The sequence below is a fragment of the Sycon ciliatum genome, chromosome 8 (assembly GCF_964019385.1).
Source record: "Sycon ciliatum chromosome 8, ocSycCili1.1, whole genome shotgun sequence".
In the NCBI taxonomy this organism is placed as follows: Eukaryota; Metazoa; Porifera; class Calcarea; order Leucosolenida; family Sycettidae; genus Sycon; species Sycon ciliatum.
Genome location: NC_088650.1, coordinates 15,465,850 through 15,519,141, shown reverse-complemented (window position 1 = coordinate 15,519,141; position 53,292 = coordinate 15,465,850). Strand labels below are relative to the sequence as shown.

Here is a 53,292-nt window from a genome sequence, read left to right as displayed (position 1 = left end):
TTTTCCGGGGTATAAGCCGCACTTTTTTTCGCTAAAAATCAGACCAAAATCGCCCCTGCGGCTTATACACCGAGTATGCTTGCGCGAATGAATGCTTAGCATACATCAGTATGCATGCTGACGTCTTGTGACATGTCATTCGACTCAACTTCGCACCTGTGTTGCTGATCAACATCAGTGGCAGCGAGACTGAAGATAGTGCAGATGACATGGAGTGATCTGTAGTCAACACAGCAATACACCAGCATCTCTGCAGCAACCTGTGGTGCGCTAACACTTCATAATCTGATCTAACATGGTATTTAACCATAATAAATTTGTAGAAAGGCCATTTGTCAATGAGTGTGAAAAATCTTGGTTTGTGGGTGCGGCTTATACTCCGAATACCAACTTTTAGTCAATATTTTGCCTCAAAAAGGGGGGTGCGGCTTATACCCCGGAAAATACGGTACCTGCGCAGCCTGGTTATACCTGCCCTACCTGGTATTACCTGCCCTGCCTGGCTATACCTGCCCTGCCTGGCTATACCTGCCTGGCTACTAGTATCTGCCTGGCTATATCTGCCCTGTCTGGCTATACCTGCCCTGCCTGGCTGCGCGTGAACCGGGCCTGTCTGAACAGAAGTGACTATTTGCCATTGGGTGACGGTTCCCTGGAAGGATGAATGCCAGGAGGAAGTGAAAGCTAAGAAAGGGAGGTGGAGAAAAAAGAAAGAATGAAAATCCAGGCTGCTGCTGCTGCTTTGCCAGTTTTGGGCTGGTATTGCCAAATCAAAGATGAGTCATGCTGTGTTGTCAAGAAGAACCCTTTATTTCTCATCAACATCCGTGTATAAAGAAGCACATAAAAGGTGCGTGCGTGCGTGCGTGCATAGTGGGGGCACGTGCGTACGGGATACGTGCGCAGTGCAGACTACTGTACTACTACTACAAGTCACACAGGCAGGTATCTTGTATGTAGACACGCAGTATACGACACAATGTTCAACTATGTATAGGGCGATCATACACAGGGTAATCCGCGGGGGGGGGGGGGGGGGGAGCTTCAGATGGGTGACTGGGAGCTCTGTGAGTCATGATTCTACATGTTATCAAATTACATAATACAAAATGCATGTACTTCGAAGTAGCAAATCCCTTTTCTTGTCTTTCATACAATCACGGTGAGTACAGTCAGACCTCGCTTAGCCACACAAATCCGTTTTCCACAAAAAATATTCGGATAGGCGAGGGAACCGGATAATCGAACACACATACTGTATGTATTCGTGACACTATGCTGTATACCGATAGCCAACGGTATTCTTCCGCATGGCAGGGATCCGGATAAAAGAGGTCTGACCGTAGTCGAAATTTTGCTAACGAAAAAAACTTGGATCAATAGCTCACGTTCACGCTGTCTTTTCCAATGGTCATCACTTCTACTACTGGGTTCCAAAAAGGTAATGGCAAAATCGGAGCAGAAGAAGCAAAGCCAGAACAAGAAACTGAAAGGCGTGTCTTTGAGGAACTTGATCCTCACAGGTTCAAAGCGGCGAAACACTAATGAGGAAAACACAGAAATATGCTATCACTATTCACGTGAGACTCGCTACACCGAGTTCTCTGCATCCTCAGCAACGTCACCATCCCCAAGGACCGGAGGCCCAGATGCCGGCAGGCCCTAAAGCGGTGGGACTAGGGAAGTGAGCATTGAGATCAGATCCACCACAAAAATCACAGGTCGAAAAGTCCCATTCGCTGCCTCCATGTTTCCAGGGCACGAGTTCCCATGTAACTGTGGGTCCCAGCATGGCTTGATAAAATCTTTCCGCTTCCAAGCAGGACTCAAACATGGTACTCTCTGTTTCTCAAGCATGGTGTTAGACCCTCCCATTATGACTATAAACGTTACAAAACAATTTACGGTTCTCGTGAGACTCGGCTGGAGGCCGAGTTCTCCGCATCCGCAGGAACGCCACCACCCTTTTGGATCAAGGCAGATGCAGTTCCTAAGCCGGCGGTGGGAGGTGAGTAGATCGGACCCACCACAAAATGGTCAAAGACCGAAAATCCCATTCACTGCATCCATGTTGCCCTCATGCTAGGCCACGAGCTCCCAATTAACTGTGGTAATGTTACAAGCTCAGAACTAATTATTCATGCTCTTGGACGCTTCTATGATGAGAAAATCTAGGGTTACAATGGGCTTGGGAATCAAGGTTATGCATTTTTGTCCAAGGTAAGCTAGAAAGTTTATGAGCCCACCTTATCATGTAAACGCCTGTTTTTTAATGACTTGATGACGGGTCTACAGTGTAAGAGGGCTTACCGTAACAGGGCCGTAGCACCGGGATTCAGCTGATCCGGCTCAATAGGGCTTGAAAGTGATGACGTGAAAAAGGCCAAGGAGTAGTAAGTTCACGTCAGATTTCTACTTTTGGATCCACTAAGATGTGACTTTGCTATTGCCTCAGTGTGTGGGTGCATAGCAAGTATTAGCAACCCACTCATGTCGTATGCAGGTGTGACTTTTTTTCTTCGCCACCAGTTGTCACCCCACCCTAGGCTTTCCCCAAATCGGCCGGCCAAAATTCGCCGAAAACGAGACTTATCGAAAAATCACTAAGCCTCTCGCCGATTTTGGAGGGTTCCTTTGAGAATCGCCGAAAATCTACAAAATGTTGTTGCAAAGTGTGTTTACGAACGAATGATGTTGCTGCAAGCATGACCGCTCAACCTCTCTACTTCAGTACTTGTAGTACTAGTGCGTTGAGGTCGTGTGAGCCGTGTCCTTTGACCTCCTCTCAAACAAACATTAGCCGTTAGGAAGATCGTTACTAGTAAAATCCCCAAATCGGCCGGCCGAAAAATTCGCGTAAAACGAGACTTATCGAAAAATCGCTAAGGTTTTCGCCGATTTTGGAGGGGTTCTTTGAGAATCGCCGAAAATCTACCAAATCTTTCTGTATCTCACCAATTTTGAAGCCAATATGCCAACAATTCTTGTAGCCGATTTCCAATATATTCCACTTTTGCAGCCGATTTTCGAACAGTCAGCTGATTTTGCAGCCAAATCTGATGTGTTTTTGAGCTTAGCGAAAAGCTGAATAGGCTAAAAAAAAACGGGCCGATTTGGGGAAAGCCTACCCCACCCCCATTAGCCAATCCAGTCAATTTCACCAGCTATATCACCTTGCTGTGGGTAAGACCGCTTGAAATCAATACCATACCATACCATACCAAATGTGCTTGCTAATTGGATCCATACAAAAACTGGATCCATGTGGATCAAGTTTTTGAATTTTTGAAATTGTTGCTATGCCCTATAAAAGATGCGTGGCCGGAAATGAATATTATTGACATCCATTGTACATGTAAAACCGTTTCAGTGAACTATTTGGATGGGTCAACTTTTTCGACACTTTTTCAAACTGTTTCATGGCCTGACCGGGTGCTACGGCCCTGCGCATGTTTATATGCTCCCCAATACCCATTCATTTCATGGGAATTAAGTGGAGAATCTCTTGATAGGCTTCTCTTCTCTGGATCATTCCTCAAAAACAATAAATACAGGCCGTGATACAAGAATGTGAGGCTTTGCGAATTGTTTTCGCAAAGCTTCCCCTTCCATTATCCTTTACAAAACTGGACGCCAATATCTAACGGTACTCCTCATGCATGACACTATTGTGGACGAGTTGACTGCGATAACAATGTTTCCGCACAGCTTCCCCTTCATTTACCTGTGATATCGCTTACCCTCCCAAACTGGGTGGTGTGTTGCTTTGCCGCCGTGGGCTTGTGGCTTGTGCACATTTTTGCTGCGCTCACCTCCCCCTCTTCAGTCCCACCTAACCGTGAACCTTCCAAGTTGGAAAGCTGTTGGTTTGCGCACTGGGGGTGCGTTAGAGCTAGGTGTCAGGTCGTTGAATGTCTCAGTAGCCTGTTAGTTGTGTGCCCTATTATCGCATTTTCTGACTGCTTGTGACAGTCACTCGCACATGGCATCGCTGGACTCAGTCGCATTTGGGGCAACAGGTTAGTGGCGCGATCACGATCGCAAGCTGCACGGACCATTTTTTGCTAGAACTTCCAAATCCGGGGTCAAAACCTACATCGTTTCGGGTCCTACGGTATCGTGGCGTTGCCATGTATGCCACAACTCCCTGGGGTTCTATATGCTGTCCACGTGAAATGTGTGTGCAGTATCTACTATCTGCACCCCCCCCCCCACACACACACACATACATTCACACGCACCCCCTGGCTGTCATATTCAGTGTGTGTGTGTGTGTGTGTGTGTGTGTGTGTGTGTGTGTGTGTGTGTGTGTGTGTGTGCATTTGCGGGTGGGTGTAGATAGTAAATACTGCATGCATTCACAAGGACAGTTTGTAGAACAGTATTATGACAAAGATGTAACGCCGCTCTGTACAGTGCTCACACGGCTGATCTCTTTTGCGTACATGCCCTAGTTCCGGAATCCATCCACCCACACCCAGTCCACCCACCCCTCCTCACCTCGGCGCACAGCGGATTCGCACGGATTATACCATGAGTGCGAGGGGTGTACCGCCGAATGTTCTCACGAGTGCATGGCACGAGGGAAATATAAGGGGCATGGTATACTCAGAGTATGGATGGTATAATCCATGCACCCCGTGGTACTGTCCCAAAATATAGAGCGTGGCCAACATTAGGCTCCTTTTTGTCACTCTTGGCATGACGTTCGTGAATCGAGTAGGGCCACTATATCTTTGAACCGAATGGGGTATACTGTATCTTCAAATGTACCCCCTCAGAACGGCCAATGATTGACTGAAATTGCCCAAATCGTACCCTACCATCGGATAACCATCTGTCCTAAACCATTTTATAAAACTTTTAAGCCCAGCTCCACCTAGAATTATCAAACCATGCTATGCATTTGCAGCCGCAGAATTGATGAAAAACAGTGCCGGTTTCGCGAACAGCGTGAGCTAGAAGGACACCCATGCTCGATGCACCCAGCGCTGCAAGGTGAGTAAACAGCAAGCTATGCATCCTGCGGGCCGCATCCCACGCAGGCGCATAGCAAATGCCCAGTCAATCTAGCCATCCGGTGAGTCAATCTCAGCTCCACTTGCATAGCTATACCTTTGCCAAATTGCAGGCTAGTTGTATATTTAGCCTATCGTGGCAGATGCTTCAACACCCCGCCAGTGGCATGGTCAGACATCCAAACAGGGGTACAGGCCAGTAATCGCTTTCAATGGCATTCATGTTCAGCATGCTGGCCCGGGAGTGAGCTCAGGTCTACGAGCATGGTGTACATGCCCCTACGGCTGATCTGCGAGCACCTGCCGTCACGTAGCACACTGCACGAGCTTGCAAAGTTACACTACACACACCTTGGAAGACTACCTACAACGAGTATATCTAGGGAAAGGAGCCAGTCAGCCAGCAGCATGCCGACACATTTTTATTTCGATCAGTTTTCCATATTTGGTCTTGGAGACGTCTTACCCTGCTGTTATAGTTGACAGGAGGCTTCAAGTGCTGCACGCACTGCACGGATGTCTTGATCGATGATCGGGTTCAACAGTCCTTAGCTTAGATGTGCATGAAGATGCCTAGAGGTTGCGAAGCATGTTCTCGCAGCGTGACCAGTCCGGGTATGCATGTGATCTGCATGTCGACTGTGGCTTGGCGCTGTCAACCGCCATCATGTCGGGCTTGCCAATGCCCCCAGGCTTCTTAGACCTGCCAGCATATGGGCACAGAAAGAGATAGACAAAACAGCATCTATGAAAAAGCGGCACATTCAGGGAGGCTACAGACATAGTCAGAGATGGTGATATACATGTAGTGTTATGGACCGTGTGTTTGTGTGATGGCCTGATCGTCTGGCGGTGCTGGTGTATGTGTGTGTGTGTGTGTGTGTGTGTGTGTGTGTGTGTGTGTGTGTGTGTGTGTGTGTGTGTGTGTGTGTGTGTGTGTGTGTGCGTGTGTGTGAAAGTGCTCCAATTTCACTTCAAGGTACCAGCGCGTCTAGTGCCTGCTTCTATCAAAGCAGCGTGCTGTCTATACTGGTTACCCCAGCAAGTGTAGGGTGTGCATAGGTAACTGTCTTGGCCGTTTTATGCCGATGTACTCCGTGTGGTGTAGACCAGGTGTGCATTGGTGGTCGATTCACATGGCTTCGCCAGTTGTGTGGATTAGACAGTTGTCTGGTGCAAGTCTTGATCTGTCTCATTCAGATCTTGTTCGCTATCGTTGCTATAAGAGAAAATCTGTGGGTGCACGTCCAGTGCATTTGCAGATTTGCGTGCTTCTCTTGCGACGGGCGTATACATGGTGGTACATGGTGTGTGTGTGTGTGTGTGTGTGTGTGTGTGTGTGTGTGTGTGTGTGTGTGTGTGTGTGTGTGTATGTGTGTGTGTGTGTTGGGGGCCGGGAGGGGAGGGGGTGGGGCAGGACAGTGTAACTGAACAAGAGACGTGCTGAATACACGGCTTTTTGTAAACAAAGCAGGACAGTCATGATCTTGCTGAAACTACAAATTAGATAAATGATCGCAATGGGACTGAGTCCTACTCCTTCTTAAAGTATCACCACCGCCTTCTACAATATCCAAATAAAAACCTAGAAGATGAAATACTGACCAAACTCCCCCACCACGTGTGCTCTCCACTCACTCTAAGCTGCTGCTGACCCTCCAGATCGTCAAATGAAAGGGCCCTTCTACACTCAGAGATCAACAACATTGGATGAGCACGGGTTCAGTGACTGGATGGTTGAATATATCGCCCACAGCAATAATTCCCCACTGGGGTGGATCTACTTATGAAGTAGGCATTGCAAGCATCGTGTCGGTGAGAATCCGGGTTGGTTCACCTGTTACCCCGATGTTACCTCAACAAAATCGAGAATCACAGCAACCAGATGCTGGAAGCACACAGAAAATTCTTTGGTCAGAACGTTTTGGATCGTGTATGCTATGCACAGGGTGGCATGGTGGAACAATAATCATAAAATAGTATATGATTACAAAGTAAGACGCAGCCGGAGAGCCAAGGATTAAAATTTAATGATAGAGCTTTTGTGACATCATGTCGTTGAATGTCAGTATTGTGCTAATGCATTTTCTGACTACACAACGTCTTGCTTATAACTGTTAGCGTTGAACACAAACTATAGATAACATGCAGCATACTGGTCATTTCCTTAGATTAGTAAGTACCGCAACTTATTAAAAATTATAGATAAAACAATGATCTTATCATAATATTCAGGAGATTATGTACACGTATCTTATTAAAAATCAAGGAAGAAATTATTAGTATGTTTCGAATGGCACAGAGGGAAGTGCCTGCAGAAGAATGTGCACACATTGTACACGTGTGCTCAGGGAAGAATCTATCCCCTCAAGAATTCAGAAAAATGTACAGAATTGAAATTCAACAAAGCGCATTTGTAACTTCGACTGGTTTTGTCGCTTGAGAAGAATGTCAGAATTCAAAGATCGTTGCTTCAGCTATGGCCGAGCAGTTTTTGTCTTCCGTGCATGCGAAGGCTCTGCGCCCCGTCCTTTGAGCACAATTCCAGTGGCTGTTGTTGATTTCCTTTTAGATCTTTCACGAACACGATGAAATGAGTTGATAGCAGCCGTGACTTGAAAAGCTACTTGTCCTAGGAGGTCTCGTCTAGGTTGTTGCCGACACACACACACACACACACACACACACACACACACACACACGCGCACACACACACACACGCACAGGTCCGCAAGGTTTTGCCGCAGAGCATTTGACTGTTCCTCGCCAAGCCATCTTCCTTCAGAGCTTTAGTGGAAAGAAGCAGTTTATTTTAGCTCACCATTCCATCCACTGATTTGCTACATCCGTTCCCCTCTTGGCCACATTGAGGTCCGCTTTTGCTATGGCTAAGCCACTGGAAGTCTCTCGGACACCCTTTCTACCTCTGCAGATACAGTAATCGAGTCCCCGCCAGACCCTTCCTCATTGGTCGCTCTGGCACGTCGACTGATTTCTCCACCGCCAGACCCTTCCTCATTGGTCGCTCTGGCACGTCGACTGATTTCTCCACCGCCAGACCCTTCCTCATTGGTCGCTCTGGCACGTCGACTGATTTCTCCACCGCCAGACCCTTCCTCATTGGTCGCTCTGGCACGTCGACTGATTTCTCCACCGCCAGACCCTTCCTCATTAATGGTCCTAGCAGGTCGACTGATTTCTCCACCGCCAGACCCTTCCTCATTGATGGCTCTGGCACGTCGACTGACTTCCACACCGCCAGACCCTTCCTCATTGATGGCTCTGGCACGTCGACTGACTTCCACACTGCCAGACCCTTCCTCATTGATGGCCCTGGCACGTCGGTCCAGTTCTCCACCTGCAGACCCTTCCTCATTGATGGCCCTGGCACGTCGATCCAGTTCTCCACCTGCAGACCCTTCCTCAGTGATGGCCCTGGCAGGTCTGCTGATTTCTCCACCTCCAGATACTTCCTCACTGGTGGCTCGAACACCTCGACTTTGGCCAGCATGGTCAGCCCCTTCCTGTTGAGCATGACCAAGCAGTGCCTTCTTCAGCTTTTCAACTGCATCCTTGTTGTGGTCATTCTTCTTCGGAGCAGGCTTTGTGGCCACGCTCTTCTGCCATTGACTGTCAACAAGGTCAACAATGACGAACGCCTGGTCATCAAAGTCTTTGTTTATAGGGTCCTTGTGCACGAGATGCTCAGACCCGCCTGCACACCCAACCATAACACCAACTATAGTCAGCGGCAGCAGCAGCAACATTGGTAGAGACTCTGTTGAAGTAGCCATGTCCAGGCTTCCAAAACACTCGATAGGACTGCCTTAGCCAGAATCAAAAACCGGTGCCCTTTCTTTCCTCTTCTAACGGTGTGCTTTGAGAAATGATCAAGGGCTACGCCTCGGGTGTTTGCGAGATCCAAAAATCAGCTTGGTCATCAGTTTGTCACAGAGCTGATGCGTTTTCGGAGTCCTCCCTGCTGTGGATGTTGATGATCTTGCGCACCATGTCACGTTACCCTTAGTTGATGGCAGGGCTGACACTCGCAGTATTGTTCAACTGTCGTGCCTTGACAAGTGGGATCACCACAGTTAAACAATGACGCTCGGTGTTAGCTACCTTCAGACAAGATCGCACTGTTGACATTGCTGATTGCTAAGCTCACCTGTTGAAGTTGTGTACGGATCGAGATCACAGGCCAGTCCATACAAGCGTAAGTGAGCCTCTACCCGTATACAAAGGTCATCTCCAGTACTCTTGTCCCTCTAGCATCTGCACCATCCTGGCCTAGACGAGGCCAAATTCACGGCTTCATGGCTCCACAGCACCTGCTGGAATGTGTATGATAGGGAGACATGAGGAACTTGCTTTGTTTACACCATCTACTCGCTACATTTTCAAGTCAACAGACAGGATCTTACTGCTGATGCCACCTATAGACATGAAGTCGGTGACCAAAACACCGTGAAAGGCTAGACATGCCAGTAACACATAGGCTATCCTGTGTATATATACAGGGAACGGAGAGCCATCTAGCCCAATGCAGCCTGTCCCTGCTGATCAGCTCACCGCATTCACATTCAGGTTTTCCGTGTTTTACAACTCAATGCTTGCCATGCTGGCCAGCTAGCACACTCAGTGGACCATGGTCTGAGTTCGTAGCTTCGAGCCTCCCTTTTGCTGCCACTTGTATAGCTGCGCGAGCCTTCAAACGTATCTAGACATGTCTGGGATAGGATACTGTGTGACGAGGAAAGAAACGCTATGCCACTTGATGTGCAAAGCCTGCATGCGTCTGGGAGCAGTCAATCGTGCTCTCGCCATGGCATTTGTATGCCTAGTGCACGCATGTTGCAGTTAGCCAATCAGCAGGGAAACTTATCCGTCGGCTGATGGAGTTTCTTGGAGCAAACCAATTGTCACCATGACAACTTGAAAATAGAGTGGCTCCACACATTTGTCGTGCTGCTTCTCTTCGAACTACATGTACATGGCATGTGGAGCCAACAAAGCCGATATCATGTGACCCGTTCATCCAGTGATTGTCGCGGGGTTGGAATCAACATGGCTGCCCGTATGATCATGTGAACATGTACAATAGCTCTATGTCATGCTGATTGATCCCGGGTTTGATTTAAGAACCTCTGGGTGGTAATAGATATGTTTCCATGGTGAACACTGCCACCCTACGACAACCTGTGTCCCTTGGCTCTATGCTGATCATTCTTTGCAGTAAACCGCTCCGGAGACAACTAGACACTGGAGACAACAACGCTCAACTTGACAGGGACCACACCGGATAACTTTGGGAGATCAAAACGAACGAGAAGAAAGTGCCCTGTTTTGCGTTTGTCTCCTCATGTCTATTAGTAGGGCTGTGTTCTTGGTAAAAAATAATAAAATGGTGCAATGCAGACTGGACACTTCCAGGCATGGGTGAGCGGAACTGGGCGCCAACACCGAGCTGCTAAAAATCCATAATCTCCGCAGCACTGACAACCAGGACAGCGATTACTTTACGCCCAAACACCTCACACTCGCCGCTTGGTGCTGCATCTGTCACCGCTGGTACCTCAGGCATGGTCGTGGACGGCCTGACACAAGCGAAACTTCCTGTAAGTTGGTTGTGTTTCGCAATACAAGTGCACAGCAGGTGGTAACGCGCACGTTAGAGCCCAGTGACTTTTTTACTCTGACCAAATACCATTGTTTAACAGGCAAAAGGAGGGTCGTGACCAAACACAAGCCGAGTGAATCACTGACGCCAACTACCGAAAATTGCAGCTTTGTTCAACCTTGTTCAACTGGAGGTGGTCTAGCCAAATGGGACAATTTACTGGAATGAACAGTATCGACGGAAAAAGCCTGTTTTTCACGAATTGGGTTGGTCAACTTTTCAAAGTAAGGTCCAGCCATGGCCTGACCAGCATTACCGTGTGCTACAGCCATGTAAGGGAAATGGAGATTGCGCCTGTGCAGTCAGGTGGGGTGATTGCCCAAGTGTTCGAGCTTCAAAGTTGTTTGAGGTGGGCCACGCAACTGCGTCAGGCATTTGCTCAATACTGTGCTGAAATTCGTCAAGGCCAACCCACCTGTGCAGTCAATCCGAGTCACGCGGCCCAAAGGGCGAAAAAACTGCCCAGCGAGTGTTCACAAGGGTGAACAGCCTGCTTTACTTTGTTGCAGCATGTAGTCAACAGCTGGAATGGATTTTGAGACATGTATGCTTGCACAAGAACGAAATAGAGAGCTGTACACACTACCAAGAGCACAGTGCTGGCAACTGAAATCCGACCTCTAAGCGGTGCGTTCACATTCTACCGGTCTCTGTTTCGTAGTTTTACAATCCCGCGTTGGGTCTTTGCGATGTCAGCGCACCGCTCAGGGATCGGATTTCAGTTGCCAGCACCGAGGTTATGATTGTACTCTTGGTACATGTAATACTCAATATGTGGTAGTACATACCCTATTAGTATTACTATTAGGCGTGCAACAAGCTCAACCGGTGCCGTCTTCAACGAGATTCTTGGTCTTTCCGGCAAGCTTACCTCATCACACTCATCCGGCCGGTGCAGCTCTCCTTCCGGTTCGTGGAGTGGCAAATAATAATTCGAAAAACTCCATCAGCTCCATGATCCAAAGCCGTAGATGAGCTACACCGTAGCGCGCCAGGACGCCGCGTCTCCATGGAGTGCTCGGTCGTGCAGAGTGGAGCATATTTGCTTCCAAACAAATCCAGGGAGACTGTGCGTGGATCCAACTATTCGACATCTACTGCTTATCATTTTTTTCACGCGAAATGGTTGCGGGTGCGAAAGAACAGACAGGGATGATAACAAATTAATAGTTCAGTTCGTTCAACCGCTACCTTCTTTCATCAAGCAGTATGCTGGAGAATAACACTGCCTCCAATGTAGACCTTCTACTTAGACTTTCTGCTCTAGAAATTCGTGGATCTATCATGCACGACGACATACTGATGGACAGCAGCTCTGTGAACGAATCAAGGCGGCCAGGAGTGGACCTACTGAGTAGATCTATCGGAGCGAAGTGACGTTAGTTTATGATTGCTGAGGGTGCATCTATGGCGCGAACTAGCTGTGAACCTGTGAACCGGTAGATCTACCCGCTAAAGTAAAGGCTCGTCCGTGTAGATCTACATGGTGTATGCCCGGATATTTTGCTTTCGTACTTGTACAGTGTAGTGTGAGAAGTGCTGCCAAGTCCCACGACAACACTGATGACTGTGCTGTGCAGATATCTACACTATAGTACTACTAGTAGACCTACTACCTGGTTACCACGCAACTAGGGCTCAAACGGTCACGGTTTTACCCCCAACGGTTAACTGCTAAGCTAACGGTCGGTTTAACGGTTATAACCTATAAGCCACGGCAATCCTGCGGATTCTTTTTTAACCGTATATTTGACTATACTTATTCAAAAAATGTACCCTATTCATTACAACGTACACATGTTTATTCTCTTGCATGCTCATTCATACATACTCTCACACCAAGAGACCAGATATGACCGAGTTGGAAGCCCAGAAATTGCGTACGCGTGCGACAGCCTGCGAAAGTGCATACTTTGCAACGACCTGATACTTGAAAAATTGACTGAAAAGTTACTGCGTATTAAACCGTTATCTTTATCGGTTATTATTATTATTATTATTATTATTATTAACTTTTATTTTACTAGGGTGTTTCCCATAGACCTATGGTCTTCTTACGGGAGCCCCTAGGAAGGTTATGCATAAGCGAATAAATGAGCGGTAATCGGTACAAGTACGAACAGTTAACCGTTAGCAAGTGCAGTGTGACAATGGACATGCATGTGCAAGTGTGTGTGAGTGCGAATTTACTGGAATAGCGTAAGTGCGGTGACATTTTCTTTTTGTTTACAAAGATTTGGATCACGAATGCGAATGTAGACTGCTTCTAGAACTTTCAACTGCTTGAAACTACTTGCAGAACGAACAACACTGAACCAAGAATCATCATAACTTTCACGACACACGGGGTTAGACAACAAATGCAATTTAAAGCAGTTGAAAGTTCTAGAAGCAGTCTACATTCGCATTCGTGATCCAAATCTTTGTAAACAAAAAGAAAATGTCACCGCACTTACGCTATTCCAGTAAATTCGCACTCACACACACTTGCACATGCATGTCCATTGTCACACTGCACTTGCTGAATTTCCTATCATTTCTCACCTCACCTATAGTTAACCGTTAATCGGACTAACCGTTTGAACCCTACACGCAACACCCTCGTGTAGATCTACACTGCAGATCTACGTGTGTTGCTAGCTAGCGCTGGTCTAACTGTTACACTGCATGCAACGAGGTTAGGTTGTGCATTCACACTTAGTCTTTTGGCAAACCTCTCTCCCATAGGCTGAGAGGGTATAATTTATTTACTGTACTTTGATGATTCACAATATCTATCACACATAACATATTCATATTATTATCACAATGATCTAAGAAGACACTTTCTATGACTCCGAACGGACCAGGCCAGTTCCATCAAGGCCTGGAAAATAGTATAATAAAAGAGGCCAGCTGCATCAAGGCCTGGAACATCATTATGCGTGAGAAAACGTCAGCGTGACACATGTACAGCTTTTAAAAAGTGCTACTTTCGTGCACAAAGTGTCTGAGGAGGGGAAGAGGAAGAACGAGATAGATCAAATTGAGCAGGACAAAGGTAAGAAAAGAATTTTAAAATGAAGTTTCCACTTGAGTGATAGGTACCATCGTACCATCGATGTAACATCGATAAAATATTACTAGTATGCGAGAGCAACAGGGCTTGCTATGGCAGTGATGATGTCACTATGCATGCAACAATGCAGTTTTAAACATGAGCCTCTGGACTAGATGTTCACTTGCTGGAACTCAGGATGATGTCACCCGACTCAGGCAGGTGTTGAGGGTAGCCGTGATGCGGTGGTACATGCTCACTGGGCGGAACGTCCCCTGGGCTGAACCGGGGAAAGCTTTGCGGGTATGGGTACTGGGGAGGGTTGTGCGGTCGGTCCTCAACACGATCATTCTGTGCCGGACCTTCCGAGGGAACAGCAGCAACTGATGGCTGTGACTCATGCACATCATTGGGCGAGCCGAATCCGGGTTTCTCCGATGGATGGACGTCTGGCATGTGTTTAGGCATGTCCTGATGTGACACGATCACATTGGGGTCTTGGGCGTGCTCCTCCTCGTTTTCGGGTGTCTGGTCCAGATGGATCTGGCCGTGTTGCCCTGGGCTCACGTGCCCCTCCTCGTGGTCCGACTCTGCGTGTACCTCATGCAGCTGTGGTGCGGCGACCTCACAGCCAACCGTGTAGGCCTCCACACAGCGGCGTAGCTCTTGTCGTTCACAGTGACAGTCTCCGACTAGCGACTGGTCGGATGTGCAACTTTGTAGGACAGTTTCGTAGCTCTGCACACGGACTTGTCGCAACATCAGGCCGTGTTGATATCCTCGCTTGAAGCACCATCCCTCCTCACCGAACGCATAGCACTTGCTCTCAAGTACACTTTCCTCTTGGGCTTCGGCTGGGCACTGTTCATACGCAAAGAAAGGTATGGCAACATATCCGTGTTCCTCCTGCTGCTGCTGGTCCTCTTCGCGGTGGGGCTCCTCCTCGTGGTGGGGCTCCTCATGGTGGTGTGGTTCCTCCTCGTGGTGTGGTTCCCCCTCGTGGTGGGGTTCCCCCTCGTGGTGTGGTTCCTCCTCGTGGTGTGGTTCCTCCTCGTGGTGGGGTTCCCCCTCGTGGTGTGGTTCCCCCTCGTGGTGTGGTTCCTCCTCGTGGTGTGGTTCCTCCTCGTGGTGGGGTTCCCCCTCGTGGTGTGGTTCCTCCTCGTGGTGTGGTTCCTCCTCGCGGTGTGGTTCCTCCTCGTGGTGTGGTTCCTCCTCGTGGTGTGGTTCCTCCTCGCGGTGTGGTTCCTCCTCGCGGTGAGGTTCCTCCTCGTGGTGTGGTTCCTCCTCGTGGTGTGGTTCCTCCTCGTGGTGTGGTTCCTCCTCGTGGTGTGGTTCCTCTTCGTGGTGTGGTTCCTCCTCGTGGTGTGGTTCCTCCTCGTGGTGTGGTCCCTCGTGGTGTGGACCCTCGTGATGTGGTTCCTCGCGGTGTGGTTCCTCGTGATGTGGACCCTCGTGATGTGGTCCCTCGTGGTGTGGTTCCTCGTGGTGTGGTCCCTCGTGGTGTGGTTCCTCGTGGTGTGGTCCCTCGTGGTGTGGTCCCTCGTGGTGTGGTTCCTCGTGATGTGGACCCTCGTGGCGTGGTCCCTCGTGGTGTGGTTCCTCGTGATGTGGTCCATCGTGGTGTGGTTCCTCGTGATGTGGTTCCTCGTGGTGTGGTTCCTCGTGATGTGGACCCTCGTGGTGTGGTCCCCCGTGATGTGGTCCCTCGTGGTGTGGTTCCTCGTGATGTGGTCCATCGTGGTGTGGTTCCTCGTGATGTGGTCCCTCGTGGTGTGGTTCCTCGTGATGTGGACCCTCGTGGTGTGGTCCCTCGTGATGTGGTCCCTCGTGGTGTGGTTCCTCGTGATGTGGTCCATCGTGGTGTGGTTCCTCGTGATGTGGTTCCTCGTGGTGTGGTTCCTCGTGATGCGGACCCTCGTGGCGTGGTCCCCCGTGATGTGGTCCCTCATGGTGTGGCTGCTCGTGATGTAGCTGAGGTTCAAAATGAGGCTCCTGGTTATGGTGAGGTTCATTGTGATGGTGATGACCAGGATGGTGAGGATAATCGTGTTGATGCGGCTCTCCATGGCGAGATTGTCCAGCATGTCCTCCTCCATGGTGGTGGGGGTTGACATGATGCGGCTCTCCGTGATGAGGACCGAAATGATGATGAGGCTGTCCATGGTGCGGCTCGCCATGATGGTGACCGTGTCGATGGTGATGTGGCTCTTCAGGACGAGGGTGTACGCCATGGTGTGGTTCCTCGTGATGGGGCTCCTCGTCGTGGTGTGGCTCCTCGTGGTGTGGCTCCTCGTGGTGTGGCTCCTCGTGATGGGGCTCCTCGTGGTGTGGCTCCTCGTGATGGGGCTCCTCGTGGTGTGGCTCTTCACCTTGATGTGGCTCTTCACCGTGGTGCGGCCCCTCGCTGTGATGAGGCACTGGATCGGGGTTCTGATTACCGCTACGCGATCCAAACAGATCTAGCCATGCGCGAAGCAGCTGATCACCGTGCCTTTCATTCGCCTGATCACTGCCATTGGGCGCATCGGGGACAACGACTGGCACTGACAAAGCTTGTCCCACCAGGACAGCGGCTACTACTAGCAGGTACCCGCACACAGCCATCCTCTCCGCTCAGCTAGGATAATTCCTTCTTTCACCTCTCCTTCTCCAGGAGGTTCGAATGTAGGAAACTATAGTTCTGGAACTCGACTCGTATGATTGGATTGTGAACACAAGAAATGAAATTGGAAAATTTGCGATCCTATGGATGCGTCTGCAGTAATAGTACTCGTATTTGCTCTACTTGTTCGCAACGTCGTAAGCTGTTGTCCTGCGATACATACATGTTTAAGTATGGTATTTGGCCGAGACTCGAGAGTCCGAGGAAACGATGTAGAATGAGTCATTCGAATACGTCACTCAGTAGATAGCACTCATTTTCTCATGATTGTGTACGTTCTCAACGTTTCGAGCATACCGGACTGGTCCGTGAGCACAGTAAGTTAATTCAATACATACAACAAGTAATACTGTATTCGGGAGCCTCGGCAGCAAAGACGCCATAATTATGTCATGCTATCCGGCAGCAGACAACCCATGGCAAAGGGAAGGAATTGCTGCTGGTCGCACGCAGGCAGAGCCAGCCTACGTGGCCGTGGACGACTCCGACTCCGCGATGTCACTCCGGCACGCCAAGATGAATGCGCATGTTCTTGACACAGGGGCGATTGTCTGTGCTGCCACTGTGTCAGTGTGCTGACAGGCAGAGCGGTTCAGTACCAGGATCAAAGATGCGGAGGGCACCGCCCTGGTATGATGATAACTACGATAACACGGACCATCGCTAGCAAAAGCTCGACTCTAAATAGGCGGTATAGCCTAATCAGATAGGTCAGTGGCGGGTCCCCGATGCACTATAGAAGATCCTACACGAAATGGCGGGATTCGATAGCGATGAACTCTTCATCTTGGTTGCAGTAGTAGTACAGAGTCAGTCATGTACAGTCACATGTATATGTATGAATTGTATTGCACAATTACTTGTATAATAGTTGTAGTTGTGAGGAGCAGGTTTTGAAAGTGACAGATCGAATAATAATAATTCATTACTCAATCTGCGGACAGAACTGTTTCGTCCTGTGTGGACTCAAATTATTATGTCGCTGGGCCTGGTTCAAGTCCTGATGGTGACAGTTTTCTTCTTCAGACTGTTTCCCATTTGTTTGCATATTTCCCTAAAAAAAAAAATAAAAAAAATAAAAAAAAAATGGACTCAGATGGAAAGTGGAAAGGAAAAGGACATAATTATGGATACGAGTTAAGAGTAACTCTCCATTACTGTAACTGGATACTATATACAGTCAGAAAGTGCAATAACTAGGCACAAAACTGGCAAGAGTACTGAGACATTCGACGTCCTGACACCTAGCTTCAACACATCTCCGTAGCGCTAACCGACAGCCTTCCAACTTGGAAGGTTCAAGGTTATGGAAATACCAAAGAGGGGAAGGCAAGCGCAACGAAAACGAAAAATTCTTTGTTTCGTTGGGACTATAGCTTTTACTCGTTTTCGTTGCGCTTGCCTTCCCCTCTTTGGTATTTCCATAACCTTGAACCTTCCAAGTTGGAAGGCTGTCGGTTAGCGCTACGGAGATGTGTTGAAGCTAAGTGTCAGGACGTCGAATGTCTCAGTACTCTTGCCAGTTTTGTGCCTAGTTATTGCACTTTCTGACTGTATATAGTATCCAGTTACAGTGATGGAGAGTTACTCTTAACTCGTATCCATATGTCCTTTTCCTTTCCACATTTATTTATGGTTCAACATCCGAGTTTCAGATGGAAAGCCAAGGTTTAATTTATACAAAAGAGAAAGACCAAGGAACTACAAGTTACGCTATACTGTGCACTAACACCACCAGTTACTTAACATCTATATGGCGAAACGATCGTCGTGTGAAACTGCTGTTTGTTACCGCTGCTTATTGTCCATCTAAATTGTCATAGAAAAAGTAAAAGTAAATAATTATCGTGTCCGTTCCCAAAGGGAACTCACAACGGTAAATAAAGCTAAATAAAGCTAAATAAAGAATAGATCAAATATAACAAACAGGGCCGGTCGAGGCAGCTCGAAGCATGAGTAACTCGGTCAATGCACAAAAAAAGGTTTCACGCATTTCAGCGATCATCAGACAGCGGCATTTGGCATTCACCTCCGTTGTACATGTATGCGTAGATCGAATATTGACTTTTTGTTCTCCCCCATGGATTGGTGACATCAAGAGTCCATAATGGACTCTTGCCGTCTTGGTGACATGAATCAACACTGAAAGCTGTGAAGCACAGAACATGATTGTTAACAGGGCACCCACCGCAGAGTAGTGGAGTAGTCTGGATACAGACTCAGCATCACTAGTATGATAGTACAGTAGTATCAGTGAATGAAGGGTGCTATCCAGCAGTCTTTGAAAGTTGCCAAGGAAGATGCGCCTCTGACACTTCCGCAAGCGGAAACAGGAGTTGCTACCGACCGTGAATGACTGACAGTCTGTGCTTACATGTACATGATTGTACATAACACAATCTGGTAACTGTACATAAAAATATCTCCAATAAGTATAGTTATGCGGCAGAGCCTCGGTACATGAAAATAAGATAACGTCTCATCGGAATACCACTACAGCACAATGTCATGTGCATACATTGTATGGAATCCCTATAACAATCTCAACACGGCTTGTGATTAGGCATGGCGTGTGCACACTATACACAGTACTGGAAGGTCGAACAACACACCATGCAACAGTGCAACATTGTGCCAACTGCATCGCCCCGTTAAGGGGCCATCGACAATTTTCACGAAACGAAGAAAAAAAAAGTTGAGTTAGGACCCTCCCCAGGAGAGTATCGTTTTGAAAATTATTGATGTGTGAGACATCAATGCATTCTAGCTGTCAAGTCAATCTATTCCTTCACCCACGGCCACCCACCCACAAGCGAAACTTTTTCTTTTCGTGTAAAAGTTCGATAATTATGGACGGACCCGTAAGAGAGCATTATGATATGGACTGCAGATATTTCTACCTGCATCCGTGTGTTTTCTAAATGCAAGGCATGCCCTGCATGGTGATGGTGGCCACACGCCTCGCAGCTCGTGCTTGGTGCAGCAATGTGCCCTGATGTCCCAACAACCCGTCTAGCAAGGCCGAGCACGGTGCGGCTTCAGCACAAATCACCCCATCTCATACGAGACACAGCTTGCACACAAATCTCAGTGTAATCCGCAAGGGTGGCTTCCAACCCAACCAGGGAGACGTGAAATACCTGTACAGCTGTACTAGTTTTATAACGGGGCATATCGGCATTTTACGACTCCATGCTTCCAACCTGTCATGGCAGCTTCACATTATGTGTGAATATTTCACTTTTCATAGTCTCACACCTGGACAGCTAGCTGTTTCTACGTTGTTAGCTCTCCGCCTCAGCAGCAGGGCTCAGAGTCACTGGCCAAAACCAATCGCAATGAGGTCCAGTGAGCAACAACACATGTTTAAACCGGCCTAAAAGTAAAAGCGCATCAAAGGTCGGCGTGCGCTAACTGCAAGAAACACAGTGAGCAGGTGACGGGGGCAGGTTTGACAATAACCAGACGGAGTGCTGAGTAAATTCCATATCCATTGAGTATTTACATGCCGTAAGAACAATAGACGTTGGATATAAGCATGTGTGTAGGTGTAATGTACATTTGAATTTGAATCGTAGTGAAGAGACCGTTTTCGGACGGTTTGGAGTTGAGAAGTTAAAGTTTTCTAAATATGTAAATGGCTGTGTTGGAGTTTGCAGACAATTAGAAAACTGTGTAGACACACACGGAACAAATTCAAAAGGAAAGACGACACGCGGATACATGCACCGCATTTCAAAAACTGGCAAGCATCCTCACGGAACCAGCATCTGATTGCCTCGAGCTTCCGTCACTTAAACAACATGCATAACCGGTTCAACGGATGCAGAGATCTCTACAGGGGTTCCAGTTTAGCCAAAATTAGATAACTGATACATGGACATGTACATGCATGTGGCTTCCAGTAGTACATTGCCAAATTTAGGGGGTTCCCCGGAACCCCTCTGGATCCGCCTCGGAATCCCCTGGATTAGGCCCTATAATAAAAAATCAGCTGTAGCTTACTTGCTCTCATGAAACGGTGCTCAATGGCGCGGTTCCTGCAGTGTGCATCGGTGAGAGGAAAGGCACAACATGGAGAGAGTTTGTGCAACACACTTAGCAGAAGAGGTCAGCAGCTTGTAGGGCGATTGTCGCAAATGGATTGGTGCCGAGGCTCGCTAAAAGGAGAACAGGAAATATTTACGAGAGGCAGCGCCTGGTTACCGATGATGTTTTAATCGTAGCCGGTTGTCTACACTGGCTATCTGCTCACTTATCCAGCACCTCCTGTGATTCGTACAGGGGATTGTCCTTGACAGGTGCCTGGGCTGGTGCAGAGTACACTGGGTTGCTGAATCCAACCTGTTGTATGTACACACACACACACACACACCATGACACACACACACACACACACACACACTCACACACACATACTCACACACATGCCGTGACACACACCCTTGCACACACAAATGCATGCACACATACATACACGTGCACACACACACACGCGCGCGCGCGCGCACACACGAACAGAGGTGTTAGGAGTGGCGAGATGTGTTTCACCCCCACCTTGCATAAGAGGAATGGATGTCACTACAGCAAAATCTGGGCATCTTGGCAACGGCTGTTCTCCTGCCCTATGAAGGGGCAAGGAACCTTGGGGTTCGAGTTTCTGCACGGCTGGTGGGGACATGCACACACGTCTCATTATTATTCTTTTGACGCCCATCGCCGAAGGCAATGATAGCAATGGTTCAGCAGAAGCCATAGCAACTTGTGCCCGGATTGCACCATTCAACAGCTTGCAAGGCTGAAGAATTGCCCGCCACTAGTCAGCCTGGTCTACACCAAAAAAGCTATGAAGTGGCTTTTTCTGGACAGTGAATGCCTATGTTTTGGTCTTTTTCATTGTTCTTCCCGCACACCCATCACACCACATACTCCAGCATGCACTGGCTGTTGGTAACCACCCAGGAGAATGCACACATACACATACACACACACACGTGCACACACATTTGCACGTGCACACACCCACACATGCACGTGTACATACACACATGCGTGCAAGTACATTGCACGTACATACATACACACACACACACACCATTGGACGCCCATCGCCAAAGGCGATGATAGCGATGCTACAGCAGAAGCCATAGCAGCTTGTGCTGGGATTGCACCATTCAACAACTTGCAAGGCTGAAGAATTGACCGCCACTATTCAGCCTGGTCTACACCACACAGCTATGAAGTGGCTTTTTCTGGCCAGTGAATCCCTACTTTTTGGTCTTTTTTCATTTCTTTCCCGCACACACATCACACCACATACTCCGGCATGCATTGGCTGTTGGTAACCACCCAGGAGAATGAAAGAAAAGTCAGGAGAAGTCTGAGAAAGAGAAGAAAGACGTGTGTGACCGTAATCGTCGGGAATCGAACCCGTAACCTCTCGATTGGAAATCGCTGCACATACCACTGCACCATATGGGACACACACATGCCCACATACACACACATGTGCACACATGCACGTATGCAGAAGTGAAAGTACACACATATGCTTACACACATATACACATGTGTACATACACATGCACACACACCACAAGGAGAGAGAGACAGAGAGAGAGAGACAGAGAGAGAGAGAGAGAGAGAGAGAGAGAGAGAGAGAGAGAGAGAGAGAGAGAGAGAGAGAGAGAGAGAGAGAGAGAGAGAGAGAGAGAGAGAGAGAGAGAGAGAGAGAGAGAGAGAGAGAGAGAGAGAGAGAGACAGGGAGAGAGAGAGAGAGAGAGAGAGAGAGACAGAGAGAGGGAGAGAGAGAGAGAGAGACAGAGAGAGGGAGAGAGAGAGAGAGGACATGGGTCCGTGGTGTCCGCACACAGGTAGACATGTTATCTCAACACTCACTTCTTAGCGGACATGACTTCAGCATGGGGCCAAATTTTCTGCATCTCAATTCGATCTCAGGTCAGATGCTTCGTGAGAAACTACCTAAATCCACCAAAACTCGGGCCACTCCTCCCACATTGTTTCGGCATACTGTCGGAAGTACATGACGCTGATCAGGACGGTGATGAGAGCGGCCAGGGCCAGAGCAGCGAAAACGACGACGCAGTGTTGATGCTGCTGCATGTGCACACCGTAGATACATTAAAGCACATAACAGGGTTAGGCATCGGCTCACTCATCAGCAGGGCTATTAGAAATACTTCAAAGAACGTATGTAGCTAATAATCTGGACAAATCTGTCATTTGTTGGCCCCATAAATTACACACACACACACACACACACACACACACACACACACACACACACACACACACACACACACGAGACAGTGGCAAGAAGAGAGAAGAGACGAGAGAAATCGAAAGTCAACAGAACTTGGCATCGCGTTGCAAGTCCTGTGACGTCGAGAACCGCCTGTTGCAATGTTCACATTCACGATGACAGCCGTTTCTGGCTGCATGTGACATTCGTTTACCACGGTCGCAGTGACAACAGCTCAAACCAGGACGGGAGCAGAAAGATCGGCGGCATACATCATATGGAAAAGATGGGCTATATGACTAGTTCAGCAGGACATGTGACCCAATCATAGACCAAAGCAAGCTGGAATAATAGTACTCGTATGATGTGCGGTATGCCCTGCCTGCCCGGGTCATTCCATCACAGACATTGCACAGTAGAAGTTACTACTGTCGGCTGCAGAAGAACGGAGTGCTGACGAACGAACAGACTAGGATTTCATCAAGCACAGCATACCAATGTATACACGGTGACTCAACTGTGCATAGACTACAATACATGAAAAGAAGAACGGCCCGGGCTAGGAGGCTGACCCCCCCCCCCAGTTCTTCGCTACCCAACAGTACTGTATCATCTTACAAGCCGAGCACGTTGATTGCTTTCAAGGAACTTACTGTCAGAGTCAATGCGTGCTCCTGTACTGGCGTTTAGCATCTCTGTAGATACAAGCAAGAAGAAAAGACTAGACAAATTGCAATTTCAAATTTGGACTTCACGGAGAATTTCAAAGTTTTACTTCGAAGTAGTAAATTAGAGGCCACGTGCCACGTACCGCTCTTATCTGTCTTGCAAGTGTTGAGTTTCGGAGAGAAAAGAGCGGTACGTGGCATGTGGCCTCTAATTTCCTAAAACTAAGAAAAGACAACTTAGAAGAAATCAAACGGAAACGAGTTATGAAGCAACTATCCACGACTGTAGCAAGATAATAACAGATAATAACAGAAAGTGCGATACATAGGGCACAAAACTGAAAGGCTACTGAGACATCCAATGATAGATAGAAGATAGTTGCTTGATAACTCATTTCCATGTGATTTCTTCTATTTTGATTATATTTACTGGCTCAGTATGCGAGTTAAAAGACAACTTCACACTCTGTACGTGCACACCTGTCTCCCTCCTGCCCCACTCCAGTAGCAAGTCACCACAAGAGTACAAGTAGAGACAATTCTGGCAAGACATTGACGTCGTTACATAGCAATGCCCTTGAGCTGGTAGTCGACCGGGCGCAGTTGTTCCCGGCACCACCTTCCCAGCCGGGCCATCCGGCTTGATTCGGATTGTTTGAGGTCAGCAAGCATGCTCTGACGAACCGAAGGAGCCCCACCTCAACCAGGTCAGTGTGCACCTGGTTGATTTGTTTCGCCCAGGTGCACACACCTTATCAGCTGATCAGTTATGTCACAGGCCCTGCTCACCTGGCAATGGAGAAGGCAATGAACAGACCGGTACAGAGTCCAGACGCTTGCTTTGCTTTTTCAGAGCTCAGCAGCAGAGAAATAGGTGTAGATTCTGTCGAATAAATTACACGAGGTATCGGACATGGGTACATTCTACATACCGTATTTCCCCGATTACAAGTTGCACTCAATTATAAGTCGCAACCCCCATTTTCAGGTTTGAGCCATATTGATTTGATACAATTATAGATTTCAGTAGTACCGTAAAATCCCGCCAGAGCGCCCCTACCTCCTCGTCGCTTCAGGTAGGGAGAGGCGGATGGGCGAGTCCTCCTTGCCGCATTCAGTGCAACATGAAAAAGTACTCACCCTACGAAAACTGTTCGTGCATCTCGTACACCGACCAAAGGTCAAGAGCCAGGAGTCGTACAGACCCGTCAAAACTCAGGGTTTGTGCGATCCCTGGTCAAGAGGGTACCTAGGGTGGGCACTGTTGCGTACATTTCCAACGGGGTCGAGCACGCGTCTGCAGTACTGTACAGTATGGCATCACAGACTGCGACAGAGTCATACGAGGATACATCCCTGACAAGAAGTCAGGGAGGGGCAGACAGGAGAGACGGGGCGCTCTGGCAGGATTTTACGGTAATAGTAAGTCATGCTCGATTGTAAGTCGCACCCCCCTGTTTTACCCTTGAATTTTAGTGTACAAAGGTGCGACTTACATTCGGGGAAATACGGTACACATGTTCACAGCCTCTACAAATGAAAGAAACCAACCAGCAGCCTACGGACCTGGGGTGGAGTGGAAAAAAATTCACGGTTCGCGTGAGACTCGGCTGGAGGCCGTGTTTTGCGCATCCATAGGAACGACACCACCCTATATGGATCAAGGCAGTGGAAATATCAGTGACAAATCAGTCAGTTTCTACTCAGAGTTTCTGTGATGTCCCTTTATTAAATAGAACATTGGTGGAAAGGTCCTGTATTCTGTGTAGGATATATTATTGCAAGCTCTGGTTAACCATAATCCCATGATCATTGCGTTGTAGAAGCTCTGCCACCGTGACTGTGTAGAGACGAACTGACTCGGCCTGATAAACTAGACTGGGTTCCGACACCCTTGATACCCTGTGTTCTACACACATGCAGCCCTAGAGAAACACATTTTTCTTGCCACTACGGTCACCTGCATGACGCGCGTGACCCACACTGCAAGCTCCACGCCGCGCGCAGTGCACCAGGTGTACTGGCACACGTCACAATGCTTTTCGACACGACCCAATGAATACATGCACGGTAGAGATATCACCTCTCGTCGTCAAAATTTGTACTTTTTTCAAGCCGATAGCAACTAAAATACTCGTTCGATATCTTTTCTAACAAGTAATTACCGAGTAATCGGTGTAATAGTTTCAGCCCTACACTGTGTAGAGACAAACTGACTTGACCTACTAGCCTTTTTCTGCCACCCTTGATACCCTGTGCTCCACATAGACCTGCCAAGTTTGTTTTTCTTTAGGCAGGAGATCTCCCTTAGTGAGAGAGAGAGGGGGGGGGGGGGGGGGGGTAACCAGTAGGGAGGGGGGGGGGGGGTAGCCAGTAGGGAGGTGAACAGGTTTACTGTAATGCTAACGAACATTCAATTCTAGCGATTTAACGAATTTTAAAAAAGGGTTAACATTTGAAGTCGTTACCGTATTATCTCTAATATAAGCACGGTCCTTTATTTTTTCAACGTACCTCCGCCCTGTGCTATTAATGGAGACGTTCCTTTATTGGAGACTGTTCCATTATTATTTCAACCTCATTTCAGAGGCATGTTGCCATGCCAAATTCATGTCAGACACACACATTCCAGGGGTTTTTCGCCGGTACTTTATTTTAGAGATAATACGGTACATCCATTTTACCAGGTACCGATAGACAGTGTGCGTATAATGGAGACTGAGCGCTTTATTTTTTGAATGCCGCCCCAAGGTGTTCTATTATTGGAGACATGCTATTATTGGAGACTGTGCTTATATCAGAGATAATACGGTATGTGCAAAACGATTATGTTCATTGCACATGTACAGTCATTTGCCGGTTTTGAGACAGAATTTGTTATAATTATTGCGTTAAAATATCTGGTCTTACAGTATTCCACTCGCATGCTGGACGTGCTGTAAATGGCAGCATGCATGCGTGTGTTCGCAGAGTCACTAGCTGCACTGCACTACACCCAGTGTAACTAACACCGGGGAGCCGTACACGTCACGACTCCCTGCCGGCACTGTGCTCGTAGATCTACACGACTGACCAGTCTACTACTGTGCATGCTTTTTTTTGTAGCTGGCTCTCCTGTGCGAGTCAGTGTACAGGGTTCGGTGGGCATGCTTGACGACTCTTGAAAAAACGGCAGCAAATCGGGTTGTTCTTCATATCGGGTGGGAGATCGGGAGATGTTTCAAAAACAACACCAAAATCGGGAGACTTGGCACCTCTGTAGATGGTTAGAGATGCAGCATTCCCTTCTCTTTGAAGACTGAAGTGATCACATCTAGAGTTTACAACCAAGAGTATACAACTGTGCTCAGAATAAAACGTCTCGTGGACGTTGCAAATGCACCTTGGTCTGGACGCGATGCCGCACATGAGACGTGCAATGCTCTCGACGCGTCTAAAACAAATCCCCAGAACATAATATTCGAAGCACACAAAATACGAACACACCTAGACCGCTCTCTGTGCATGTGTGTTCCTGCCGTCCCCCCCCCCCCCCCCCCAAGAAACTCTCAGGGGAATTTTTCTCGTATAACCCCCCAAGAGTGTGCAACTCTGCATATGGGGTCTCCGACGGCGAAAACTCACATCACGTGTCTCAGGCAAGTTCGTACTACGTACAAACGGAGGATGGCGTGCGCGCAATCCGATTATCTGCCATGATCATGCTGGGGATTTGCATCCCCGCAGTGAGTTTCTGTCAGAGAGTGCTTTTTTTATTACTCCGCTGCTCGCTAAATGTACAACTGCGACACTGCACCACGTGATGTGAGTTTTCGCCGTCGGCGTGCCCCATAGAAAGGGTATCAGGAGTTGCACACTCTTCGGGGGTTATACAGGCGCGTCGCACCGACTTCGGAGGTGGGGTGGCCATGGAAGGGGGGTCCGGGGGTCGTCCCCCCGGGAAAAAATTTCAAAAATTGAAGCCAATTGCAAGCATTTCCGGGCATTTGGTGCCATTTCAGTGTACGGTAACTACAATGAAAGACTTTTTGATTCTGCAACAAACCAAGATGCTACGATCGGGGACAAACATTACCCTCCCCCGGGAAAAAAATTCAAAAATTGAATCCAATTGCAAGCATTCCCAGGCATTTGGTGCCATTTCAGTGTACATGGACTTTTGATTCTGCAACAAACCACGATCGGGGACAAGGATTTGCCACGTTTGCGCTGAGATCATCGCGCTTTGTTGCAGTGTGCTCAAAAAAAAAAAAAAACGGCCGAAAAAGTGGGGCGGCCATGGCCGCCCCGGCCGGTGCGGTTCCGACGCCCTTGTTATAATACTCTTGGTATTACTAGTACATTCGTGCATAATTATGTTCACTACAAGTAGCACGAGTAGCACAGTTGTATTACCGTATTTGCTATTTTCTCTGTTAAAGGGGCACTCCGGGAATTTTTTCGGTGGTGTGTTCTCTTCATGGGGACCTTATATGGCCCCCAAGGAATGGGGAATCGCGAGAACTAGACCCAAAAAGTCGATAATATGAAGCCAGGGAGGGCCAAGTTTGTCTCCTCTTTTGATGGTTTTGATGACGTCACGTGTGATTAGTATTCAAATTCTCTGCATTTGAAGATCTTAGTTGTTTGAATTTTCTGGTGATGAAGAACGATGTTTGGTATTCCCAAGCTTCACAACTGCGACCATACTCTAAGGAACCTGAAGGACCTCCTGAGGTGCCCTGGTAGAAGCGCAGCCTGATGAGGGCCAGGAAATTGGAGCGGACGACTTCACTCGTCGACAAGGAAATAACGATTGGTGTTCCTGCCAGAAATGTGGGGTGATGCAGAGGGCAGTCGATTACCTTCGCTGTCGAGAGAGCGCTGCAGCTGTTAGCATTGACAGCCCTTTGACATGCGTTACACATCACCCCGACTTCGCGTCAGCTTGTCTAAACAAAACTGTTCTGACCATATGCCTCGCGGCGTATAGAGAATTTCGGGATCCTCGTACTCGGACCAGTAAAGTCGTCCGCTCCAATCTCCTGGCCCTCATCAGGCTGCGCTTCTACCAGGGGCACCTCAGGGGGTCCTTCAGGTTCCTTAGAGTATGTCCGCGGTTGTGAAGCTTGGGAATGTCGACCAAACATCGTTCTTCATCACCAGAAAATTCAATCAACTAAGATCTTCAAATGCAGAGAATTTGAATACTAATCACACGTGACGTCATCAAAACCATCAAAAGAGGAGACAAACTTGGCCCTCCCTGGCTTCAACTATCGACTTTTTGGGTCCAGTTTTCGCGATTCCCCATTCCTAGGGGGCCATATAAGGCCCCCATGAAGAGAACACACCACCGAAAAAATTCCCGGAGTGCCCTTTTAAAAGCCCAGGTCTCCTATAATAGCCCAGTCTCCAATAATGACCCGGGGTGAGGGTTGTTTGAAATAATAAAGAGCACAGTCTCTAATAGAAGCGTGGGCCACAATTGGAGCATGCAACAAGTTTATCGACTGCATATCAATAGCAGTACAATATGCCAAGCATATGTTTGTAAGGAGGTTTATCGGTCTACTGCTTCCTTCCTGGTGCCCATGTTTAGGGGTCAAAGGGGTGTTCCGGGTACCCGGGTACCCGCCCGTTAATCTCAGGTACCGTTAGTAAAAGGGTACCCGTTTCGATTTCGGTGATCAAGTCAGTACGAAACAACGCTGCTGGGATCGTGCATTCCAGGCGGGAGTCAATTATTTACAACTCCAAGCTACATGCCTGAATTGTTATTGCATTTTCGCACCTAGTAGATCTACCTCTGCGACTATCAGACTCAAATCAACTGGCGAATCACAATGTGATTTCAAAATGCAACCTGAGAACAGATAAATTACTATCATGGTTTATATGAAAATTGCGCAAAAATTAAAACATGGCTGCTAAAGGGTACCCGTTAACCCGCCCGTTAAGAAAATTACCCGTTCGTTAGTTAAAGGTACACCCGTTTGACCCCTACTCATATTATTGTGAAACATCAGTTTATTACAATACTACTGAGTTTGTGGTTTAGAAAATCAGTACTGATATGCAGTGGTCAGTTTACGCCTATATAGACTGGAGTTGGCTGGATAGTGGAGCATTGAAAAAATAAGAGCCCAGTCTCCAATATTAGCACAGTCTCTACTAGTAGCGCAGGTAGAGCTGTCACTGAAATAATAAGAACTAGGGCTCAAACGGTCACGGTTTTACCCCCAACGGTTAACTGCTAAGCTAACGGTCGGTTTAACGGTTATAACCTATAAGCCACGGCAGTCCTGCGGACTCTTTTTAACCGTATATTTGGCTATACTTATTCAAAAAATGTACCCTATTCAGCACAACGCACACATGTATATTCCCTTGCATGCTCATTCATACATACTCTCACATGAAGAGACCAGATATGACCGAGTTGACAGCCCAGAAATTGCGCACGCGTGCGACAGCCTGCGAAAGTGCATACCTTGCAACGACCTGATACTTGAAAAATTGACTGAAAAGTTACTGCGTAACCGTTATCTTTATCGGTTAACCGTTAATTCTTCGTAACCGGTCTGCAACCGGTTAATCGGACTAACCGTTTGAGCCCTGATAAGAACCCTGGGCTCTTATTGGAGAAAGTGCGGTACAGCTGTATGTGTTCAGGGGATTCTTCAAGGGCACCGGGCCTATGATTATAATAGACTACTGTAAGACATGTATATATAACGAGGAAGCAAATCTAACGTTTTAACGGATGACATTTCTTCGTTATAATAAGATCCGTTGAGGCCGTACTGCTTCATATATGCTGTGTGTGGATATGGCAGAATACTGCAAGATCGTTAACATATCTTCTCGTTAACCTATGAATTTTGGACAATCGTTAAATTTGCGACTCGTTATAATAAAAACATGTCTTACAGTAAATCGAGAGAGTACACCTTATGCGTTCACAGTTGCATGTGCGAACAGCCTATCCTATTACATTGTATTAGACAGTATTCTGTACCAACCTGCAATCTTGTCGTATCATGTCGGATGTGGTGGGCATTCCAAACATCACGGAATGCCTGGAAATCGTCAAGCGAAACCTCTCGTCCATGACAAAAACGACCTTCCGCTGTGTTCCAGTTGAGAATCCTACGTAGCTACCTACTTCAGCCTCAGGACATTCGTCGCCCTCTGATATTGTTCCTTCCCAAGTACAGCAACCGTTATCCTACAACCTTGTAGGGTTATCAAAACTTATCATTTATGAAGAAATAGTGTGGTTCCACAAGAAAAAGTTTCATATGACTGACATCTTCATCTTCACCAGCACTTTGCGGGGCAAGCTTTCGCGCGAAAAACAGACCCGGCGGGCGCGATCGGTAACGAATCGCGACGTATCACGCTATGCGGTCGCACAACGTCCCGGGTTCGATACGGTGGCGGTGTGGGCCCAGCTGCTGCCTGTTCTGTGTTCTGGGCCATGGGGGTGCACCGGTGGTCGGGAGTGGGGCCGGGGTTAGGCCCCCGTGTAAATATGCCGGCATTTTTTTGAGCATTTTCGGTACAATCCGCAAACCCAGCATGCTAGCACTTTGGGCTCGTGATGCAGGCTCATGCAGCATTTTGGGGGAAACGGAGCACTTGGCCGTTGTGTATCAAAATTGAGAGAAGAAAACTTCCCAAACAAGAACGTCACTTCCGCATTCCGTGGGTTAGCTTCTTGTTGAGTAGTTTATGAATTGAAAATAATGGTTTTGACCAGGGAGTCGTAAAAATACCGGTATTTTCTGACTCCCTGCTTTTGAGTATTTTGACGGCGTGTGCTGAGGATTACAAAAAAATGAGCATTTTCCGAGCATTTTCGGCAAGGTTTGGGAGCATTTTCTGCAAGGTTTACGAGAATTTCCCAAAAGCATTTTCGGCAAAGTTTCGGGCATATTACACCGGGCCCTAGCCGGGGTGGGGCGATAGTCGATAGAGCATGAATCTGAAACCTGGCAATGATGATTGATGAACACGAAGTCTTTGGCCAGTATGTGCTATGAGCCTATTATTATTATTATTATGAAATGACCCAAAGGCAATGTGCCTATCGAGGGGTTCATTTGATTGAAAGAACAGTAGATGTAGATTTATGTACAAAGAGAAGTAGGGATTATTATTATTATTATTATTATTATCAAATTTTTGATAGGGCAATCCCCACAGGCCTAAGGCCTTCTTACAGGGTACCCTAGAAATGAAAGTACTGAATGACGGAATAGGTGCAGTGAAGAGCATAAGCGGACTGCAGCGGGGAGTGCATTCCAACGGTCGGAACCGATGAAAGAAACTGAAAAGAGACCGAAACGAGTTTTAGCTTTTGGTAGAGTGACAGACGAAGATACCTGAGAGCGAGTGCAGGAATTGGTACGAGTAGAAGTAGAACGAAGGCAAAAGCAATCAGTAAGGAGAGTAGTAGTTAACTGATTCAGGACACGAAACACTAAGATATAGAGTTTGAACTGATAGCGCACAGACAAAGGGAGAATGTGATGGCGTGCATTAACAAGGGATACGTCAGAAAAGCGAGGCATACTGAACACAATGCGTAGAGCTCTATTACTAAGACGGACTAGACGGTCATGAAGAGTTACTGACAAGCAATGAGCAAATGAGTTACTCCCATACTCGAGTACTGTCTGAATGGAACAAATGTAAAATGCACGCTTCGCAGTTACCGTCATGTGATCTCGGACCTTTCTGAACATGGCTAACTTACTTCCAACTTTCCGCTCTAGTTGGCTAACGTGCTCTCCGAAGGAGAGATGTTCGTCGAGTACAACGCCAAGGTATCGAATGTGTGCACTAGGGTTGATTGTGACCTCACCCAGCTGTAGAGCGACGCTGGGGTCAAGGGGCTTGCACTTTGACCTGAACACGACAAACTGCGTCTTGGAAGGATTCAGCAGTAAGCCTCTGGCCGCCAAGAACTCTTTCACTTTGACAATGTCTTCCGTCAGCTCCTTGCACAACTGTTCAACGTTCTTGCCAGCTTTGTAAAGGGAGACATCGTCCGCGTACTGTCGAGCCTTGCAGTGCCGGGGTAGGATTGATGAGGAGAGAAATGGGGAAAATCAACTGCAAGGTGGCGGAATTCCGTTGATTGCATAAGCATAGTCAGCTGTAAATTTATTTATTTATTTATTTATTTATTTATTTATTCAACATCTCCTGGCCCGTCCGAAGACTGCCAATAAACATGAGAGGTCAGGTGATAGCCAACCACGGCAAGCTAAAAAGGGAAAAAAAAAAAAGAAAGATGCTGTCAGAGAGGGAAAGGAGATAGGGAGAGAAAAGAAAGGGAGGCACATTAATAATACATGGGATCACTTCGGATGAGAGAAATTTCCTGAGGGCAGCTTTGAACTTATAGAGCGAGGCTTCCGATGTTAGCCTGGGGGTAAACACTATGAAGTATTTCTTTCCTTCCACTGCCAGTTGCATCTTCCTTTCTGCTCCGTTTTGACACTGTGGTAGTGCGGACGACTGACAGGCGCGTGTCACCTTGGTGTTACCCTTACCCCGAACCTTCGTTTCTCAGACCAATGACCATGATTACATGATTGTATTACTGAAATCACTAGTAAGTACATGTATAGCAGTAGAGTATTTCTATTATGCCACATGACCCGTTGTCTGCCTACGCCAACCATCAAAATTCAATAACTACTGTATACTGTCACTGTTATGTGGGGCCCTTACTTTTTTTTTTTAGGGTTTATCGGGTGTTAGCGGCCGTCGTGAGTTCCCTTCGGGAACGGCCGGATACGATAATTTGCTTTTTTTTATTAACTTTTTTTACCCTTACTGCCTACTGCCGGTACATGGAGTGTACATGTTCCTGTTTGGCTATTCGCCATCTATTGATTCTATTCACCATCTGATTGTTCTCGTCTACATGGTCTTCGCAATCCTGCACATTGGACCGACTGCAAGCTCAGTACTGCTGCCGGATCCTACCTGATGTGTAAGACCCGACATGCACAGACTCAGTGCGTTCCCTACTTGGACAACATCCAAGAATGTGCGGAATCATCAGATTCTGTGTGACCGGGAATCGCTACAATGGCGTCGTCAAATTCTTTCTCTAGTTTATTTTCATCATGTATTCTACCAATTTCCATCACTACTGGGCCTGTTTAGCTTCACCATCTCCAGAAGCTGCCGCCCTCACCCCCCCGCCCCCCACCCCCCGTCCTCTATCGTTTTGCCTCGTTCTGGAACTCATTTCTTTAAATCTCCTCTTTTCGGTTTATCAGTTGTCTGCCGGAACAAGCTCCCTGAGAGCCTACACAGGGAGCGATCCTCTGCTAAGTTTCAGTTTCTCCTAAGGGACCATTATTTAAAGCATAAATTCTCCACGACTGGTATTCCTGATTTTCATATCTAGCGCTCGTCATGTATTCTGTTTCTCCTTGGTGTGTTTTACCTGAAGTTTTCCTTGAGCAGTGGTTCTGCTAAGTATCAGTCTTGTCCCTTTTCACTTCCCTTTCGTCTCATCCACCCTTCCAGGGAACTCCCCGGATAAGTATCTACTTACCTTTGGAGAATCCTTCAAATCGAAATTTTACCTTTCTCTTGTCGTTCGTCCCTCTTGATATTTGTGCTTTGTACTGGTGAGGCAACGAACTGATAATTGTTTTTGAACTCATAATAAAACCAAACCAAACCAAAGTAAACATAAGCATGGGATAATAATGGTGCCGAGAAAAATGCCTGAAGGTCACAACAATTTTGAACTGTACAGCCCAAATAAGACTAACCATCGTGAAATCAAACTTCAACAGTGTTTGTACATGCATGTACTATATATGTGGCCACATTTGCCATCGTAAACTCGCTAGTATAGTTCTGAGAGATCGCAGAGAATAGTGACGCAAACATTGCCATGACTGGGCGGTTTACAGTACCTTGTTGAAAGAAAGTTGTTTAACAAAAACTGAAGCCTCCCTCGTATTATGTACAACCCAGGGTCAATGAACTGTACACGTGCATACTATATGAACTCCATCTCTTTCTTTCAACTGAATCTGATGTACAGACATGTACTTATACTTGTCTTGAGAAAGATTCGCCCCAACCATCATGCATTGCTTGGAATCAGGGAGTAGTACAATACTGTATTGTATAGTAGTGTACTACTCCCTGCTTGGAATAAGACTAAAAACTAAGATACTACATTTGTAGGAAGAGTACATAACTGGTGATGTCAGCAGATTGGATTTGGAATACCCTCAGAGTAACAGAACAAGATAGCCTTGCCCCATTGCATACTTATAATCTATCATACCAAGAGTTGCGATGCATGCATTTGCTGGAATGAGCAATAATTCCACACCCATGCTGATTGAAGACACTCCTGCAACGAAGTCTGTTATTAATTTTAGACTGATCAGTCAACAAAAGCAACGGCAGGGTACTGTGCAACAGGCTGATTGAAGGACAGCGGCATGAAATTTATAGGAACGAATCAGTTTATCATTGACATCATAGGAGCACATGCAGTGCATGAAGGCAAGAATTGAACAATTGAAGATAGGAACATTCTAGAGATGGATCAAGTTATCGATATAGATAGGTACGGAATATGAATTTCACACAATTGAAAATATGGGATCATAGAGGTCGGCATGGCATCACTTTTGGAAGTTTACAGTGAACACAGGTTACAGGGTCAAAATCATTGAGTTGCAAGCCGTGCATGCAGGTGAAAGTCAAAATCATTTGTATCGCAAACAGGTGAAGAGTATAGAATCGTTGAAGGATTTATCCTGTTCTTCTAGTGACCGAGCACGAGGACAGGTTTCGCATCGGACTGAACGTCTCCAACACTAAGCACTGGCAAGTGTTCCGGCTGCGGCACAGGCTGAGGATTGCGTGCACTCTGCTCAGCAGGACTGTCTTGCTTGGGGCTGGCTGAGAGAATGATATCTGATGGCACAGGTTCGGGCAAGGTGAGCTTTTCCTCGTTCAATGGACGGGCGCCTGGCGTGAGGACTGGCACATCCTCATGATGGGATGCCTGCAAAATTTGGACAAGGTCATTCAGCGAAAGGCCCGGATGTCCCTCGGGGCGCGGCTGCTCGATGTCATTCTCACTGCGTACGTCGGAATCTTCAACATGCAGCTGAGGCTTCTCTTCGGCAAAGGTCTCACAGCCAAAGGCATATGCTGCCATGCAGAGAGCTTGCTTCTGTTCACAATGACAGGTGCCGGTCAACATCTGTTTTGTCTTGCAGCTGTCCTGGATAGTGGAGGCAGGCACACCTTGCTCGTGCAAAAACTGACCGTGGTGATGTCCTTGCTGGTAGCAATATGATTTCACACTAAGCGCATAACACTTATTCCCGAGACGGCCTTCCTCTTTGCGCGGGCATCGTCCAAGCTCTACGGCGGGTGCAATGGTGGCGTCTTGCTCTTCACTTTCCTGCTGATGCTCCTCAGAATCTTCAAGATGCAGCTGAGGTTTCTCTTCGGCAAAGGTCTCACAGCCAAAGGCATATGCTGCCATGCAGAGAGCTTGCTTCTGTTCACAATGACAGGTGCCGGTCAACATCTGTTTTGTCTTGCAGCTGTCCTGGATAGTGGAGGCAGGCATACCTTGCTCGTGCAAAAACTGACCATGGTGATGTCCTTGCTGGTAGCAATATGATTCCACACTGAGCGCATAACACTTATTCCCGAGACGGCCTTCCTCTTTGCGTGGGCATCGTCCAAGCTCAACGGCGGCGTCTTCCTCTTCACTTTCCTGCTGATGCTCCTTGTGGCGGAGCTCAATGTGGCGTGGCTCGCCGTGCTGCTCAGCATGTCCCTCCTCAGAATCTTCAAGATGCAGCTGAGGTTTCTCTTCGGCAAAGGTCTCACAGCCAAAGGCATATGCTGCCATGCAGAGAGCTTGCTTATGTTCACAATGACAGGTGCCGGTCAACATCTGTTTTGTCTTGCAGCTGTCCTGGATAGTGGAGGCAGGCATACCTTGCTCGTGCAAAAACTGACCGTGGTGATGTCCTTGCTGGTAGCAATATGATTTCACACTGAGCGCATAACACATATTCTCGAAATGACCTTCCCCTTCGCCTGGGCACAGTGCGCGCTCAAAGTTAACGGAGGGTGCAGCGATATCGCCTTCTCCTTCCTGCTGGCGAGGTTGCTCATGGCGGGGCTCCATATGGCGAGTTGGGTCGGTGTTCTGATTGCCACTGTGGGATCTCAGAAAAGCGGACAAGGCGCGAAGTGCCTTGACATCAAGTCCGCCGCTGGGCACATCGGGGAAACGGGCCGGCCCTGACAAAGCTTGTCCAATCAGGACAGCGGCCAGAAGTAGATAAGCGCACGCAGCCATTCTCTGCCCACACCAGGATAAATTCCGCTCCAAGGTTCAAGGTCTAACACAAGCGAAACACGACTGTTACTCTACAGGAATGAATGTAAACTGAACTGTGAGCACAAGAAGTGCTGCGATAGTATAGAGCAAGCAGGAAACGGGCCCGCGAAAATGCCCCGGTGCGCGGTAACGGCAAAAAGAAAAAAAACAGTTACTACACACAGTGTCCAAATCATGGAGTCGTAGATCTACGACTCCCTGGTCACGTCCGCACGAATTCAAAAGCCGAAATCAAAACGCTGGCGCGATGGCCACATGTGGAAGAGTTTTGAACACCGAAATCTTCTGCAGGGAAATTTTGAATTATTTGTGAACATGTAAAACAGTCGAAATGGCCTGCCATGCATGCTGCGTGCTGGGCCTCGCGCGCTCCCGGATCCCGACACATTTGTATCGTTTTCTCGCGTCTACACAGAGGATGCGCGCGCGCGTGGGCCGTGGGATCGATCCGCGAAATTCGAAAGTAACGTAAGTCGTTAGTTCTTCATTGTGCGCATGTGCACGAGTACTGTGCAATACGATTACGAGTGTAGTGAGCAGGGAGTCGTAAAATAGTATTATTTTTACGACTCCCTGGTAGTGAGGATCTAGAGTTGTCGTGAGGACGCGATCCACACAATGTGCTGCGAGATGATGAAATTTCGTGTATTCCGCCTGTGCAGACACGCACGAAAACGATACAAACTACAAGTCCGTTTCAAAAAGATTTGCAATCCTGGCGATCGCCCGCGGAGTTTGGCGTCTTACGGTAAGACGCCAAACTGATACCGTATGAGCACTCGAGCGCTGCCTGGAAAAACTCACTGTGAACTCGAAGAAATTTAGGAAAGCGATCCTGTCAGCTTTTCTATTATTGTGTTCACATGGCAAGAAAAACGACATCGCTATGCTACGTAAGTTTCTACGTAAGGTGCTCGGTATTTCACTTAGGCTACGTAAGTCTCTACGTAAGGTGCTCGGTACGCGGTATTAGATCTACCAACGGGTGGTAACCGCGTGCTGTGCACGTGCACGGCAGCCGGCACTCCGGCCCGGCAGACATTGTGTTGCATGCAGTGCAGTCCGTGTTCGGATGTGCATGCGCGAGGAACTTCCTTCTTTGGAACTGCTTCTTGTATGAGCTGTTTCGGATATTTCGTCTCCTGGCCTGGCTTATTTCGTTTCGGCGCTGCTGAGACCTCCTTTCGCGGAATATTACTCAATGACAGGTGAGTTGACCAGTTCCCTTTGATTCATTTGCTTGTGTTGACTCTTTCATTTACGAAAAGTGTGCTGATTTTGGGCGGAATGCAATAAATAATGGAAAAGCTGACAGGATCTCCTTTCTAAATTTAGCTTTTCCGCTGCCGAGGCCTCCTTTTACGGAATACTCGATGACAGGTGATCTCTGAGTTGACCTGTTTCCTTCGATTCATTTGCTTATGCTCACCCTTTCATTTACGGAAACGTGTGCTGATTTTATTCGGATTTAGATCCATTTTTATCTCTTTGCCCTTGTCTACAGTGTGCGAAGAACGCGAGTTCACCTTCTTGACGGTAAGGCTCATGTTAGATGTGTTGTCGAAATACTCATATTCATTGTACATTGGTACGTTACAAGTAAGGCACTGGTCAGTGGCATACTATCGTTGGCAGTTCCCAATCTGGAGGGAAAGATTCAAGGACCCATTGACCGAGTTTGCAAAATAAATTCGCATACGGTATCAGGGAAAATCTCCATTGTGGAGAGGTTCAGTAAACTTGTTTGCTTCATACGAAACAAGCCAATGGGTGCAGTCTCGTGAAGATCTCGTACTTGTGTGATTGGATTTGTTTACTCGGTCTGGGGCTGTTTGATTTATTATTTGTGAGTACCGCCGAGATTGCACTGCCCCAAATAAAGTTTCGTGCCGCCAAAGCAAGAATTACGATCTGCAATCTGTTTGTAGTACCTGCAAGAATGTGCTGTACATGTATCGTACTTTCTCTATTGCTGTTTCAGTTGCCGTCATGTTGCTAAAGAAACGTTCAGTGGAGAGGTTCTGCAAAATGAAAATTCGAACGAAGTTTCGCGACAGTCCTTGCGAAAGTGTGTACAAATTTTGGCACGATCTTTGCGTTCTGCACATTTTCGTAGTTTGCGCGGGCCAAGTGCACGTACGCCATGACCCGATCTCACGAAATTTCCTACGACAGTTAATTTCGTGTTCCCTGCAAGTTTCGCGTCCAAAGTTCATGCGAAGTTTCGCACTTCATGACGTAGAACGAAAGTTTGTACGCATTTTCGTTTTGCAGAACCTCTCTAGTGACTCATTTGTTTTATACGAGACTAGTCAATGAGTTGGTGTGGCTTAGAATCTTTCGCTGTAGAAGAAATCTATTCGTATGTCTATTGGAGAAATAATTGTATTCACTGGTTATATATATAAAATAGGTTAAGACAAACTCACAGAATAAATACAATCGGTCCCTTGGTGTTCGTCCTAAAGAGGTTCGACTGGATATCATTCATACTCACCAAAATATGTGTAAGATTTTATTATTTATGGAGTGCCTTGTTTATCTCTCAGTACCACCAAGCATAGCCTTGCCCCTTTTATCCTCAGGATGAGTGTAGTTGTTGGAACGAGGTGTTGGACTCAGCAATGTATTTGTTTACATTTTAATACATGTTTATTGTTCCTCCTTTGCTGTGTTGTTTTAGAAAATCGTGGACTAACAGTTTGAAGTCATTGAACTACTTCCAAAAGTTGTATCGACATCAACAGGATTACGATTTCAGTGCAATATGATGCAGGATGACCTTATCACGATAACGCATGAGTAAAATAAATAAAATAATAATAATGCAATGAATATAACTAAATGCGCACTCATATCACAACCATGGGGACGAATCATGTATTCCAGAACGTTTTCTTGTCACAATTATCAATGGAATTCGTGACTAAAGAGAATGATGAAACTACAATAGGATTTATACACTTGCAGTGGAACAGCGAGGATACAAGCATAGTAGCAGTTAAAAGTTCTAGAAGCAGTCTACATTCGCATTCGTGATCCAAATCTTTGTAAACAAAAAGAAAATGTCACCGCACTTACGCTATTCCAGTAAATTCGCACTCACACACACTTACACATGCATGTCCATTGTCACACTGCACTTGCTGAATTTCCTATCATTTCTCACCTCACCTATAGTTTATTACCTGTGCAAATTGTTCCTAGGTTTGTGCTATTTTTCTTACTATGCTTGTATCCTCGCTGTTCCACTGCAAGTGTATAAATCCTATTGTAGTTCATCATTCTCTTTAGTCACGAATTCCATTGATAATTGTGACAAGAAAACGTTCTGGAATACATGATTCGTCCCCATGGTTGTGATATGAGTGCGCATTTAGTTATATTCATTGCATTATTTTAAAAGATTATTGTCTCCACGTCGCCTTTTTAAATAATAATAATAATAATAATGATTATAAACCATTATAAACACAGAATCAACAAAAACATCTGCGACACGCACCTGGTCACATTTCTCAAATAAATCTGATCCAGGGTGGGGAAATCTGAAATATCTGAAAGGCAAGACAATTTTAAGACAGAGTCATGAAATTCTGCAACAGCAACATGCACAGAATGACCTCCGTATAAAAAAAAGTATCACCACGGTCCATCACTACTCACATGTTTCCCCGCAGAAGAACATGCTAGCCCAGTGCCATTTTCTGCAAGAAAAGACTTGCACCTCAATGCGTATAATACGGTATTGATATGATGTGAAGGCCATCATTTACATACATGTATTGATATAGGGCATTCCATTGATTGGTGACAGAAAAACCAAAAGAAATTATAGCAATAAAAACTGCTTTAGGCCGAGTAAAAAAAATTACTAGATGATCGTCCTTTTTTTTGGAAAAATCGGGGAGGGCGGGAGGATTTTATTTTTATTTTTTTACTTTTTACCCTCTCATGCACACAGTGTACACAACAACATCAAGGTTTTTTTTCTCTTTTTTTCTTTTTTTTCTTTTTTTCTTTTTCTTTCTTCAGCAGATCGATACTGACGTTGTGATATACTAGTAGTACATGTATGTGGTCCATATAGTAAAGAAAGTATTGCACATGTTTCCTGCATCCGCGATCGGTAAAAAAAACCAACGATTTCGGCAAAAACTCACGATTTAAAAAATAAAATATTTCTTGGGGCGCTGACAAAAACTGGGGCGGACGGGGACGATCATCTAACTTTTTTTTTTTACTTGGCCTTATAGCAGTTTTCTAAAAAAAGTTATTGTGTTCTAGTTAGGCCTTGACGGATTATGCTAATATTTTCGTGAAATTATTCTTTTCGCATTGCTGAACAAATTGCAGAATTATGCTATTTTTATGCTAAAAGTTATCATATTATGCCGCATTATGCTCACATATGCTGCTAATGCATAATGGTTCTGTGCAAAATAACAAGGGAATTTTTTTGTAGAGGGCGTTGTACTGTAGTAGCAAAAGTTCAACGGGGTCAACGCACCGTCCGACCTAGCTACGACCATCACTGATTGTAGTGGACTGGACATGTTATCAAGGGAGTCGTAAACCTACAACTTCCTAGTGCATCTACTTGTACTTGTACTTGTAGAACATGTACAACTGTATGGAATTTGATGCGAACAGGCGGATTATTACAATTTTATGCTATTCGTATGCAATTTGCCTCGAATTATGCGAATATTCGATTTTGGTAGGAATTATGCGAAAAATTATGCTAGCATAATCCGTCAAGGCCTAGTTCTAGTCCATGGACCCCGTCTAAAAAGTAAGAAATTAACGAAATGTGATAGCCGAAAATTAAAATTTCACACAAAACCTCACAATAATCACACCCAGAATGAAAAGCTACATGTAGAAGACCTTTTCCCCTCGTGATCCTCGTTCCTATGCATACATGACATGCATGTTGCCAATTGTTGGTGCAGTACAAGTTTAGTGTTGAAAGCAGCATTTCAACTAGGCCTTGACAGATTATGCTAATATTTTCGAGAAATTATGCTTTTCGCATTGCTGAAAAATTGCAGAATTATGCTATTTTTATGCTAAAACTTATCAAATTATGCCCCATTATACTCACATATGCTGCTAATGTACAGGTATATGATGGTTCTGTTCAATATAACAGGGGAGTTTTTTGTAGAGGGCGTTGTACTAGTAGCAAATGTTCAATGGGGTCAACGCACCGTCCGACCTATGTAGCTACGACCGTCACTGATTGTAGTGGATGGGACATGTTATCAAAGGAGCCGTAAACCTACGACTTCCTGGTGCATCTACTTGTACTTGTACTTGTAGAACAAGTACAACTGTATGGAATTTGATGCGAACAGGCGGATTATTCCAATTTATGCAATTTGCCTCGAATTATGCGATTATTCGATTTTGGTAGGAATTATGCGAAAAATTATGCTAGCATAATCTGTCAAGGCCTAATTTCAACTGTTGTGATTATTGTGAGGTTTTGTGTGAAATTTTAATTTTCGGCTATCACATTTCGTTAATTTCTTACTTTTTAGACGGGGTCCATGGACTAGAACACAATAACTTTTTTTAGAAAACTGCTATAAAGCAGTTTTTATTGCTATATAGTGAGTGAGTTGTCATTTTTCCTGCTTTCGCGCGGAATATCACGTTGATAGTCATGTACCATGTGTACGTCTGGTTTACAACAAACGAGTTCTTCCTCGTAATGGAGTCAGGAAGGACATGTCGAAACGAAAGTGTTGTAATTAGAGAGGTTCCGGGGTACGATTTTCCGTGCCAAAATCCGTATGGGCGCTACGGATTTTTTCCAGGCGTGCTCCATACGATTTTTCGGCACGAGAATCCGTGTGGATTGGCTTTCATAGGAACCATGCTTCGTATGGAGATTTTGCGTCATCGGGTGCAGAAAGATTTTTCGCGTACAAATTTGGTACGAGAAACATTTTTTTTAAACTTGGTAAACCGGCCTCTTGTACGGGCAGAATTAAAGGGGAAGTATACCCTAAAATCAAATTTTCACCAGTTGTAGTCTTCGGGGTGCTGAGTCGAATGGTCTTGGTCCGAGGAAGCTGAGACGCTCCCTTCCTACTTGAATCCCAATCGAACTCGCGCACTTCCACCGAAACTGGGTGACTGCGCCCTACTAGATGGGGATTTGTATGCAAAATGTCACTAAAAGCGCCATTTCGTTCTTATAAAAGCACGGATGACCGCGATTGGCCCATATGTTGTAGTCTTTTGGACGCTGAGTCGACTGGTTTTGGTCCGAAAAGGCTGCGATGCAGCGTTCCTCCTTTATTCCCAATCGAACATGGTTGAACAAGTGGTCACGTGCTCCTGCGTACACCAGTCACCTGGTCACCGTGCCTGCAGGGTACAACTTACTAGCCTGTTTGACCTTTTTTGGGTGCAGTCCTGTCTGTCACTCGAGTTGAACTCGAGTTGAACCTTGGTGTGAAAGTAACCTAGTTGTCGCCTGCCGGCGCGGTACCAGGTGATTTGGGCACCCAGGAGCACGTGACCGCTTGTTCAACCATGTTCGATTGGGAATAAAGGAGGAACACTGCATCGCAGCCTTTTCGGACCAAAACCAGTCGACTCAGCGTCCAAAAGACTACAATATATGGGCCAATCGCGGTCCTCCGTGCTTTTATAAGAACGAAATGGCGCTTTTAGTGACATTTTGCATACAAATCCCCATCTAGTAGGGCGCAGTCACCCAGTTTCGGTGGAAGTGCGCGAGTTCGATTGGGATTCAAGTAGGAAGGGAGCGTCTCAGCTTCCTCGGACCAAGACCATTCGACTCAGCACCCAGAAGACTACAACTGGTGAAAATTTGATTTTAGGGTATACTTCCCCTTTAATTCTGCCCGTACAAGAGGCCGGTTTACCAAGTTTAAAAAAAAATGTTTCTCGTACCAAATTATTTGGAAAGGATTGGGAGAACTTAAAATTCAAATGATCAGTCGGGGAAGTGAACTGCCTGAAAAGAGAAAAAAACGCCAGACCCACCAGGACTCGAACCTGGGACCCTGCTTGTCATGAGCAATGCTCTAACCACTGAGCTATGGGACCAGGCTGAACCTAGAAGGCGCTGACAAGTCTTTCACTCCAAAGGCAGCTCACAACACGTGCCACACATACTGATGGCACTTGGGTCTTTTTCCCTCCCCCAGGGGACCAACCACGGTCAGTTTCTGGAAACTACCAGAGGTGAAAGAAAGTGATTAAATTTGGAAAGGATTGGGAGAACTTCAAATTCAAATGATGGGTCCCAGGTTCGAGTCCTGGTGGGTCTGGCGTTTTTTTCTCTTTTCAGGCAGTTCACTTCCCCGACTGATCATTACCAAATTATTATTATTATTTATTAAATTTTTAATAGGGCATTCCCACAGGCCAGGCCTAAGGGCCTGGTCAGACTGCGGCAAATTTTGGTTGCCTGACGAAAACAGAACAGCGTCCAGAATTTGAATCGCGATCACACTACACATGTTGGGAGAGTGAAAATTCAAACTTCATTTCGAGCGTCAAGTGGTAATCTCCACGAACAACGTCAAATTCCTTCACCTTGGGATCGCCAACACCTTCAGTGCAATCCTGGCAACCATCCTTATGAGTTTTGTTGTTGTCCGTGGCCAATTAGCTCCTCGATATCGAGATGAAAAAATCAGTGATTATCAGCGTCAATGGCGTATCAGCGTCAAATCCTGTTTGGAGCGGAAAAGCGTGGTCCGTTCTTGCTTTTTTTTTGGAGCGTCAACTCTCGCTTTTGCCGCTCTGGCGGCAAGTTACTATGGAGATTCGGATTATCGAAAATATAACAGCGTCCAGAATTTGAATCGCGATCACACTACACATGTGGGGAGAGTGAAAATTCAAACTTCATTTCGAGCGGCAAGTGGTTATCTCCACGAACGACGTCAAATTCCTTCACCTTGGGGATCGCCAACACCTTCAGTGCAATCCTTGCAACCATCCTTATGAGTTTTGTTGTTGTCCGTGGCCAATTAGCTCTTCGATATCGAGATGAAAAAATCAGTGATTATCAGCGTCAATGGCGTATCAGCGTCAAATCCTGTTTGGAGCGGAAAAGCGTGGTCCGTTCTTGCTTTTTTTTTGGAGCGTCAACTCTCGCTTTTGCCGCTCTGGCGGCAAGTTACTATGGAGATTCGGATTATAATCCTAGGATTATTTCGATTTTGCCGCAGTCTGACCAGGCCCTTAGGCCTCGGTCACACTACGGCAAAAATGCTGCGTCAGCGTCAGAATCATGAGCTTTTCCATGGCAACTGACGCAACGCGGGAAGTTTGAGCGTCAGACGCTGCTGCGTCTGACGTGGGGAAATCGGCTGCGTTGCCGCTGATGGGAGTGACGCTTGGCGGAAAAACAGTGTCTTTCAAGTAAAATTAGTTTCAAGACACTTTGCTTGAGTTGAGCAGTTATTCGACATTCGTCTGTTCAAGGTTTGTTTTGTTCCCTCTTTTTGTTCGAGATGAGTCCGTGGACCTACGAGGCCGAGGCTGCTCTGCTCCGAACCTGGCGGAAGAGCGAGCCGTTTTCTGAGAAGAAAATGATGTCGAGAAAGGACCAGTTGTTTGAGTGGGTCATCGGCCAACTGGAGCCTGTTGACTTGTGAGTGTTGTGTTGTCGTCAAGAGCCCCAAAAAGGACAGCCAGTATGACGAAGTCAGGAGAAACACAGCTGCGATGCGGACTTTTCTTGCCTGATCAATGACACTACAACTGAAAATGGCTTCAAATTCGGAAAGAAACAACAACGATCGTGCACGCGTGGACCTAGTACCTTTCGTCTTCTTGTAATCAAAAATCAATGAAAAATTCGAAAATTTTGTCCGACAATTTTTTTGTATATTAGCAAAAGGCCGGTTTCCGTGGGAATCCGTGTCGTCATTGAGTTTTCCTGGTGGTTTTGTGACGTAGACAAATGCGTCAAGCCGCGGCAGTCATGAGCTGCAAAAAAAAAAAAAAACACTGTGTGACCCCGCGTCTCCGTCAAGTGCTGCGGCTTGACGCTGCGTCCAGCTTCAAACTGCCGTAGTGTGACCGAGGCCTAACTGGCCTTCTTACCAAATTTGTACGCGAAAAATCTTTCTGCACCCGATGACGCAAAATCTCCATACGAAGCATGGTTCCTATGAAAGCCAATCCACACGGATTCTCGTGCCGAAAAATCGTATGGAGCACGCCTGGAAAAAATCCGTAGCGCCCATACGGATTTTGGCACGGAAAATCGTACCCCGGAACCTCTCTAATTACAACACTTTCGTTTCGACATGTCCTTCCTGACTCCATTACGAGGAAGAACTCGTTTGTTGTAAACCAGACGTACACATGGTACATGACTATCAACGTGATATTCCGCGCGAAAGCAGGAAAAATGACAACTCACTCACTATATAGCAATAAAAACTGCTTTATAGCAGTTTTCTAAAAAAAGTTATTGTGTTCTAGTCCATGGACCCCGTCTAAAAAGTAAGAAATTAACGAAATGTGATAGCCGAAAATTAAAATTTCACACAAAACCTCACAATAATCACAACAGTTGAAATGCTGCTTTCAACACTAAACTTGTACTGCACCAACAATTGGCAACATTATTATTATTATTATTATTATTTTTTTTTCTAACATGCATGTCATGTATGCATAGGAACGAGGATCACGAGCGGAAAAGGTCTTCTACATGTAGCTTTTCATTCTGTGTGTGATTATTGTGAGGTTTTGTGTGAAATTTTAATTTTCGGCTATCACATTTCGAAAATTTGATTTTAGGGTATACTTCCCCTTTAAGGTGGCAGACTACCCAAAAATTCGCTGAAAAATCGAATTTGTAAATTCATATTGAGTGCTACGTCAGTTGAAAGAGCATGAGTAGCTGCAAATTCTCTGAAAATTGTGTCCCTATCTGACCAGGCGTTCAAGACTTATGGCCGAAAATGTGCCCTTGCAAGGAAAGATTTTTTTGTTGCATGCTGTCATTTGTTGGCAGCACTGTATTTGAATGTGAGCAGACCGTGCGCAACTTGTCGTATTATGGAAACACGCGAAAGTGTGCAGAATTTTGCCCCAAGTCCAAAAAAGTCCAAAAAATCACGTTAAAAACCACGTATTGAGCTGCACGGCGGCGGTAGCCCGCCGCGCGCGCCGTGCAGCAGGACTTTTGCCAGCACCCTCGTGACGTTGCAGATATGTGGCTTGATTATTGTAGTTGACGTTGATTTAGTGACTTTGGCAAGTTTGAGTCGTGTCAAGAAGTCAGGTAGGATTCAGTACTAGGCAGTAGTGAAACGTGAGTGGCAGTCTTTGCCGGTTTCTGAGGGCATCCTGGATTTGGTGTGCAGCGCTGTGGAAATGGCTTGCTGTGGAGGTCCCAGCACTGGATGTTGTATCAAAGGTACGACCTCGTAGCACGTGCTAAACCTAAAAAAATTGACTTGGATCTGTGGGAGTCCGTGAGAGAACGCCCACTCGTTCCGTTGTGACAGATTCCAGGGCCACGTTGAGGGGCCCTACCCAGGCGCGTGCACCGTATGAGTTTTTTGGTGTCTGGAAACCACCTTTTTTCGGGCAATCTTGCCAAAAGAAAAGCGTGTAGTACTGGATTGGTTATCGATCCTGCAAACGTATCGATCGACGGGCAGTTTACAGTACAGTGACTATGTCCTTATTTTGAAGTGAGAGAGAGTTGCTTTGCATGCAGTTCGAAATACATTATTCTCTTTTTCTTCAGTGAAGAGTAGCCACGGAGGGATCGATCTCTAGCTCTGGTTCGCTCCTGGATTGGCGATGACGTTCAAGAAATCCGTTTTGTCTCGAAATTTGAGTCAAGCACGTGCGATGCAATTCGCAAGTCAGTTCAAGGATATGATTGACGATATCTCCTTCCAAACCGTTGACTCAAATCAAGATCGCCACAGCCTTTCGTTCTCGATCATGTGCGCAGCAGAGATGTTCGTCAAAAACGTTGTCGACTGGAAGACGTAAAAATGTGCGTCCATGATCCACTTGCGCTGCTTCAGAACGAAGCGCTGCTCCGGCCGCGACTCAAGGACGGCGGGCTTCGCTTTTCTTCCGCGAGCTTCCATCGAAGCAAGGTCCATAACTCTCTATTGAAATCATGTGGAACATTGCCAATACATGCTGAAAACTTCGTCATAAGAACAGAAAGAAAGATACGTCGAATGTAAGCAGTGTTTTGATGAAACAAACAAGCCTGGAGTGGACTAGTGACTCATGAGTACCATAGTCTGATAGACATAGTGTTATAGACTGTAGTGTAGCCTGGGCAGCTAGGCCTATCAAACCTTTGCGTGTTCAATAATTATGACAAACATGTATATGAGTACATTGACTTTTGCACCCTCTTTGCAAATGCTTTTTGAGGTGCTGGTATGTAAAAGGTAACCCGTTTTACTCTGCTATCGATTATACATGTACCAACATTTCCATGTAACCGGTATCGTCCCCTCCCTCCATTCCTCTTTATTCTTATTTCTGTCCTTTCTACCCCTGTACCTGGTTCTCTCTCAGACGCGTTTGTGCCGGCATGATCTGATGATAGCAGTCGGACGAGCCCCGCATCTCATCAGCACCAGTGTTCATTGGTGCCCTGCACCCCTGATCTTGAGTCCCCCCTCCCTCCTCCCTAGCCGTTATCTCCGACGGGATGTTCGGGGGATGGGCATGTGCACCAAATTCATACATAATTATACAATGGGGCCCCAGAAAAAAATTACCAACTCTAGAAACCCCCCTTTCAAGACTCGGTGCACGCCACTGCTACCCCACCACCCATGGCTGCTTCTGGACTTGTTTTAGGTTTGGGTCCCGCGCACGGACAGAATGGGCACGAAAATGTGAAAAAATGTAAATGCATTTGTTTGGCTCCTGGGTGGCTCGCACACCGTGGCACTATGCCGGAAATTTGAGTTTTTCCGGCCTGGAAAGCCTGTCCGAGTGAGGCGCAAGAACTTGTAAATCATGTCCTGAAGGCCAGCATAGTGGCAGGAGTGTGTGGTCAAAATTTCACTCAAATCCACTGAGAAACACCAAAGTTACGGTCAATTGAATGCCATATGAAATTTATGGGTAGGCTGCCCCCTTAAAAGTAACACAATGATACAATAAAAACAAGTACCAGTAGTTACATACATGGACCATACGAGAAAAAGCAATGATGACGAGGCATAAACAACACGTACGAGAAACATCGATTTTTCGCGGGAAGTTTTGATTTCGGTACAAATTTTCAAAATAAAAAGGCATAGCGCGGGAATCAAATAAATGTGACGTGTTTAAATGTGACGTGTTTGCGATCGTAACCTAGGCAATGACGGCAAACACATAAGTTCCGTACCCCGGAACTTTTCACTGCTCGAAAACGACGTATAAAAAATCCGTAGTATAGAGCCTCCACGGATTTTGGCACGAAAAATCGTACTCCGGAACCTCCCTAATGTTGACCAGTTGACGAGCGGCATGTGTCCCAATTCGTTTTGTGACCAAAAATAGTTCCTTTGAGCTGCGATGCAATTTACTCACCGTGTGACGAAAACGACATCGACACGGACTCATTCCCAAGGCCATGACTTGGCAAAGCTATCCGTGTGACTTCGACGACATTTTGAGAAAAGCAGACGCTTGTGAACGCTGCGACATTTTGAGAAAAGCAGACGCTTGTGAACGCTGATAGAAGACGGCGTTGACTGCTAAATTCAAATAAATTGGGGATCTTGAAATACTAAAATACATCTCAAAAAGCTACAGCGCGATGACTTCCATATTCACTCACACCATTGCAGTGTTGTGGGTGTGTTCACATGGCGTGAGCCAGTCAAGTGTCAGTCAGTTCGGCAGGAAGCGCGAGCTCCAACAACAAGTCGTTTGGTGCAGCCATCTTCTTTGGCACTAGTGCACTTGTACCAGCTTGATCACCAAAACAATGAAAAAAAGTTTGACTTGAGGATAGGTTGGGATTTGAACTCACAACTTCATGGTCAGCAGACAGCATTCATAACCACAAGGCCGAAAAGGAAGGGATAAATCGTGGGTTTTGATAAAAAATCGATACTGGCTTCCTGGGCAAATTGGGAAAGGCCGGAAACCTGGCCGAAATTCTAACTCCTGGTCCAATTGTTCCGAAACCTTCACAGAACAATTTACCGTGTCCTAACAAGCCATTCTATGTACTTTGTTGTCCAAATTTCCCTATCTTCATACTTTTAAAGGGGAAGTGCATCGATTTTTCAAGTAGGGCTCAGATGAAAGACGGATATCGGTTCCGATGGTATATCTCTCGCTTGCGTACGGCAAGGGAAACTTGCCATATCGCCGATTTCCTGATCCCGTTTCCATGGCGACTACAGGTGATGACGCACATTCTGCTTAGCTCCGTGAGAGAGAAGGTCGATCACTGCAGAATTGTGTCATTTTCAGTTGTCTTCTTGTATTCACGAAGGGAAAGAAGTACTGTGTTCAATGCTGTTAGTGCCGTGAACTGTTTATTAGTAGTCCTCTCCGTTGTGTACTGGGACGTGACACCGACAGGGGAAAGCTGGAGTGCGGAGACGTTAGCTGGCAAGCGAAAATCGTGACGAACCAAGTGCTGAAATCTTGGTTGGGACAAATCAAACATTCAGCATTTACCTCAACCAAGGACCATGCCGTTTGCTCTTTCCACTTCCTGAAGCTGGATGCGCTGCCTGCTGGAGACTCTCCTATCTCTCGTAACATCTTCTGAAGCCAGGTGAGACGACGAGTAGCGGAGATTAGCGAACGAAATAATGTCGTATGTTTTGAAATTTTGCTGAACATATCTCAGGAGAGATGGCATATTATATGAACTTAGTCCATGTGAACTCAATCAGCCCATGAACTAACCCATGAACAAAATGCTTTCCTTGCAGACGTGCATGTGTCTATCCAATCTACACGTAGAGATCATTCCATGCCCTCAGTGAATGGCCTATTTATATATTATTTGTCCATACACTTCATCTGCATGTTGTCTCTATGGAGAAGGGTATTGTTCATTTCATATGAAGAAGTTCGGGCAATAGATGCTTTCCTCGGGTACAATTCTGTTGACCTGATGTTTTTTCTAGCTTCATGGGTAGCTTAGGTGAGGTACCATCACCATCATGTTTACACGAGGGTCAAACACTGCACCGTTCTTTGTTGTGACATGACGTAAGTTATTGTAAGTGCTCGCAGACTCCATACATTCCAGCAACACCTAGCATGGTTTTCCGTCAACGTTGTGGGTGAACAAATTCCACACACACCATGCGCCATACACACACTTGCCCTGCCCTGTTGAGTCACAGCCACGTGGGCCCGGAGGGACAGTGGAGAGAGAATGGGAGAACGCCGCCCCATGGCGCCCGGGACACAAAACAAGAGTTCGTCCGGCTACGTAGGGAGCAACACACATATATATATATATATACATACACCACACACACACACACACACACACACACACACACACACACACACACACACACAAAATGAGAGTTCGGGTCATCTGCCACGAGACTGACGTACGGCCGGGGAGAGCTTCAGCAGCGGTGTCTATTCCCGCCCTGGACTGAACGGAAGCAGCGGTCGCAGGACACACAGTATTCACCACAACACGGGCAAGAACGCCACAGCTAAGAAAGCAACGGCCACAGCGATCACACTGGCATGCTCCACGCTGCTCCTGCACACACTCTCTCCCTCTCTCTCTCTCTCTCTCTCTCTCTCTCTCTCTCTCTCTCTCTCTCTCTCTCTCTCTCTCTCTCTCTCTCTCTCTCTCTCTCTCTCACACACACACACACACACACACACACACACACACACACACACACACACACACACACACACATGTGCGCACATACTGCAAGAAAGAAAGAGAGCATGAGTGTCAGATTCTTGCATAGGAAGTGTTTATCAGCACACACTTATACATGCACATGCAGGCACTCAACGACCAACTATGCACCATGCCGTATGTTCGTCAAACATAAGATTGCAATACCAAAGAACAACATAAACAAGGTCACTTACTTCGTTCTCCTCCAAGTGTGTCCTCCCCAGCCATTTCCCTAGGCGGAATGTAGCCTACGAAATGGTTTCTCTAGACTAGGAGAAGATGCTTGGTATTCGCCATCTCTCCTGAGAATTGTTCAACAAAAATTTCAAAACATACGACATTATTTCGTTCGCTAATCTCCACTACTCGTCGTCTCACCTGGCTTCAGAAGATGTTACGAGAGATAGGAGAGTCTCCAGCAGACAGCGCATGCATCTTCAGGAAGTGGAAAGAGCAAACGGCATGGTCCTTGGTTGAGGTAAATGCTGAATGTTTGATTTGTCCCAACCAAGATTTCAGCACTTGGTTAGTCACGATTTTCGCTTGCCAGCTAACGTCTCCACACTCCAGCTTTCCCCTGTCGGTGTCACGTTCCAGTACACAACGGAGAGGACTACTAATAAACAGTTCACGGCACTAACAGCATTGAACACAGTACTTCTTTCACTTCGTGAATACAAGAAGACAACTGGAAATGACACAATTCTGCAGTGATCGACCTTCTCTCTCACGGAGCTACCGGTAAGCAGAATGTGCGTCATCACCTGTAGTCGCCATGGAAACGGGATCAGGAAATCGGCGATATGGCAAGTTTCCCTTGCCGTACGCAAGCGAGAGATATACCATCGGAACCGATATCCATCTGAGCCCTACTTGAAAAATCGATGCACTTCCCCTTTAAGGGGCCGTCCGTAAATATCGATGTTTTTTTAGAGACGATATTGGTGCGTCTGGGGGGGAGGGGGTTTGAGCCATGTGCGTCTTTTCGAGCATCAGAAAAATATCGATGTAAGTTTCGCCGATCCCTGCACGCGGACGTCTAAATGGCTATACAAGAAATGTGAAACCAGCTTCCGTTCGCGGAGCTAAAACTCGCGACACGAGAACAAAATCAAAAATTGGAAGCTGTACGCCCATGGCGAATTTCAAGAGCAAAAGAATGAGCTATTGATTGTAGAAATCGGCCGAACGATGCCTGCAGGAGACCTTTTTCAAGACGTAGAGGCAGTGCGAACAAACACGGACGAACTCCACAAGAGTTTCCAGTCTTCACTGTCTGAACAAGGATTTGAAAAAATTCAAGCCCGGAGCGTAGCCGCTTTGTCTACACCAGTACACGATGGCTGTGAGCACTGCAGCGCCAACCTGGTTCGCTCCCCCCAGGCGATGCAGCTATTGCGTGAGTGCGGCGGGATTTTCACGCCTACACCGGACCCTCAACATCCTGGGCACTTCATGAGCATCCAAAAATATTGATTCCATGATCTAGATGTACATGTGCGTCTTCTGGGGGGAGGGAGGGGGGTCAAGGGAGAGAAGCACCAATATCGTCTCTAAAAAAAAACATCGATATTTACGGACGGCCCCCCTAAGACCTAAACCTGATTGTAAATCTTTTTGAAACAGACTTGTAGATTAAGAACCTTCTAAGTATTAAAAAGTAATAG

General features: G+C 46.6%; 1 protein-coding gene and 1 long non-coding RNA gene across 2 annotated transcripts; both read right to left on the bottom strand.

Annotated features, from left to right (window-relative positions):
* Nucleotides 1-13,915: 13,915 nt before the first annotated feature.
* On the bottom strand, nt 13,916-16,339 carry LOC135823590 (uncharacterized). The gene has a single exon (XM_065336435.1). It carries the CDS (start codon nt 16,337-16,339, stop codon nt 13,916-13,918), a length of 2,424 nt encoding a protein of 807 aa, XP_065192507.1.
* A 3,526-nt stretch (nt 16,340-19,865) lies between these two features.
* On the bottom strand, nt 19,866-30,566 carry LOC135823808 (uncharacterized). Its single transcript, XR_010554764.1, has 4 exons — nt 30,332-30,566; nt 23,313-23,354; nt 22,296-22,514; nt 19,866-20,741 (listed from the first exon to the last, which is right to left on the bottom strand). It is a non-coding gene; the product is annotated as an uncharacterized LOC135823808 (long non-coding RNA).
* Between the last annotated feature and the right edge of the window lie 22,726 nt (nt 30,567-53,292).

Bases quoted from the DNA above. Each gene is read 5' to 3' on its own strand.
- LOC135823590 (XM_065336435.1), bottom strand. From the start codon at position 16,339: ATGGCTGTGTGCGGGTACCTGCTAGTAGTAGCCGCTGTCCTGGTGGGA.